General features: G+C 41.8%; 1 protein-coding gene across 3 annotated transcripts; it reads left to right on the forward strand.

The window, feature by feature from the left end:
* Positions 1–370: 370 nt before the first annotated feature.
* Positions 371–48026, forward strand: gramd4a (GRAM domain containing 4a). Of its 3 annotated transcripts, none has more exons than XM_037121998.1 (19): positions 371–778; positions 8529–8730; positions 15565–15685; positions 30837–30957; positions 32886–32947; positions 34929–35067; positions 35602–35627; positions 35948–36039; positions 37013–37104; positions 37697–37745; positions 37854–37925; positions 38018–38061; positions 38174–38283; positions 39779–39933; positions 41703–41847; positions 41989–42082; positions 42470–42560; positions 42680–42748; positions 43294–48026. In XM_037121998.1, exons 2-19 carry the CDS (start codon positions 8578–8580, stop codon positions 43402–43404), a joined length of 1746 nt encoding a protein of 581 aa, XP_036977893.1. In that variant the 5' UTR covers positions 371–778; positions 8529–8577; the 3' UTR covers positions 43405–48026. The 3 variants fall into 3 exon arrangements, with proteins under 3 accessions (XP_036977893.1, XP_036977892.1, XP_036977894.1); XM_037121997.1 differs by having other exon boundaries at positions 372–823; XM_037121999.1 differs by lacking the exons at positions 371–778; positions 8529–8730; positions 15565–15685 and adding an exon at positions 26977–27353.
* The last annotated feature ends 12054 nt before the right edge of the window (positions 48027–60080 follow it).

Raw genomic sequence — 60080 nt, forward strand, 5'->3', positions numbered from 1 at the left:
CGGGGCCTTTGACTCTGACCTCAGTATCTCTGTCTACGGCCCTGATCACTGTAACCCTGTCAGGAAATACACAAGAATCTGCATTTAAAACTAATGACAATCGCACAAGGTTTTAAGCAACTTAACATGTGCTTGAAAAGAGGAGATATATTGAACCACAATATGTAAATAATAACACTACAGTAATATTCCACATGGGTTTTATTTACAGTCGTGTTTACTGACGTTCGGATGGTTCCTTTTTGGCCCACCTGTCCTGGGGCTGATCACTAACACGGTGGTGGCTGCCACAGGGGCGGTGTTAGGGAGAGGGGGGTTTTCCGCTCGTGACGTGCTGTCTCCGGAGCACCGCTCACCGCCGGCGGCCCCTTTAAGACAGCAGCGCCGAACACTGACGAAAGCTTCTCGGCCGCCGCGCGCTCCCCCGCTCCCCTCTGCGAAATCAACAAGAGACGCGACGAGGAGGACGAGCTAGTATCTGCGAGCTCCGGGGGCCAACAACGGCGCTGGTTTAGGGCAGCTCTCCCTTAAAACAGGAGGGACGCAACTGGTATTTTTTTTTCTCCCCCCCCCCTTCTCATTCTCTCGGTATCTCGGTGTCTTGCCTGTCTTAACCCGCCCAGCACTCAGCGGGAGACGACGTTTTCGCCGCTCGGCGCACTGACACAAGCGGATACCGTCGGGATGGATGGACCGAGTGAGCGGTCTTCGCCGTGAGACTGGCGCTAATTTGGACGTCCTGAGCAGCAGGTGTACAGACGGATACAGCGGATCAAAGGCAAATCTCAGTGTTCATGAAACTTTGCTACGATTTACGTGCTGGGTGAGAACACTTGTTTTTCCCCCCCTCTCTCTCTATTATACGCTCCTTTTGTTAAAAAGAAATGAAGGGTATTGTTGCACGCCAACCGCCTGTGACACTGTCTGCGTTCGCTGTCACCCGAAATGCGAATGATTTGGTTTTTCCCACGTTGCGTCTTCTAATGTGACAGATTAACTCTCTCTCACACACACACACGCACACAAAAACATGTCCGACCATTTGGGGGTGTTTATTGAAAACCGTTAACTCGAGGCCTTACGTCAAACTCCAGCTTTTAATTCAGTCCTTGACACGTTTTTTTATGTAATGTAAAGGACACATTTGTATTCAACAGTGCAGTCGGGCTCAGCTAACGTCAAACGGCTGTCTGTCAATGGAGTCAATGGAAAGTCTTAACGGTCGCCTGCTGTCAGTGCAGCTTGTCTTAAAGATCACGTCCATTGCTGCTTATTAAAGGACAGTTTCGTTGTTTTTTTCTGTGTCAACCACCAGTCGCACCTAATTACATAACACCGTGTACGCCATAGCTACTTTGTGTTCATGTCTTTTTTAATTTATTTTGAGCAGCCATTGACTCAGGGGCTTCTTCCATTCATGTTTGTGCGTTCTGAGGTTGGACTGGCAGACTCGAAACTGAAATCCGTTAGGAGCAATGACAGCAAGACCTTGTTTTAAGGGTGCACTATGTAGTTTTAAGAAAGACATTTTAATCCCAATATGAAAACATCTCTGTCCATGCAAACAAACTCTTAGCGAGACAGACTGACCTTAAAGACAACACAGTTTCATACTGTTTGTTTATGTGTGGCGGACCCTGCCACCTTTCTAGCTTCGAACAGATAAATTATTCTGAGTTTGTATTTTTATCTAATCACTGCTATGATTATTAAATTTCTGACTTTTAACTTCTTCTCCAAAATTACAGAGTGCCCCTATTTAATTTTGCGAAAGCTACTGATCTACTGTACTTGATGGTGCAGCTGGTGTGGTGTCAGTTCTAAAGGGAGCTGTCAAACCGAGATTAATTTCCCATTCATATCAGTGGGTAAGCGGAGACGAGCATTTGTTTTCCGCCCTCGTGTGATCCCGCCTGGTTCCTCACCCACAAGGTTCAAATGTGGCTCCTCGTTGACCCGACTAAGCCTTCCATCCAATTTGAGTGGGAGGGGACCGATTGACCAGTTGTTCAGGACAATATTGATCATTTTGTATCATGGTTTATATAACTGCGTGGTGAAGTAATAGCAGCAGAGTAGGAGGGATGCTGCGCCGAAGGCAGCGAGGGCAAGGGCAAGGGCAGGGGTTGGAGGCTAACAACAGCAAACTATTTTCATACGGTCTCCTGTAGCTCATGGCTAATTTTCCTCCCAGCGTGTGAGTAAATGTCACCTCGCCAACTGTGGCCTCACTGTGCCCTAAAGGAGGAGGCCACTGATGTGATATTATCCTTCCCAGAAAACACTCACGTTTGTTATTATCAGTTCGCAAGTCGAAGATTTGTGATGTATTTGACATTTTTAAAAAGAGCCCTTGGAAATTGGTTACCTTTTGTTATCTGTGCCTCAGAACAAGGATGAAATACAGGTAACAAGAGAAGAGGGACCATTTTTATTTTATTATTATGTATTTTTTGCCTTTATTTGCATATCAGTGGTGTTTATAACAATATAAATGCCACCATGCACATGACTTATCATGTAATAAATACAAGCTGACTTGTACCATTCAAAATGACAAGGATGTGATGTTTGGCTTTAAAAAACATATGCCATAATAACTGACTTTTATTTTTGTTCAGCCAACTACACGTTGCCAGGAGGGTTGCATTAGTTGGCTGGACAAAAGCTTGAATAGTTTTCCTCTACCTAGCATTTCTTCCTTATTCTTCCCCCCAAATTTGTTGACCATGGCTCTGCTGAGACCCTGTTGTTTAGCCTCCAAGTACAACTTACTACAAAGAATGTGTCTAATGTCTAATGTCATCATATCTCCACTCTCCTCCCTTCCTCCCGCTCGGTCCCCAGGGATGACTACAAATGAAAGTGGGAGGCTTGATGAAAACATTTACAATAACAATGTCTATCCTGATTAAGACTGTGGTTTAACTTAATGAGGCTGTGGATATTTAGTAGCTGCTTCTCTTAAAGTATTATTGTTTATTCCTCTGATAATATTCTTACCAGTGTTGTCACAATACAAACATGCTACATAGACACATTTTATTAAAAGATAAATATAGGGCTGGGCAGTTTAAAGATATTAGCTTTATCAAGCTATGAGTACATAATCATATAGTGTCTTAATTTTCAGATATTGTAATATAAAGTGTTCTCCTGGTGTTAAAGGCTGCATTACAGTAAAGTGATGTTTTCTTCTGAACTTACCAGACTGTTGTACTTATTCTAATTCTTGTCTTTACCCACTTAATTACTATATCCACATCACTGATGATGATTTATAAAAATCTCTTCTTCTTGTGAAAGAACCCAATCATCATCACTACAATATTGTCACACCAGAGAAAGAATTTAGTTAAAAATATTGTCATTTCTGAGCATTAATGAAGTGTTTTTGAGGGGATTTAAGAATATTAACATATGTATTGTGTATCAATAGATTGACTTAAAATACTGTTATATAATTTTCAGGCCATATCAGCCAGCCCTAGATAAACATAACAAGGAATGTGTTCAGCACAACAGCATAAGTGCCTATGTATGAGTTTACAGCTACGGTGCGTGTGTCAACTTGTGGTAAGAAAACAAAGAGAGATTGTCAACAAAAGTGATAGTGTTCTACCTGAAGAGGGGCGAAAACTTGCATATCTACCTGGATGTCATGTTTCCTTCACTGTCTGTCAGAGCTGGAGCAGAGTATATAGGACTGCAGTGTCATTTCACCTTGGAACAAATATACTCTTCCATGATGACAAAGGACAGATGTTAGTGGATGTTGATGGTTTTTTTTTGTCTAGTTTGAAATCGGTATGAATTTGAATGGCACCTGCAAAAGTCTGTTTCATTACAGAAAGCTATTCAGCGCGACAGTAGCTTTCTCCTGAGCATCTGTTGCCAGTCTCTTCATGAATACAGGAAAGTGAGCTGAACAAAAGCTGCAGCTACTCATTGGAACATTTAAGTCAGTGCTGGCAGATGAGGTTTTTAAAGGTCATCTCTCTTCCAGTGTCTAACCCTGTACAAATTGAGATTAGCTCTACAGGTGGGTCTCTTGCTGCACTGAACCTTGGCTCTACAGAAACCAAGCACCGTGGATTTATGCACACATTTGAGTCAGAGCACCTGTAGACAGGAAACAAGGTTTGTATCAGTCACCAAAGCGGAAACACTACACTGTGGTAACTCCAGCTAATGAGCGCTTATTGTCAAACTTTCTGTTTTTTCAGAAACAAAACCCAACTGCCTAATGTCCCAGAAAACACACTTGCACACAAAGTGGCCTACTTGTGTGAGTGCTCTGGCTGTGTTGTACTCAACAGTATGTGGTTGTTTCCACGTTGTTGCCATGGGTGATAGTAAGGCCACCTGACTGGTCATTTCAGTTGAAAAGAAACCCCCATAAACAGGGTTTGATGATTCCTTCACATTAATTTCTGCTGCTGAAAAAGTGAGAGATGCTGATGTAGGGCAAAGGGCATTAGACTGGCTGTTAGCCATGAATGATTGTGATTGGCTCTTAGAGTGAGTGTGACCAAGAGTAACCTCCAGCTACTACGGGTCATTAGCAGAAGATTACCCAGACAGGCCTGAGCATACACGCACACACAAACACACCATGTATAGCCAATACACACAGGGCTTGTAAAGCTACTCACCCTTAACTAATGTATGCAGCAAAAAACAATCACTGTCCACCTGCGTGTGTCAATTTGTTTCATGTGCACGTGTGTGTGAATATCTTTGCCTCTCTATTATGTTAGTCATGACTTCAGATTAGGAAAAGGTGGATGTGGTGTTTGTACATAACCAAGCAAACGTATCACAAGGCCTGTTTGTGTGTGTTCCCAGAAACATTCACATAGTGATCAGACCTTGAGCTAAGGCCTCGAACTCCTCCTCCTCCTCCTCCTCCTCCTCCTCCTCCTGTCCTCTTTTCATCTTTTCATCCTCCTGTTTAAGATGGTGTTGTTGTAGAAACTGCCTCTGGACTGGAGCAAGCAATCCTCAAAAAAGGAAATAAAGAAAAGAGAGTCTGATGAACAGTGCAGTCAAAAGGAGGCAAGAAATATCATGGGAACTGCTAATGTGCTCTCTAATATGAGCTTAGTTTTTTACAAATGAAGGCTCTTTTTTCTTTCTGTTTTTTTTAAATTGTTTTGGCTGTATTTTATACTAGTTAACCACAGGTAGGTTGAAATGACCAGAGGCTCACTGAGCTGTAGCGTGATATACTGGCTGTATATACTGGAATCAGGTGGTTATAGTGAGAGCGGGTTTCATTGTGACAGCTGTCTCGACAAGAGGAGGGATGTGTTTATTAAGCTGCCAATCACCATGTTTCCACTCACCCCTCAGCGAGGAAAGATAAACCCACCAGTCACTTCTGTGTGCGCCGCTTATAGGTACATATGTGGGTGGGTTGCCTACATGAGGAAATTAGGTGTTTGTTTAAAGTTCATGCACAAAAACCTTAAGCTGCTTTTATGTTTATCTGTGGGTACGTCTCAGTTTTATTCCCTTCTACTAAAGACTTAACCAGAGATGCGAGAAAGGGCAATGGAGTTAACATTTTTAGATAGAGTGAGGCATCTTTTCCTTTTGATCGTCATCTCAAGTGACGTCAGTTCGCGATGACTGCGGCATAGTTGGATAATCTGTTGGTCAGATTTAGTATTTGCACAGATGAAGTGTGAATACTGTCCAGTTATTAACAAGGGCGAACTGCTACCACTACCAGTACTATTGTTTTTATTTCAGTATTAATGGGCTCCCACATGGCCAAACAGAATGTGAAATATTTGAGTGTGTGTGTTTGTTCCTCCCTTTTAAACAATGTTGTTTTGTGTCTGCATTCATTGATGTTCTCCTTGTTAATGTATCATATAACAACCAGGATCTAAGCCATATTGTTGTGCAAGTGAAGCGTAATTAACATCAAAATACAGTCACAGTCGAGGGTTTACATACAGTGATTAGACATGCATTGTATATAATGACAGTAATGAGTAAGACAATGTACATACAACGCTATTTGATTGCATATTACTTTACCTCAATCAGTTGATATACATCAGCATTATTTTTATTCTAACATTATTAAGTATCCTGAAGACTTCTGGTTGGATCTTTAACCATGCTTCTTGGCAGAAATGGTGGAGTTCGACCAAATTGGTTTTCTTACAAGGACTTTTCAGGGCTGTCAGCACGTTTTCAATAGGATTCAATACGAAAAGGTTAATTTTAGCATGCTCAAGTTATCCAAAAGCCTCTATGGATCTTTCTCTAGGGTCACTGTCCTAATTGTAACCCTATTGTAACACACAGCTGCAACCAAGATGCACCTGAGGTACAAACATTATCAGTTAGATCAGCGCTTTCTCAGATCTTACTGAGCATGTTTGACTTTCCCTGTTATGCTGTTTGTGGCTCAGTCTAATGTCCACAGTGGAAAAAATGATCTTATTCCCAGAGGTAATAATTTCCTATTTCAGGTATCCTTTATTGATTTGTTTGGGAAGAGGGTTTACTCAGGGCAACTTTGTTACAAACATTTTTAGATATTTGTTGTTGGTGAATATAATTTGAACACGCCTATTCTTAACCTACCAAATGTCAGGAAAAAGTCAAACTGTTAGCTAAATTCTTTCAAGAGAATTATTTGAGAATGTAAATGACAGATGTCAGAGCAAAAAATAAACTTGTGTTGAACTTTTTTGAAATTCAGATGGCATAGCATTCAGTGATGAGGAAAAAGTTCAAATAGAATTTGGAGAATCCTGATGCTGCTCTATTGAATAGAAATTAATCACTGCCCAGAGAAGTACAAAAAAACACAGCCATGTTTACTACACAGTCTGTGGCTCTGTGCTCAGCTGACGGACAGGGTGACGGATTATTGTGACTATTTTTTGACATACAGCATTCAGGTGATTCAGAGCTACCTCGGACAGTAGTACTCTGGACTAGAATCCCCTAGGAATCCCCTTGGACTAGGGATTCTTACTCTTTTAAAATTCACTTGGCATATCTCATTCTAAGAAAGGACTAATGGTGTTGGTGGCTAAAATGTCAGCACTATGGATGCAGTCAGATTTTAATAGGTCGGGGACATTTGTGGACAAATATCAGCGAGGAGACTGTCATCAGTGTCTGCCTACAGATGCAGTACCCGTTAAGCACCTGTTGTGTCTCCCAGTGCGATGCTAATCATGATCTATTGCACATTTGTCCTGTAGTTGTCTCACATTGGCTCACTTTTGGTGAGCATTAATCAGGTCATTTATCCAGTCTGTATTTGTTTCTATCAGTGGGATTAATTTTACTGCAGCATCAGACTGCTGCTGCTGCTGAATGCAGAGGAAACGCTGCAGTAGCCTGACTCCTGTGACTCTGTGTATGATGACACATCCAGCCCCCTTGTCTATCTGTCATCATTTTATCTCGGCCCCTGATACCAAACATGACCATTAAGCCTTTCACAACCCCTTACAACCACTGCCACTGTTCCCACTATGGAAATTACATTGGCAAATGGGGTCAGCAGATCTGCTGCTGTCAACTGTTTGTCAGGCTCGTAACAGGGTTACTGGTTTCATCTTCCTGTGTAGGCTGAGAGGAAGAGCAAAGCACTAACCTTTATTAAGTGCTAACCTTGTCAGAGTTTGAAGTTGGAATTGCTATGGGCAGAAGTGTGAATGAAAAGTGGTAAGGATTTTTGTCAGTTTAGGGTTGGGATGAAAAGGGAGTTTGCAGTGCTTACAGTACAAGCTTCAATATAAAATTTCAAGTAAGATGGCACAAACTTTTAGCGCCAATAGTGATAAGGGTGATATCATCATTATAGATTTCGTGCTAATGTCAGCAATACCTGCAAAACTAATGATTTTGCTATCGGCAACAGTTTTGTGTTTACTGCTGATTAGCAAATTTTAATGTACTGTTTAGCTGTAATATCATATTGTTTGTTAGCTGCCTCTCTTACTTTCTTGTTATTGTTTCAGCTTGGTGCTGTGCATTCCGGTTGTTGTAGGTTTGCAACCTTTTGAACAAACGGGAATACCACTGCCATTTTTTTTCTCTTTGTTCTCTGGTTGAAGCACCAATTTAAAACAAATAAATAATCACATTTTTGTGTCTATCTACTGCAGAGACAACCCAGTTTTATGCAAGGGCCATCTCGAAACACTAGCATAGTCCCGTTTCAATTTAATACCCACAGAAGTATCTTGGGGCTTAAGACAAGGGAGATTGTATGTATGTTTTGTTGGCAATCTTAATCCAAAGTTATAGGGCCTGAAGACCTGGGCCCAATTGCTCAAAAACCTTTATCAGCTTGCTACAACACACATTGCAGGCCAATGCTCTATATCTGGATTTTGTCACCTTCACAAAATATGAAAGTCCAACTTGGTGAAGGGAAGGAGCGTCAAATAATTTTCTGTTTATCAGGTTTCAATAAGTTCCGAAGAAAAGAAAGTTATTTTCCAAACAGCCTTACCAACAATAAACTCTGTTTTGTGTCCCCACAGGGTTGCCGTCCGCCATGTTAAGGTAAAGCCCAGGTGCGCGGTGTTGACCATGCTAAAGCGCCTGGACAAGATCCGCTTCCGAGGCCCCAGGACGAGAGACGACTTTCCGGATCTGGCCGAGTCGCCACCCGCCTCCGACAACGAATGTAGCGACGACATGCAGCTGAAGCCCAGAGGCACAGAGGACCTCCTGAGAGACCCTGTGAGTGCTCACCATGCATATTTACTAAATAGATATGTGTGTATCTGTGTGTTTGGGGTGGATTTCTCTCTAATTTATGGCCACATTTTCAGTTGATCCCATTTCACAGAGGAACCAGAAAGTGATTTTTTTTTCACTTTTTATTGTTTCTTTTGCTTTTTGTTCCTTTTTTTCTTTCACTTTGCCTGGATTATGTCATTCTTCTTTTTCTTTCTGTTCCCTCTTAATATCCCTCTGTCTCTATGTATCATCTTTATAATGGTTATCTTGTTTGTGCCTTACATACGCATTCAGCCTCGACTAGGACACATGGCAACGTTTTTTCAATGTACTCATGAATTATTCTGTCTGAAAAAGATGCTCTGACCTCAGTGTAACACATAAAACAGACGGCGGGAGATGTGCAGTTGCTAGCTGCTGTTGCGCCTTTCTGATGTGCACTAAAAATGACACTACGTTGTTTTATTTAATCCCACTTGTTTTCAGTCATACTCTGTAGAGAAAGGGAGAGCGGTGGAGGACGTGGTTGTCATGACAAGAAAAATGGCGGAAATGGCAGAGATGAATATTCTCAGATGGAGGGCATAGAAACGAGATGGCAATCGGCAGCAGACAAGAGCCGTAGTGGTATAAGCGGTGGTGAGATGAACAGATATTGGATAGCAGGAAGGAATGAAAAATGGAAGAAGAGAAAAGATTAAAGTGATAAAGGTGGCTGGAGGACAGGAATTTAGCCTCTGATTATTAGACTCTGAGATGTCTAGAGCAGAGGAGATGACGTGATGAAGATAACTCACCAGATCATGTTTTCTGATGTTTCTTCCTCCCACGCTAGATTGTGTTCATATTTCATGAAATCTGCAGCACTCTGCCATTCCTCGTCACTGACTAAAACACCAGTATTGCCGTCACCATCATGCTCATGCATTGATAGATAGATACCCAGCTTATAAAGACAGGATTAGTCACTTGATTGTATCATTTCCTGAATGAAGGCCCCAGGGATCTCTGTCCTTGTTTCATTTTTCTCTTTTTGTTTCTACTCAAATAGAGAGCTGATATGACATCCCATTGAAAGCTGCACAAGGCCTGGTGGTAAATGAGTGGTACTCAGAGACAATATACATCAATATATCATAACAGGCCTCAGGAGTATAACACTATTCAATTGTGGCTGTTTTTTTAGTCAATTCTGGAGCAAATGTCTTTTAAATGATCTGCGCAAAATGGTCCCTTGTTAGTGAGTCCAACATGTGTCTGCATTTCCAAGTATGCACCTGTGCCCTCCACAAGTCAGTCTGAGCTGGTGTTTGCATGTCTGTATGTGCAATGGTGTTTGCCTGTGTGAGCACAAGCCCACTGGGAAGGCATCGCCCACATCATGGCACTGATGAGTCACACTCCAAAGCCCCAAAATAGACCATGCTAGATCTTATTCCTGCTGGGACACACACACGCACGCACACAAACACACAGACAAACATATACACCCAGAAACATATATACACTGGTACATAAAGCATGCACTTTCTCCCACTGCTAGGTAGATATCTCATCATTCCTGCTTATTGCCCTTCATAGATCCCTGCTGGCACACTGCAGCCCACCCAGACTACAAAGATATGTCTCTACTGTCCAGGATCAGATCACATGACCTGGGTCTAAACCTCACCTTCATTACCTCATCTGTTCAAGAAGGACAGAGCGTGCCCTTTGACTGCAGCACACATGCACTGAGACTTTCTGACAAACTAGCCTGTGTCATCCATATTAAATAGGTAAAATGTCATCAAGCAGATGGTGTTCAGTCATTGCACAGACGACTGCATACGACCTCAGCGGCCTCTCCCCACTTTTCCTGCTGGGTCAGGTGGCTTTCTTCACTGTGTTTGTCATACTTAGTGTCATCATGTCATTAATCTAAAGCACATTTAGACAGGTAAGATGATGTGGTGCCAACCAAGACAATGCACCAAGTAATGCAAAACAATATTTTATTGCAATAATAATCATATATAAAAGTCTGCGCATGTGTAGAATCAGAAAAACCTATGTTAAAGCAATATTATGTAGAAATTGCCTTTCTGTGTGATTTTGTGGCCCCCACCGTTTAAGAGTGCAACACCACTGCTGAAATACAAATCCCAGGTCTGCAACAGTGTCAGGCGTAACGGTGGTGTTAACTCATTACATCATACAATATTATGAGTTGAAAACTTGTATCTTGAAGTAAACATGTACGTAACGCTGTGATCGTACCCTCTCACTGAATTACATAGTGCGGAAACAAGTGAAATGGGGGGCAGTGGGGCTGTGGAAAAATAAAAAATAAATCGTCACTTCAAAACGTAATGCTTATTTTACAGTCCACAACAAATGCCTGTAGTCTCATTGCTATTATGGCAATAATTGTATATATATATATATAATGAAACTTCCTACCAAAAATTGTGTGACTAAATTTTCATAGACATTTTTTTTTATCTGCATATGTCTACATTGTGATTAGATACTTCTGCTTTTCAAATAAAAGGCCCCTTAAAGTCACACCATCAGATGTTTGAAATAATATAAGCCACTTAACCAAATATCAGTGCTTAAAGCTCTCCAGCATGCCACTCCACGCTGAATTCTCACAAGGTCATGAGAACTTGAGCCTGTAATCATATCTTCAGGATTTAGAGTCAAGTCTCTTTATCTCTTTTAGTTTCATAGTTGGGGCTAAAGATCAATTCCATAATGGCAGACAAATACTACAGCAGTTCACCACTGTAATAGCTTTGGATTATGATTCTGAACAGTAATCTCTCCATTGAAATGCAGACACCAGTCAGGCTGGGAGTCATCTTTTTAATTAATTAATTTTTTTCTTATGATTTTGACGAAGTAGTTGTTCAGGAACACATAAAAAAAGTGGGTTTAAATCTACCAGCTAACTCTATGAAGAGGTGTGGATTGCACCTTTTCACAGGAAGCCTGCTGCTTCAGTCAGTGCAGTGGTACAGATTTACAGTACTTGTTGTGTGGTGGAAATTCACCATTTTACAAGTCAGGAAATCACAGGTTTACAGGAAATCAGGTTGGGTAGGGTGGAGAGTGTATGGTTTCAGTGGAGGAAGAAGCATACGAAAGTGGAACAGGCAGCTCAGGTAATATGAGGTCTGGCAAGCAGAGTAGAACCACATTATCTGTTCCATTGCCAGCATTTTCTCCCATCAAAAGATTAATCATAACCCCTGCTTGTTCATTTTACATTTGTTTTCTCAATGAAACTGTTGATGATTTGACTGCACAACGATATAGCATAATGTGCTTCTTTTTGAATCAATAGTCATGTTGTATTTGTCTGGATGGTTTTACGGCGACACATTTCTAAAAGAAAATATCAGTGTCAATTGTGTTAAAACCTTTTCTGGTAATTATTGGACATGGCTGATCAAAAAGTGCAAGCACCAGCCTGCTCGACCGACAATCTGCCAAACATGGAGAAGGTCTCTTGTGTTATGTGTGTTTATGAGCAGAACAAGGCCTTGAAATCACACCTTCTGTATTTCCCATCCCACTCTGAGACTCCCCATGAGAAAGCTGCCGGCTTAAAAAGCACAGGCATTATTGCTACATGGAGAGGGAAAAAAAAACGAGTAGGCAAAAACCATTTGAGATCCCTGGAGCTACTCTCCAGGATAAACCAGACAATTCTGTGTCAGTTCTGTACTGAGGCAGCCATACAGCCCCTGGACAATGTCCCTGAAGAGGCTGAGCATAGAGAGGAAGAGTGAGATGAGGAGAGAAAAGGATCAAGCAAGAGGTACAGCAGAAAACTGAGGGATGTGAGCAGCAGGTTAGGGAGATGAGACAGAAGGGATCTCGAAAGAGGCAAAGAAAGAGGTGGCATTGATATCTTCACACAGAAAGCCAGCAATGTCAATCCTTGATCATAGTCACTTCATGTCAGCCCCCGGCCAGGCTGTCTTGACATGTGCCAGAGCTTGTTCAGTCAAATGAGTGCTAGATTAAACTGAATTTCATGGAATTTTTCCTTGATAATTAACTAGTTAGTTACTGGTTGGTTGGTTTTTCAAAAGCAAAACTAATCAAAACTGACATCCCTCATCACTAATCATAATGTCAAGTGAAATCAATTTCCTTTAGGCACATTTTGAACAGTATAAAGTGGAGTAAGTGACTGTAGAGAGACAGCTTGTTGATTGTTGAATCGCATTCCGAGATCATCAAATACAAACACTTTCGGCTCAATAAACAGATAATATTTGATTTGATTTGATTTTTTTCCATTTGTCTGGGGCATTGAAAGCTTCCAGGACACCAAATCTCTTGAAACAAAAAACTTTGGATCAACCAGACAAAACAATCAGTGCAGGACTGCAAACACTGAGTGATTATAATATCTTTCAATGAATATCTGAATGTCCTCTGGATATGTTTTCAGTATTAACAATTTGCATCTCATTTTTTTGTTTTGTTTCTTTGGTTTGTTGTAGCTGGATGATTGCAGTTAACATTATACAAAAACAGGAAGAAAAAACAGAGTTGTGGATTGTGGCTCATTTGCAATTTAAAGTGTGATTTCTAAAATGGTGAGGCGCTGTGTTTTACAGCATGAATAAAAAACAGAATGCTACATTTGCAAACAAACCGTGTTACTGACAACAGCTTTATGAAGCATTCTCAAGCCCATGTAGTAAAATCCTTTATGGGATTCTGAAATTCAGAGTGGCAAACCTCACCCCGTTCTTGCTTGTGAGTAACTGAACCTTTCAAGGATGCTCCTTTCACACCAGATCATGATACAGTCAACAATGGGCCTGTTTACTTAACAGGTGTTTTCTGAACATTCACCAACTTTCCCAGTCTTGTGTTGCCTCTGGCCCAACTTGTTTGAAACAGTAAAATTCAGAGTAAGTATGGGTTTGCAAACGTCGATGTTAAATAGGGTGAAACATTAGATACACTGTCTTTGTACCGTGAGCATATGTCAATAAGGACTGGCAAATCATCACATTCTATTTAATTTATGTTTTACATGGTGTCTTCGGAACCTGGTTGCAGATTCATAATACAGCACACTGCAGATAATATGTATCTGTTCACCTCTGCTCTAACCTATACCGTGAAGATGAGCTACATTTAGAATCAGTTATGCTCACTGACCTTCTGTGCACTTTTAGCAGAACCAACACTTAAATGATTGAAAGGCTAAGAGTGGGTGTGAAGCAAGTACAGTAGCTCTGACTATCACAGTATTGAAACTGTATGAACTCCATGAGAAGCTGTTGTGCATTTTGTGGTCATATCTGCTCAGTTTTTTGCTTATTATTATTATTATTATTATTATTAGGAGTAGTAGGAGTAGTAGTAATAGTAGTAATGATAGTGGTGGTGGTGATGATGATGATGATGATGATGATGATGATGATGATATTAATTATAATAATAATGACAGGGACATGATGGATTTTTACTGCAGAGATTTCTTGCTTACTTCAGCCACAATGATGATTGAGGGAGAGGGAGAACACAGTAATTAATCAGCTGATAATCGTCCAAGGTGACGTCAGGGCTTGACCTACTTTCGATAACCAGGAGGACGATACTGACAGTTGACGATTGCATTACACAACATGAAGGTGTGCTTACATTACATACCGTCCTTAGACCAAACGCGTAGCTATTTGACTTTTGAAAAAGGACTAACAGTGGAAAAAAATCCAAACCCAAGAGCGTTGTTGCTGAGCGCTCGCAATGCAGCAGAACTTCTTTTCACTCCCACCACTCGCTCCTTTCATCTCCTCCGTGTATTCCTTGTCTTTCTGCCTCTCCCACTTCTTTCTCTTTCATCCTCTTGCCTCCATTTAATTCTCACACCCTCATCCTCCCGTTTGTTTTCTTTGAAGTGCTTCTTTTTCAGGGACACCCTCTCTATCTCTGTGTCTCTATATCTCCGCACCCGCCTCTCTTGTCAGGCTTTGGGCTCTCTCCCAAAGCATGTTTTTTTTTTTTCAGGTCAATGTCAGTTCTGTGCTATCTTTTTTTTCCCCCCTCTCCCTCCATCTCTCTCTTTCTTCCTCTCTCGGTGTCTCGCGTTCTTGCTTTTGCAGAGAGCACTTCAGCTGAAGACATTGCAGTGTGTCTACGCAGGCACACACAAACCATGCTGGGTGCTGTCGGGGGGAAGCTGCTGCAATGTGTGTGTGTCAGAGTCTTTTAAAGGACCCTCGCTGTAGTCGAGCAGCGATGCAGTTCTCATCACCCGCTAGCGCCGACATTTTTCCTCTCCTCTCTCTGCTTCCTTTTTTTATCCCTCCACCACCCACTCACCTCTTTCTACCTCACAGTTTGTCCCTCGTTTCTGTCCTCTTTCATGCAGTCAGCAACCCTCAATCGTTGTCATTCATGCCGTCAACCAACACACATGTTGTGTTGCTACTTGTGTGTGTCAGGGTTAAAGCCCTTAGTCAGAGGCGTGTGAGTCATCAGTGTTGCTGTAGTCAGAAGAAGGGGATTCTCCTCTTTTTTGCCTTCCTCCTCCTATCTCGCTCCAGCTGGACTTGAGAGGAAAACCTGAGAGGAAACGTTAGCGTGAGTCATGGTGCCATGCTAATCTGTGTGTATGTTTCTGGTCATGTGGGATTTCCATGCTTCTTCTCTCTCATGTGTATTCTGTTGTCACGTAATTCTAAAATCAAACATGTCTCTCTTTTTCTTCTGTGTGTTTGTGAATGAAAATGTTTATGTTGGTGTGTGTGTGTGTGTGTGTTTGTATGGACCCTTGTTTGCACACTGGTTTGCATGAATGCGTGTGTGCGTGCACAGGCTGGTTCGGGGTCTCCCACCATGGCTGCGGCCATCCAGGACTTCCAGAGGTCGGAGTCGGACCGACTCAATGAAGTCAAAGGTCACCTGGAAATTGCCTTATTGGAGAAACATTTCCTACGTGAGTATATACACTAACAACACCACTCCTGGACCGCATCACAGTTTGAAACACAACAGAAAGAGATCTGTAATTGGGTGTGGAGACCAAATGTTTGCTGGTGGGTCTTAATCTTGAGCCTAGTGAAGTTATTACCGGTCAATTTTTTTCTGGTTTTGGTCTCTAATTCAGTTAGAGATGTTCTACATGACCCAGAGTCCCTGAACCACTCAGCTCGTGGTTTTACAGCATGTGTGGGTAGTGAAACTGTTTGCAGCACCAACAGCAAGGAGGTAACAGTGCGGAAAAAGTGAGAGTTCAGTGACTTGCAGTGGTGACTTTGTGTTGTGGTGATGCCGCCTTTTTCTACAGTGTCGTGTCTGCAGTAGTTTCTGATTGCATACCAAATGGTGAATGTAGCAGGAAGCCTCCGCTATTTGATAAGACAGTGTGGTTAAACTCAGTGGTAGCTGAAATGAAAATCTGTCCTTGACACGTAGCACTGACACTTAGTCATATCTCATTTCCTCAGAAGAAAACATTTGTTGTGACACTTAATAAAAGTTGTTTTGAGGATGGATACAAATACAACTTTTGCTGGTATCTACCTCTTGTTCCTGCTGTAATTTAATGGATTCACTCTGAGTGTTTAATTCAATCTTAATGTGTGTTTTGGCTCTAGATTATAAGCATCCTGTGTTGTCAGTCTGCTCTGTGGCTTGAGTCTTGCACGAAGGGGTTTTTTTCGCGTTGTTCTCGGTTGCTGTGTGCATCTATAAACAGACTGGCAGCCCAACATAACCCCAATAAATTCTGGTTCCACTGCTTGCAAGAAAACTATACTACCTTACTCGCAAAAAAAACAATTTTCACCATGCGATCTGATATTTAGAATTGGTGATAACAATGGTAACATCCCACTTTGCTAACAGTATGTTAGCAACCCTGAAATTACACTGGAAGCATGATGGGAGGCAAGCAGCTGCTGAGCTAATTTTAATCAATTTACTGTGCAATACAGAGAGGCCCACTGAGGTGGAGCATCCATGAAGCAGCGATGCATCCTTAATTACCCTCGCTATATTTATTTATTACATTCATCTGTTGTTTGCATTATGCATATCATTGTCATCTACAGTAGAATATCTACAGAGGTCTAACAACAAGTGATATTGTCACATGCTTTATTGAAAAAGCTATATCCAGGAAGCCAGTGTCAGGATAGTTTCTTGCTCTAAATTACATTCAATTAATACTATAATGTTTTTTTAATACAGTGGGTCAATTTATTTATGTAAAAAAAAAACAAAAACGATTAACCTGCTAAAAATGATCACCTTACTGCAGTCCCCATGCAGTTTACAGGTTTTACAGACCATAACTTTACTGTTTTGGTTCACTCTCACAGCTCCCATTAGCTTCATTTCGAACATCAGCAATTTCTAGCAAAAGAGAGCTTAAATGTGACTGTAACAGTGAGGCAAAATTATTGTCTAGCTTATGAACAGAGTTGAGCATTTAGCAGCTAAAGAGACCGCTATTTCTATCAGGAGTTGTTGAAGACCAAAACAGAGCTAAAAGGAGCGTGGATATAATACTTCTCAGGTGGACACAAATACTGTAATATACTTAAATAATATGTATATTAAACCTGCAATCACCTTTTTAGGTTGTCATTTAAAAAGTACAAACAATTTCAAACTTAGATTTAATGTTTGCCTCAGTTTTTTTTTTTTTGCAACCCACACAGCCAGTCCCACCATTTTATGTTGATATGGTTACATCTGATTTTGCTCTCTATTCATGAAAACAGAGACCTGAATCATGACTCCCGCTCATAGTACAGCATCCACTATTTAAACCCTAGAGAGTGAGAAAGAAATAATTTTTCTTTGCAGTTTATATTGCAGTTTTGAGTTATGAATTTACTGTTTGTCTGTGTTTCCAAACAACTAAGGCCAGGGGAGGAATAAATGGATGGTGCGGAGGCAGGGGTAAAGAGGGGAGGGAGGCAGGCTGATCATTGACACACAACAAAAAAAACAAAATACAAAAAAACAAACTGCATGATGCTTATCCCGAGTCCACCCACACAGCTCACACAGCTCACTCAGCTCATTTACAAGCTTGTCTAACCTGGTATCCAAGACGGGTACTGGTTGTCCTGTACTGTGCAGCATGTTGACAGTCCCAGTGTGTAATGTAGTGTGAGGATTTTTTTTTTCCCCCTTTCCTTTCAACTGTGTGTCTAATAGAGAGACAGGGAGAGAGAGGGCGAAAGAGAATACCTCAGGCAATGTCCTCTCTCACAATGCTTGAGCTAAAAAGGGCTGGAATCATTGTTGCAACGTCAGGATGCTTATTAGATGAGCTCTCCCTTCATGGAGCTTTCTTCTTTCCCGTTTGCCCTGTCCTTGCTTCCTTCCTTTTTTTTCTTTTCCCTCCTTTTCGTAAAAAATAAGTAAATCCATCATTGCCTTTTTCTCTGCATCCCGCTGAGCTGCTCGTTCACAGTCTGCCTGCCATTCCCCGCTCTTCTTCTCTGGATTGGTCTCGACTCTCTCTTTGCTCATTTTTCCCCCGTCTGTTGCTTTTGATTACCCTTCATGCGCTCTTTAATTCAGACTCAGTAGTGTGATGTTCTGAGATCTGACAAACACGTGTGCTTGAAAAATAAACACTCAACCAGGTGAAACAGCTGTAAGAGTTAACATGAGCTCAAAGATAAAGAACAGAAATGTAATCAGTGCTTTACCTAAGATGGCAGCCGTTTGGCATTTTGTAAGGGGACCCTGCAGGCGAGGAACCTTTCTACATGTTGCCTTCTTTGGTGATTGGTAAAGGGTAGCAGTACCTCTGGGTAATGGTGTTGTTTCCTTGAAAACAACCTCAAGTGTGTGTATTCCCTCTGCTTTCTTGCTCTCCCTTCCCCTCACACTCTCTGGTTATCCATTTCTCTCATGCCTGCCAATCTCTTGTCCTATCCCTGGCCGATGTAATCGTACTTCGGGAAACACTGAAGCGTGACAATCCATTAGCACCTAATGGAGCCCTGAGCTCTCTGCCCTGCACTCTAGTTATTGTGTATTCTATTTCTACTATTTTCCTTTGCACTCTAAAACATAAAGCATAGAAAATCAGAGTAATCATACAATAAGTAATAGCCTGCTGATAAAGCTGTGTCACTCCTCGTATATAGACAGACCTATTTAAGTGGGCATTAATTATATTCTCAGTAATGTGTTGAGAACAGATAATATAGACTTGCATATATGCTCATGTACAGTTTGTTGGTGCTTATAGCTAATGGGATTAGTGGGTTGAAACAAAAGGTTACTTGTAGCGAGACATTACGGGTTTATGTCTTGTGTAATGGCTTTTTCTGGAGCATAGCATAATACAGGCAACAACATACTGTGAGAAGATGGACCTGATTTGCATTTATACTGTTGAAGATTTCTGTTCAGGTTCATTTGGCGACACCTATGGCCACTGGTGGTAACAGCAGCAGCAGGTGTTGCGAGAGCAGCAAACACTCCTTGTTATGTTGTCACTAATACAACAGAACATTACTTCCTGCAATATTTAAAGCTGATCAGCTGTCAGAATGTTTTTAATTTATGTTGTCTTGTAGACATTTTGGATGAAGGCTCACGGCACTAACTTCTGTATCAAATACCCTGTGTTTCCCGTGACTGCTTCACAATAAAAGCCACCCCATGTTTTGCCAGTTAAAAGCATTTAATGTGAAGCAGTGGCAGGAGGAAATACTGTTTTCTATTAAGAAATGTTTCTATTAACAATAACTTGACAGAGCTTCCAACACAGCTGTAGGCGAGTTAACAGTTAAAAGTGGAGAGGAAAGCAATGAGACAGAGTTACAAATAGTAACACTGAGTTACCTGCATGCACTCTTTCTTGTGAATCTCTATCTAGGTAAATAGTGGAAATGATGGACCCCTTCAGCAACAAACCTACTACAGAGACAAGTATTTACTGATTGTAGGGGAGGGACAATTATTTTATTGCAGATCGCAATAAAAAAACACTCAATAAGTAGACCGTGGTTAATTTTCATTATTGGGATTATCATGAATCGACATAATTGTAAATATCGTCACATTGAATAGTCTAGCTCACTGGCATGCTATATTAATTTCCTGATATATCTTGATTTATTTAAGTTTGTTGCAGTGGCTGAAGGCACAACTTCCAGATTGTATCCCCAAAAAAACAAGTTAAATCAGATGCGTGTAAATTCTATGGTTTCCAAACGATCGAATAACTAAATGAGATTACCGCCATTTATTAATCAGTTATTTGTGGAAAAAGACTTGATATGATTTATGATGATGATGATTTATGATTTTATATCAATCAGAAACTTAATGATTTGCTGCCTAAATCTGTAACAGTTTGTAAATTGGACAATTTGATCATAAAAAGGTCAGTGGCCAGCAAAAATAGCTCTAGATGAGACTGTAATCTCAGTACCTAAAATATGAATGAGTTCCACTCTCTGCGCTGCTTTGTTTTTAAATCTTCTCATCTCCCTCGGGCTAATTTCAGTTTACAGTTCACAGTTTCACACTTTACACTGTAGTTTTTTTTCATTGAGAATATGAAAAAATGTTAACTGAGACACATCATTCCAAACCTTGAGGTTTGTGCTGGTTTTGTGCTTATCCCCCTAATGGTGCATCAGCATTAACCCAATAAATTATTTGGGCTTCTTGAATTTCTTTCACAGTCAGAGTGAACAGAGTGTAGGCGTATTCTGTCCCTCTTTCTCTCTCTCACGCTGACGTCTTTCTCACTGCTGCCTAAAATAAAGCCGGGGGCCCACGCTGTACGCCAAAACAAACACACTGCTTAAGTATATTGTCTCCTGCATTCACAGGAGGCATGAGTTTCCATTCCAGATGGTGTGTTTGTGTGTGTATCACCCAAGCCTTTTTCCTTGGCATTTGTTGTGATTGGCCAGAGCTATTCTGAGGGCACTTAATTGGTTAATTTGTAACCAAGTTTCCGGACGTGAGATCACATAGACGGAGGCTAACACGCACACGCAGCAGAGGTCTGATGACCTTCTGCTGTATTACGCTTATGTTTCCATCAGTTTTCACCTCTTCAGAACCTTATTTAGTCCCTTCCTCTCATTTATTTCCTTCTATCATTTCTCCCTCTCCATTTATGTTTGTGTGTAGGCACACACACACATACAGAGAGACTCGCCACAACAGTCTAATCTGATTAGTTCAGAGGGCTGGCAGTGTCATTTAGTCTCACTTCGTCTTTTTAAGTTTTCATCGTTGAATAAATGCATAATTCACCTCATTATATGGAGACCAAGGGAAATGCTGCAGTACTCTCTTAAACTCTGTTGGGTGAACTCTACATGTTCGTGTGTCAGCTTCAGTAATTCAAGTAAGAGAGCTGATTTACTCAAATTAACAAGACTATTTACTCACATACATCATTGATTACTAAAAATGGCAATAATTTGGGTTTAATTTGCCCAGCTTCTGAGACATCTGCGGCCACCTGAATACACTGAATTAATTCTTTTTTTGTGGTGCAAAGCTCTAAAAAAAAGATTAATTTGAAAAAAATTAAGAGATCAAGATTAGTGTGTCTTTTTCACTGACATTGTTGTGGATAGACCTGCAGGATTATCCACAGACCTAGATAGAACTGCAGCTCCCGATAAACTGTCTGCAGTGAGTTATGTGGATTAGTCACAGCAACAGAAAATGATTTTGCTTTGGAAGGTTTAACTGCACTGCAGGTGTGTATTATCATTGCTTAGAATCTTGTCAATATTTTACAAGCTCAGGTGCATGTTAATATCACAATGTTTTTATGTAAAGGGGCACTATGTCAGGATCTTAATATTTACACTATAAATGAGGTAATAATACAAACTCCATAACTGAATAGACAAGCTCTTGTCAGAGGAAAATGAGGTTCCCAGAACACTGTTTCAGTTTAGAAAGGTAAAATAAAGTAAAACAATATGAAGTATTTTTTTAAGGTCAGTTTGTCTATTTGATGTATTCACTCACATAGACAAAAAGAGTTTTTGATTTAGTTTGTTTTAGGTGCTACTCATCAGTCTCTTCCGACTAAAATTTCTTTCCCAAAACTCGACAGTGCACCTTTTAAAATTCTAATTAATTTTCCTCGAGGGGATTTTTATAAAGACAAAAGAAAAGTGAGACTGAGTCCAACCAGGTACCAGTGCGGCTGTCATGTTTTGATGATGGTCTTACTTGAATATGGTAATTACACGCCAGATTTGAAGTATCATTAACATTTTAGTACAGCACATTTTATCCATATCACCCACCCCATGTGTGTCTCAAATGACCCACATGAGAACATATAGGTGTATGTTTCTGTGTGAGTTTTTGTGCCCTTCTCAGTATTCGCACACTGCACAGCAAAATTTATGATATGCACTCCAAGGGCCTGGTTTCCCTGAGTGATAACCCTGTGATAGCCCTGTGATTACTATAGTATAAGATGCAGAAGCAGAGAGATATATCAACTGGAATATGCCCCCCTGGGTTACAGAGCGGCGCAGACTGACCCTCCTACTGGTGGTAAAATGGCAGCAGGTAGTGCCAGTGGAAATCACCTCATGTAATGATATGAGCAGACCTAATGTCCTCAGCTTTATTGCTTCCTCTCTGTCTCTCGTTAGTTTTCTCTCGCTTTTATTCCCTTTCCCTCCTGCCTCTGAATGCCTTTCTTTCTTTGCCATTGTCTTCTCTTGTTCCTTTCTCTTTTGCCTACTTTTTATTCCTGGCTTGTTTATATCTAGCTTTTTAAAAAAAAAAAAATCTGTTTCACTATTTCAAAAGACGTAATTTGCAGTCCTAGCTGCACTAAAAGAAAAAGAAAACAAAAAACGCATATAGCTATGCAGTAAACACGCCAAACAGATAATCACACTGGGCCTTTTGCTTATTGATGGCCTTACTGGTCATCGCAGGCTGAAATGTGCACGTCTGTACTGCTTCTGTTTCCTCACATTACCCTGTGGAGTAGATATGTCCTGCTATAATTGGGTTTATCGGTTTTACCAGGACTATTTCCATAACATTTGAGAGAACTAGATGTGTGTGAGAGTGAGAGAGAGAGAGAGAGAGAGAGAGAGAGAGAGAGAGAGAGAGAGAGAGAGAGAGAGAGAGAGAGAGAGAGAGAGAGAGAGAGAGAGAGAGAGAGAGAGAGAGAGAGAGAGAGAGAGAGAGAGAGAGAGAGAGAGAGAGAGAGAGAGAGAGAGAGAGAGAGAGAGAGAGAGAGAGAGAATCCTGTTCTGAGGTCACGTATTGAAGGTCACTGCAGGGGAACAGGCCATGCTTTGTGCGCTACAGTGACTGGCTGATCAATACAGTGTCCTAGCTGCTGTCCTACTTCACGCTGGGCAGAGGATAACACACATAAAGCCTACACACAAGCATGCACAATGCTGCAGCAGCAAAACTGAAAGCTAGCGGAATCACAGATGAATCACAGGTCTGTAATGTGCTGTGTTCTTCATGATACCATCCGGCACCATCAGCAGGGAATCACTTGGAAAAAGGGAGAAAGATAATAAAACATGAATGAATGTTAAATTCCAGTGACATAGACTGACAGGTGACGACTCCATCACTTCTTTCTTAATTTGATTGTTTGTTAGGGCAGGAGAGGACAGCTAAATGGAATCCAGCAATCATTCATTTTAGTGTTTACACCTGTGCTTTTGCTACTGTGAGATGCCAACATGTAGAGCCAATTAGCCAGAGTGACTGAAAACACCTGTGTGGGTGTGCAGGGCCAATCAGATTCTGACATTAACAACCTCGTTAAAACTCAAACTGTCGCTGTAGTTGGTACACTAGAAATATTACTGGTGTTAAATTAAAGCTTGAAAGTTCATCCTTGACCTTGTTAACGGTAGTTAAGCTAGAATGACTCACAGTAGAGCACATTTGCGAAGGTCATAAACAGAAAGGGAACCAGTACTTATATGTTAGGTTCATATGACGTGATATAAGCCTGATTTTAGCCTGATCCAGCAGATTGGTTAGGAATGACAATGTGCATAAAATCACATTTTTATTCCATGAAGTGTGTCAAGCACACGATGCCATCCTGTAAAAAGGACTTGCATGTTAGAAATTGGTTTTCTCCTTGCACAGTGAATTTCACAATATGTTCTTAATGTTGACCACAAGTAACGCAGGATGATCTTCCATGCACAACTGTACACTTTACAGAAAGACTGAGGACTGACGGGAGGGGCAACTGTGAAACAGGGGAAAGGTCATGTTGCTTTTTTTAGTTTTTTTTTTTTTTTTTTAACATAAGGCAGCCAGTATCGCACATACTGCCATTGTTTGTTGTCATTGTCATCGTAACAGCCAAAAATATCTTGGAGTTTGAACCAGGTAATACAAACAAACAAAAACGATATTCTGCAGTCTTGAGGTTAGGAATAGCCTAAAAGCTTAGAAGACAAAGTTTTCTGAGATCCTTTGTAAAACAACTCAGTTTTTTAAATGAAATATAAAGTAAGCATGATACACTGTAAGTTATACAGCCGCCATGGCAATAAGATCTGCATTATGTAATTGAAAATGTTACATTTTAAAAGGGCTCCTTAGTGAAGACAATATTGTTGTTTTTTTGGAGAAAGACAGCAACCAACAGTTGACATTAAGTGCCAAATTGTTTCTGCTGTCAGACTGGATTGTAGCGTCCCTGGAAATGTTTTGCTATGATGCAATATGGTCTGCAGTTTATTCAGGAATAATATATAACAAACCCAAGAAACTACAAGTTTTATTGCTAACAGCTACGGTTTTTGAATATTTATACATGATGGTTTTGCGGGACAGTTCAGTTTAGTGCTGTATTTTGTCTACTGTCTAAACAGAACAAGACAACTTGTCAAAAGCTTGTTAAGTTATTGCTTTAGAAGTTAAATATGTAAGAAATGGATCTCTTCAGCATTAGGAGAGTTTGTATACAGCAGAAAAATGGAAGTAATTGAAAAGTCTTAGAGATAATTACGCAAGTGATTGAGTGTTCTGCAGGACTACTCTGCCTCATTACTGATTACTTGTACGGTGCTGATGATGATTCATTCTCCTTCGCAAGACAGCTGCAAGACATGCTGCATGATAATGAACAAAAAACCTTGCTCCGTGCCTGCTAAGGAGACACTCTTTTCTTACATAGCTGAGCTCTGTACAAAAGGGAAATTAAGTATTTTAGGCAGGATGGTTCTTGTCAGCTGGAGGTTTTTTCTATTCGGGATGTTTGAGTTTGTGAAGAAGAATGGCATTTTTAACGGGCCTGTAATTAATGTAACCTCTGTATCTACACACAGATAGTGCAGATACCTCTTCTTGCAGTTATTTCTCTCAGTGTAAATCCAGACTGTCCCAGTTTTTACCTTTTTTAATTTTGTTGTACCCTCAAGAGTTTAGCTGCCATAGTGTTTAGTCATCATTTAAGCGCGTGAGAATGCAACAGGTGGTCATGTGGGTAGACAGACTAATTTTACAGTCTCAGTCTTTTGACCAGGTGGCATATCTAAGACGTACTGAGTGTAGTTTGTCTTGATTAAGTTTGAGCGAGACCTGAGATCTGAAACAGAGAATGTAAGGCCCCTCTGATATCCAGTCCACTGGGTGTATTCTTACACACTTGCACAGAGGTGAACTGTGGGAGTGTCATTTGTTTTCATTACTGTTTCCCTGAAAGCACTTCCCAGTTCTTAGAGAAGGCTTCACTCCTGGCCACATCTTCATGATGTCGTGAAATGTGATTACTGTTCTCCAAACAAGCAGATGCTATCCTCCCTGCTGACACAACATTGGATTATGGGCCATTGTTTATCTGTATCATTTATTGCATGTTTCTTCTGTGGACACAGACACTGACATAGAATTCTGCAGTTGACAGTTGAACTACTCCCTATACATTTCCTGTCAAGAAGTCTGGCTCCGTGCCATGCGATGAACAGTCTGCCGGCAAAGACAGTATGGCACAAGAAAGAAGGAGTGATGTTGTTGCGATGTTGTTCGGATTACTGGGAAGTTTGAGATTTAGCCATGAAGTCAACTTAACGTTGTTGAAGGAGGAAAAAGTGAGACAAGCAAGTGAAATCTAGGTCACCAAGAGATATCAGGGCAAGAGTGAAAGAAGGCCACAGAGAGGAAGGAAAGTTTATAAAAATACATAAAGACAAAGGAAGAAAAGATACAGCACTTGCTCTTTGTTCACTCAGAGTGAACTACGATAAAGTAGTTAGAGAATACAAATGAAAATTGGAGAATAAACGTAATTGGAAAATAATTGAATCCAGCCCTAATATTTGCACAATTAACAATGAAATTCTCTTGAAAAACCACTTGCACAGTGAGGACAGTATCAATAGATTATTGTGAGTAGCTTTCTGTTTAAATGTGCACCAAGTTTTATTTCTAAAGCAAAGATACATCTCAGAGGAAAAGATGATTTTGTGGTTTGTATTCTATCGAAATAACTTTTGCCCAACACATTTTAGCTTTTTACAAACTCTCCACTTGTCAGCTCTGGGCTCTTATTGTTATATTTAGCCAATCTTCCCATTCCATTTTTCTGCCTTCAGCGTCTTGAATGGTGTATTAACACCTGCAGATCAGCTGGAGGCCACAAAGTTCAAGCCTCCTTTCTGCTCAAGTCAACCCGTGTTGTGGCAAACACTGTAGAGAAAGAGAACAATGAGAAGCCAATGTGAAGCAGCTGATTCTCTCTCTTTCTCTGTCTCTCTCTCTCGCTCTCTCTCTCACCCCCTTGCTCTCCCTCTCTTTCTCTGAACCCCCCATGCCCCCACCTTCCTTTAATGAAAGGAGCCATTGTCTCTGACCTGGATTGAAAAACTCACACAGTACTTTTCCTTTGAGGTCTTAAAAACTTTGCCTGCTTAGATGAAACGCAATTAGCTTTGCTTGCGCATGTACAGTAGTCATTCACGTGTCCACACGCACACGCTCCTGCGTACTAATGTAAAACCAAAAAATAACACACATAAAACATGGTCCTACATATGTACATAGCCGCTCAAATAAACCCATACCGACACTAGAACATGTATAGTGTGTGTGTGTGTGTGTGTGTGTGTGTGTGTTCCAGCTACAGTGTACTCAGAAATCTCAGATTCCAGGCCCTCTTAGTCTGCTGGCCACCCAGCGTAGCCCCACCTCTCTCTACCTCCATGCCCTCCTTCTCTTTTTACAAAGTGACTAACGTATTCAGACCAGCTCTGACCACTGACCATCACTCTCAGTGTGTGGAGGCACAACAGAACAGTCTATTTGTGTTGCTGGTGACAGAGTAGCACAGTGGAACAGGTCTTTGACAACTAATTGAATGGGACATGTAAACATGGATCATATACCTAAAGTTTGATGGGCTCAGGAGTTTTGAGTGAGCAGAGGGTGCTGAGAACCTGTCGCCGTGGCTCGATTTCAAGAAAGACCCAAGGCGGCAACTCTGCCGTCCCGTTCCTGCACGAGCGTCCCGGGAAGTGGCCGACTGCAGAGACGGATGGGTTTTCGCAAACTTGAGGACTGCACCTTTGACAGCTTTGAGCTGCTTTACAATGGAGCTGTCGATAAGATCAAAAGCCACAAAAGTAACCTCAACCTCAGTAAGTTTATCAGCTTCAAAATCAGGATTTTTAAGGAAAAGCTGATCCAAATTATAGTGTACAGTGAACTTGAATGGATAACTAAAGCTTCTACACATTAGGCAGTATTGAATACAGAGGTGGTGCTGTAGACTTCTTCTGTTTTTTATGTGATCAACCCCAATGAGATATACAAATCCAACCAAATACCAAAGTGTTTGATAGCATATATATATACAATTCTATGTGTCTTCATTTGAAGTGTCGGTGTCTGTTTAAAAATGACTGTTCCATCTGGGGGGTGTAAAGGAAGTCTCTCATATGACACTTAGCTGTGGTGGTTTTGGCTTGCAGATGCCACCCTTGCTCCACAGCACCACCCCTACCCTATTTTTTTCACTCCAGTAAACAAGAAGAATAATGTCATCAATATTGCACAAATTTTACGCTTTGCTGACATCTCTGTAAATCTATCTCAGAAGTTTTATTGTTCCATTTTGTACAAATGTATTCAGGCAAATCTGATTTAGACCAATTTAGTGTTTATATTATATCTTCTGATTTTAACCATACCATGTTCAGAAGCTACTGTACAAACCTAAACTAAACGCAAGCTTCTTCTGGCTTCAGTCACATCATTATATCGCAATTACCTTCTTTCAACCTTGCAAGGATTTCCTGCTGATTTCTAGCCTTTATTAGCAGTTGATATAATGTGTGTTTTTAGCTTTTTTTTCTCTGAGATTAGAGGTTCATACAAAGCCTGCATGGCAGAGAAGGTCAGCGCTATTAAAAGTGACATCTCCTGGCATGGCATTTAGCTAATCCCCTGTCTGTGTTGCTGATAAATGGTGTAGTTACTATCCCTCATAATGGCCAAAGAGACCCTGTGATATGGTAACCCAGGATGAAGATTTATATATAGAAGACAGCAATCCAATTTTAGAAGCAGAACAGGCGTGTTGACAGTATTATTAATATGCTATCTGATGTAGAGGGCCTCTGTGGAACAGGAAAACGATTGTACTCTATCTGTCTGTGTCTGACACACATACCATATTGTGTCATGCTGGGCTGTATCACACACTTGCGGCACATCTAACACAATATAATGGACTTTTGGAATGAGGCACCTCTATTTTTGGTGTTGGGAAGGAAACTATGGAGAGGAAAAGGGTGGAGAAAGGGAAAAGGAGTCGTAGAAGTTCCTATACACAGAAATAATTGCACAAGGTGTGGGGAAGAAGTAACAAACATTATGGGAGCAGGAAATGTGGTGGAAAAGGAAGGGAGACAGTGTGAGAGATCTGCAGGGTCAGTGACTTGAAGGTATCAACAACTTGCTGTTGAGTGATGGCGAGTGTATTACAAGTAGTACTTAAACTGTTGACCAGTATATCAGGTTTTTTTTTTTTTTATCAGATTAAGTCAGTTACATTAAAATAACTGTATATTGTGTGTGGTTTACTGACATTGTGGCATGATTTTAGGTTGCTATTCTTAATTTTTGAATAGTTATGCAATGCATCAGCTTGGGATTGAAAATTGATGACTGCAACTTTGATTTGGGTGATTAGTCTTTGGAAGTGCTGTGTTTCTAACAGAAGGCACCAAGGTAAAGTTGGCAGCTAGCTGGTAAACAGTGGAACATTTAGCAGCCTGATATTTTCCTCAGAAGTTGGTGGAGACCAAAAAAGAGCTGAAAGACCAGTTAATATTCGTGTTTGATACATCAGTTGGCCAGAAATGCAACTTTTTATTAATATTTATCCTACGCTTTCTCTGCTGGATGTGTAAATGGACACCTTTTTGCAAACATATATCCCATCATCTTTGTACAGTGAGAATATGTCAGACTTGGTGTATCCCTGTCACACCAATTTGCAAAAGGGCAAGGTATTTAATCATTTTTTCATTAATTCTGTCCATCAAGTTCCATTGTAGTTAAGCATTACTTTCGCTACAGTGTAAACCACTGAACTAGTTCTGCCTACAGCACCCAGGGTGCATTGCAGCTGTTGTTGGTCATTTGTCTAATAGGTTTACAGCTGGCTGTGTATCTCCTGGCACAGTGCAACCTAGCCAGCTCTAAGCTGCTTAGCCCATAGCAACCTTTGGCTGGCCTCTCGCTTACACACACACACTCACTCTCTCTGTCTTGTTTACATACATGAATACCATAAACACATTCTTATGCAGATAGGGAAAGGAGGACAGGCAAACTGAGCCAGTGGATGTATGAAAGTGTCTGTGAGGAGTAATGTTACATAGATGAATAAAGAGAGAACAACATCATACTTTGTTAATAGGTTTCCTCTACAGTGACTCACATTAGGGAAGACCAAAATGTTCTGCTTTCACTAAACCAGAAGTGCAAAACATCATACAAAGCAAATGAGATCTGGAGATACAGCGTATGCCCTCTTGGTAATTCGTTAGCTGCGGGAGGTGCTGGCAATGAATGTTTTATTAGCTTTAATGGGTAGAGATAAAGGACGAGTGAGATATTAGATTAGGTGATGAGAAAGAGAAACTGGCAGCTCGATTCTTGTAATATGAATCCCCTCCTGCCTGTGTGATGATGGGAGTGTGTCAGGGAGGAGAAGAGGGGTACCAGGTGATGTGCACTTTCCTTTGCAGGGGGTGTGTAACTCTGCTTTCAACACTTTCACTCCTAGTTCAGTCGCTTTGAAGAATGAAGCGACTCATTTTTTCAAGCAGTGTTGTAAACTTTGCATTTTTCATGCTTTACTGTATATCCTCTGTATGATGGTCTTTCCCATTAATGTGGTACCTCAGCAGTGTGATGGAGGTTCACAAAGTTTAGTTATTAAAGGAAAAGCCCTGCTGACAATGGACATCTTTCCTTCATGTGCATCATTCTATGGGTGCATAAATATTTGTAAGCATTCATTAATTTGTGCTTCGGCACGTGCACCAGCTTTCGTGGCCTCCTCTCCTCCAATATTCATGTGTCGCTTTAGTCCGGGACAATAGACTGAGAAGAAACACCACTGTGCTGATGTTGCACCCCAGGCATAGAAAGCCTTGATACCTGAAACCACTTGAAGCCAGGAGGTGAATGACAAGAAGGAAGAGTGCGGTGGAGGTGAAGGAGCTGGATAGGGGGAGACATGAAGTGAGAGCAGCATTTATAATCAGAGTGTTATTAATGAAAATCACTCCAGTTGTATAAGTTCGACCTTGATTCCACTTAAGAATAAGATGTTTTTCAATTATTTAATTATATGGTATTATATTATTATATATTATTATGATTATGGATTAAATTGTCTGTTTTAGAGAAACTGAAGTTGTTTTCCCCAGTTTAGACGCTATCTGCTGGATGAAATGTTCCTCATAAAGTTTGAATAACTGTCACGAATACTTATCAGACGCCTTTTTCATGACCTCGAAAGTACATGTGGAGCTCTTGGGGCTGGGTTGTTTTCATATCAAAAATTTGAGATGCTGATCTCTGAAGACTGTGTTCTATTTTTCCAGAGGAGGAGTTGAGGAAGCTGCGGGAAGAGACCAATGTGGACTCCCTGCGGCAGGAGCTGGAGAGAGAGCGAAGCAAGAGGATAGACCTGGAGCAGAAGATGAATGAGGTGCTCAAAACCAGGTAAGAGAGAGACAAAAAGCAGAGCCGAGTACACGCCAGGAGATTAGGCTAAATGTGCAAAAGAAGGGAAGTAAAAGTGAGGGAATGACAGGAAATGGTGACTCTGCACTTTGTGACAATTCAGCTGATCAGAGTTTATCATAGGTCAAATCTGCGGTGTGTTTGTGTGTGTCAGTCCCAGTGCTACCAAAGTTTTCTGTTATAAATATAGGCCTCAGCAGCTTAGTGGGTGAGGAAATTCCATAAGGAGCTGTGTGTGTGTGTGTGTGTGTGTGTGTGTGTGTGTGTGTGTGTGTGTGTGTGTGTGTGTGTGTGTGTGTGTGTGTGTGTGTGTGTGTGTGTGTGCATGCATGGAGGGAGGTGGAAATTGAGAGAAAAAAACAGAAGCAAGTCACGCGCCGGCCTGTGTCGCCAAGTGCGCACTGTGACACAGTTGCTATGCTGGTGTCAGTAAAAGCCCGCGTCTCTTGGCACCCAGCGAGCCGCCCTTAAACCCAGGGTGTGTATGTACAACTCTGCGTGTGTGATCAGATGATGTTTCCACGCCTGCCAATGGGAAATTCCACCAGTGCTCTCCAAGTGATTATCAGCACAGAAACACAGCCTCAAGAATGTCTGAGACGGTGTGTGAGAGGTGAACTAATGTACCATGAGCAGAGTTTTCTTCAGTAAATCCTCTGTCAGCTGTATCCAGCTGGAGAGATGGAGGGGCTCTTGTTCTGTGGCTACCGTCCAAGTGTTTTTGGGCAAGGCAGCATAGCTTGGTGGCCGACACTGAAACACTCTAGTTCCTCTAGGAAGTTGAATATAATTGGGCGGACTTAAATGTCTTCTGTAAAATATCTGCACACTGCAATGTTCCAGATACAGATGGCTGACAAATTAAAGGAACATAATTGAATCTCGTCCCAGTAAGATGTTATTTCATCATTAATGGAGTAACACTTCAATGCAATTGGTGAAGGCTGAGGCCATATGATACTTAGTGTCTCACACCACTGCTGTTGAAGCTTGTTCACTATGTTTCTCTGCTCATTTTTCAAGTGTTTATTTCAATTTGTCTGATATATTGAGAGCTGCAGCCAAAATGGATTTGTTAAAGTTAATTTGCAACAATTTGGATAAATGAATGTTAGATTTACAGCTGTGAAGTGAAGATAACTGGCTTCCCCTGTCTTCTTGGATTGTTTAACTGAATACTTTTGGGTTTTAGACTGTTGGTCAGACAAAGCAAGACAATTTAAAGAGGTTTCCTTGGGCTTTGCGAATTTGTGAAAGGCATTTGCAACCTTTTCTGACATTTTGTTACTATGTTTCTTGTGCTAGTATTTGGTACCAACTGCTAAATTGTCTTCAGTAGTTACACTTCTGTGTCATTCATCAGACCCAGACGGCCTTTACATCCTTGTATACAAGTAGCAAGTAAGAAGATGCAAAAATGTAAAAAGAATAACGTTGTTGTGTTGTGCCAGATTGCATAGGTCTGAGAATATTTTGCCCAGTTACACGTGTGTCCATATACTGTAGGTTGTTTTGCAGGCACCCAGTCTGCTAACAGCTTCACTAGAGCACACTGAGGTAATAAATGATGGCCGGGTGAGAAGGTGTGAAGCGCTGCCACTCAGTGTGGTGGAGGTGGAGGGTGATGGACTCATAGAGCCAGTTTGTCACCTTTTGATTTTGATTGTCCAAAAACATGTTCTGTTTTTGCTGCCACCTGCTATGAGATCATAACGGTGAGAATATTGACTTCACACAAGCAGATTGAGACCAAAATGTCTTTGCCTCATTCTGTCTCTGTCTCCATATGTGTCTATTTAACTCTGCCAAAGTTTTGCCTGCTGTGGGACTGCAGCTCTGACAATAGAGAAGTTAGATGAACGCTTGACAAATGTTTCCTCTTCTCTCTCTCTGTCTGTCCCCCTCAGGCTGGAGGACTCTCCGCCACAGCCTCCCCGGAAACAGCAGTCGCCCTCAAACAATGGAACAGGTATGAGTGCCCCCGCAGGAGGAGGGGAGAGAGAGTGTGCGGAAGAGAAGGGTGGCTGGGTGTGAGTCCAGGGGGACGAACAGGAAATGAGAAGGGAAGGAAGACTTTGACGTCCTGAGCGGGGGAGTAAATCTAGAAGAGTGTGTGTTTGTGCATGCATGTGCGTGTGTATGTGTGCAAGGGAGGTGGGGATGTAGGATGTGTGCGGTTGAGCGCTCGACAGCAACAGTGTGAGTGCTGATGGGTTATTCTAGGACGTACAGCAACAGTGTGTGTAGTGTGTGTGCGGCACAGAAAGACACTCATCCATGGTGATTTCCAGTGTGCAATTAGTTGTCTCCAGAGCAAGTGAGCAACAACAAACTGCAGTAATTAATCAAAAACTGTTCTACTGTGGAGGTTAATTGCTGTCATTAAAATACATCAGTTAGGGATGAGGAGAGAACGTTAATGCAGCAGCCTGATGGTATTTCTAAAATGTGTGTGTTTTGGCTATTATTTGAAACTTTTTGTCATAGTGTGACTTCTAATGACCTAGCAGTTGTGTGTGCATGCGCGCGTGTGGTTTTGGAGAGACGTAGTGGCTAATTTTGGAAAATGGGTTATGATTGTGGATCACTTCATCTAGGGCAGACATGCCTGAGCTCTATCCAGTGTCGGAGGTGCGTGTGTATGTCAGTGTTTTTTTTTTCAGGATGGATTAAGAGTGTGTGTATTGTGGCTTTTTTGTGTGGATAAATGGACAGAGAGAGTGAGTGTAATCTGTCAAGTAAAGAAGAGAGGATGAATAGAGCAATTTAGGCCGATGGCTCTGTGATAACTGTGTTCACTTCAATTTGAAATGGCTTCTAACAGAATGTCATTATCTGTTTTTTAAAAAAAGAGTTGTTGTGTTTCATATTAAATCTGCAGCAAAAAAGAAAAAACAGCTCGAGCTCCCACTTTGCAATAATTACATTCAAATGTCACTGAGAGGATAAACACACTGTTTAAAAAAGGACAGAGAGCACAGGGTGCTTTTTTTTCAGCTTCACCTTCACACAGTCACTCACAGTCTCTGAGGGTGGCTGATCACTACAACCACTGTCAATTAGAGTCAATTAGAGTGTACTTAGCAGCTACACCGGAGCAGCTGAGGATAGTGTTCTTTGCTCAGGGTCACTTCAGCATTAGTAATCGACCATTTGCTGTGCTCCAGCCCCCTTAGTTACTGTTGCTATGCCTGTCGAGCTCTCCATTCTCACATAATGCAGTTCACAAAAATAACATATTCAATAGTTAAGTTAATATTAAAAGAGCTGAACAGAAACAGACTGGTTACTTGCAGCTGACAGCTGTGGATTTTGTCGTCTGAATTGACAGTTGTTGCTGTTGGGTAGTGACCTCGACTTTTACTTTACCTACATGCTGTGAAGTACAGGAGAACAGTTTGTGAGGTTTTTGGTGTGTCTGAAACATTGTTATGAAACCAGTAGTATGTGAATTGCATACTGTTTAAAGGGGAAAATCAGAATATGCAAACACTGCCATAATGACAGCCTAACAACAAAAATAATCCTTTACTTTTTCATTTGATCTTCTGAGGTACAGCTCATTTCTTGTACTTGCACTCTGGATTACTTGGACAACCCATGCACAGCTCTTTATCATATGGAAAAATCCATGTTTTTACATTGCACAGTCACTGTACATGGGCAGGATTTAGTGAAAGATTGGTTGGAAGTTGGTGGAAGATTTTTCCATCAAGCTAAATGTTGGTCATAAAAAACAGGTCATACTTTCACTCACAAGATCAGTGTGCATAGATGACATAATGTCGCTACAGAGCCATCTTTTTATGCAAACAGCAAAATATTGTTGGTAAAGGGAATCCAAAGATGTGTAGCTATGGTGAAACTACACAATTTGACAGACTTTTGGTGACGTTTGATGAATAGACCTAATCTCAGGGGGTGTATACACACCCATTTGTTCTCTGTAGCAGATAAACAGCAGAAGGAGGTCTGGAGTTCACGGCTGCAGAAGTGGTTGTACGAACGCTTTGGGGTTTACATCGAGGACTTTCGCTTCCAGCCAGAGGAGAGCACCGTGGAAGCCGAGGAACCACTAAGTGCTAAGAGGTGAGTAAGAGTGGCTCTGGAATAGAACATGACGTGTCTGTCCTCTGGTATTGATTCTGCGTTTGCTCAAGAAGATGTGGAGTCAGACAGATAGACGGCAGCTGGGTAACACTAAAGGTGTGCAAACAGTGTGTTCTGTTTAATTTATAGAACAAATTCATATTTTAGACTGTGAATGTGCATCCTGGATAAAGATCTAAACCAGTAAACAGTATACTGCATGTGCCTTTTGAAATGTGCAATGTTACCACAGATTCTTCATAGTAGTTTGGCCTCATCTAGATGAGATGTGTTCAGAATGGCTTTATTTTTAAGAGAGAGAGGACGGAGAACGTAGGAAGCTCTTTTCGTACTTATGTTCTCTGCAGTTGCTTGCTCTCTTCCTTTGTAAAAGAGAATGAGTCATGCTGTACTGATGAAGGCCAGAGTGCTGCCACCTCCTCTTGAACATAAAGCAGCTTTTTCTGGTTGTGATGTGTTTATATGTGAGCATATGCGTTTATTCTGACCTTCACTTTTCTTTTTTCTTGCCAGGTTAACAGAAAATATGAGGCGACTCAGTGAGTATCCAAAACACACACAAACAAGTAGAAAGCCGCAATGGAAGCACATTGAAAATGCAAACTTTGATATATTTAGCATTCATTTTTGGAGCAGGTGTTTGTTGACCACCCATGACTATAGATATTGTACCTCTGGCTCCATTGAACATGACTTTTCAAGAAATACTTGGACATACATTGAACACACTAAAATTAAAATTTTGATGCAATTATTATGATTATTTTCCAGGGCATTGTGGGTATTTATAGGCAGAAAAAAGACGGAATCTACACCACATATTTGTTCTAAACCACTCTGAATATATCCCTTGTTCTAGAGCGAGGAGCCAGACCTGTCACCAACTTCTTAAGGAACCTCTCCGCCTTATCTAATTGGCACTCTGTCTACACCTCAGCTATTGCCTTCATTGTAAGTGTGCACTTGTCCGATTTCTAACACATACATCCATTATGTTGAACAATGTGCTCTCTAATCTTTCTCAGTTCAGTTCAGTTCAGTTCACTTCAATCATTGTATTATCCCAGATGGGGAAACTTGATTTGCAGTCAGGGGTACAAGATTAAAAAAAAAAAAAGTGCTTGTCATGACTTTAACAGAATATGACTTCTGTAAATTGTACTTTGTCTGAGTGACACAAAGCTGTGTTGATTAATTTCTAAGCTTTATTTGAGAAAAAAAAGTTTGCTTCATAAAGTGACTGATGAACCCTTTTGGTTGTACATGACGGTGGAATTAAATGAATAGCAAAGTAATTTCTGCTCCACAGTGACAGATTAGAGTGATTCCGCCAAGGACCAAAGAGGTCTAATCAGATCTTCATTAATGTCCACAGTCGGTTATTAAGATAAATCATATTCAACCTATTGATTGCACTCATACATGCCAAGGCCATTTCAGTATGTAGAGATACTCTTACTCTAGTTTGACTTGTGACTGTAATAGCCTTTTCCACCAGCATTATATCACCAGAATTACATGCTTTAAGTCAGTCTGAAACCATCATTAAAGGGAAACCTCACAGTCATATGTCATTGGTTTGTCTCCCTCTCCTACATAAAACTGCACAGTATTCTTGAGTAGAGATCTGTCAAATAACACTAGTAGTTATGAAACATGTAACAATGTTGTAAAGGGAATCCTGTATGCTTTATATAACTATCGAAACCTGGCTGTATAAGCTGCTGTTGTCAATAGGTCATTGTGTCAACTTATTAAAGTCAACTTCACAATGCATTGGGAAAATTTAAATATTTGAATCAATCTGACATTAGTCCTATAAAGCTTTGAATTGCTTGTTTATTCATGTGAAATGAAGCTCTGTAAACTGTGATCACTTTAATCAGTAAACGGAATGTTGTCTTGTGCTTTTTTTTGCCTGCAGATCTACATGAATGCTGCTTGGCATGGCTGGGCCATTCCCATGTTACTCTTCCTGGCTATCCTGCGCTTGTCCTTAAATTACCTCATTGCCAGGTAAAATATGTTACCTCAGTGGGTACTCTGATATTAGAGAAATGGCCATTTTGCCATTTTTTTATGATATGGTCTCTAAACTGCTGCCATGGCTTGTTTGACATTTTGTTCCAGCTGTTAAAATGTGTACTGTGTGCTTTGTGTAATAAAACTTTTTCAAACTTAACTACTCAGCCACAGCTGAACAGATGCACACAGTGGCCCCACATAAAAACATGAATCTGCTACAGCAAATGCATGTTGATCATAATGAGCTGATTTTTAAAACATGCTCACGTACACAAATTTATTATCAACGTTATTGTTTCTGTTTGAATTATTTTGTTGATGTTTATGCAGTGTTAGCTCAAAGTGGGGCATTTTGGGGATCATTATGAAATGAGGGCACATTAGTATTTGTCAGACATCTGCCTGGACTTGGACTGCTTAACTGGGACACCTGTTCACCTTTAAAAGTGATGAAGGTTGTAAAGATGTTGCAGTGACGGGCTTTAGAGGTTGAGGAGTCACTTAATGGCCTAATTTCATCCAAACAAAACACCTAAAAAAAAAAAAAAAAGCACATTAATTGCATTGTCATCCTCTTTTCCAGAGGTTGGAGGATCCAGTGGAGCATTGTGCCTGAGGTCTCTGAACCCATGGTAAGATGTTTCCCAGTTCCTGTTTTACTGTTTCCTATCGCTGTGCATCAGGAGGAAAACATATGCATCAGTGGAGTCCTGTAAACGTTTTCACTTTGTTTTATGCAGGAGCCTCCAAAGGAAGACCTGACTGTGTCCGAGAAGTTCCAGCTTGTACTTGACGTTGCACAAAAAGCACAGGTACAACACAGCTCATGTAACTTTTCAAATCAGTGAAAAAAGATAATGATGAAACAGTACTTACTCATAAGGTGCTTAAACTCTTCTCACAGAACCTGTTTGGAAAGATGGCAGATGTTTTGGAGAAGATAAAAAAGTAAGTGAATGAAAATTGTTACATTTTACTAAATGTTTTTCTAAAAGTTTTACTTTAGTTTTAAAAAAAGTAACTTTTGAATGATATTTTCATGTTTGTGATTCTCCATCAGCTTGTTCATGTGGGTGCAGCCCGAGAGCACCCGGAAACTCTACATCTGCCTGTGGGTGGCTTTCATCACCTCCTGCGTCCTGCCATACAAACTAATGGGCTTCATGATCGGTGAGAGACGCATACGCGCACAGACAAAGCTTCTTTATCCCTCTGACGTACTGTACGTTCTGTGTTGGACCTTGAAAGAATGCAAATACTTATACACGATCCAGCGCACACAAACAAATGCATTCATTAAAGCACTTGCGTAACCGTTCTCCCTCTCACTGAGGAGCATCTGCAGGCTATTAGCATGCCTTTCTGAATATTAGTTACTGTAGCTATTACACAAAATGTGCTGTGGGCTCATCAGAAAATGGCAAGGGCAAAAATATTTATTGCATTATATTTATGACAATGTCTATGTTCATCCAGATAGATACCAGTTGTCAGTTCTCATGTGAGCACTTCATACATTTTCTTAGAGGATGAATCAATTTTAGTGACGTTGGAAACTAGTAACGTCAGTAAATTGCAAAACTAATGACATTCCTACCAGCTTCACCTGTGCTTTCTGTTTAGTGCTACTTGGCAATTGTTAGCTTACAGGCTAATAGGTGGCAAACATGTTTAACATTGTACTTTTTGAACATGAGAACAATAGCATTGTCATTCTGAGCATGAAAGTTGTTGAGTTGTTGTAATTATGTGTTGTCAACATCCAATTTATTATTATGCCCGTGAGATACATGTTTTTCTACAATATGTCCAAATTTGCATTTTCATAATATGGAAGAACATGAAAACCAAACACAAATGGACACGCATGTCAGTCAAAGACCGTTGTTCAATGAAATTAAACCCAGATTTAATGGATATTCTGTTATATTATCAATGCATAGTGTAAAACTCAAACATCCAACAACTTACAATAAGGGAAGGGATGAGACATGGGAGTAATTCTAGTAAATCTCTATTTTTCTTGTCACTGTGTTATCTGCAATACAGCCATTTGTCAGAATTGCTCACGCCAGTTTTGCAGTCCTGGGACAGAGATTGCAAACAGCATGTGTGTTACATCTGTTACATTGTTTTCCCTGTGTAAACAATGTTTTAACTGTAATGTCCTCGCCATTAAACCAACAAATAAAGTATATCAGTAGCAATTTATTCAACTGACCAATCGTTTTATCAGTTACGATCATTATTATGCTGGGAAAACATGATTCAGAGTTTTAGTGTTCAGTAACTCTCACAGTTATTCATCTGTTGTTCTTGGCTTTTGCAAGTTAGTTTAGAGAACTGACTCCGTTTGTAACCGCGCTCCTCATTTGACCCTCCTCTGCAGTAATATGTGAGCCGTTATTTAAGGACAACTCTCACTGACTGTGTGAATAGCCTCAGAAAAAAAACTATTTAAATGTGAAGGATATTGAAAGAGAAGTTATGTAAAAGAATCTGAATGATATGGAGTTCAGTAACTCTGCACTGTGACTACTGAGATTAAAACAATAAAAAAAAAACTGAAAATAGGAAGGCCTTGAAAAGTCAAAGTTTATGCTAGCACCATTACTCTTGTTCATTGTTTTCCTTACTCTGCTTTTGTCTTCTCTCTCCTCTTCAGGCCTGTATGCCGGTATCAAGTTTTTCATTATAGACTTCCTGTTTAAGAGCTGTCCGAAGCTGCGGGACAAGTACGACACACCCTACATCGTATGGAACAGCCTGCCCACAGACCCTCAACTCAAAGAGCGGACCAATGCCACTGTGTCCCGAAGGGTAGGGAGGAATAAACACATAGAGATCTGCATCAGCTCTCTGCTGTTTGTCTTCCTTTATTCCCTCCTCTTCACAGATTCTTGCTTTCTTTATCTAACTCTTAAACCGTGGCACATAAGAAAAAAACCCCACACAGACCATTCAACACAGCTTAGTCTGAAGCTTGAGAAAATATGCTCAAAATGCATGAGGATTATTTGTTACCCTACTTTTTTGTTTAAGCAATCCTTGTTGCTAATTAGAAAAGCTAAAGTTGACCAAGTGTATACCTATAGAGGCTTAACAGTTGTGTCACAAATTTTTAAGCAGCTACTGCATTGATACCATTGACGTCCAGTGGAAATTTACACTTGTTTTGTAAAAAAGTTTTGTGAATTGAGGTTAGTGCTATGTAACTACCAAATTAACTAGTTTAGTAAGCAGGCTTATCTTGATAACATGTTAAAAAAAAAAAAAGCCAAACATAGAAAGAAAAGTAAAAAAGAAAACCCAGCCGTTACATCTACAAAAAAGACTGGAGAAGATTTAAGAATTTCTATTGAGATATAGTTGGAGAATACCTTTTAACTGTAGGTTGTGTCAGGACAGGCTGTGTCTACCCTCCCACCACTGACCCCCTGTGGCAGGCCAAAGGGAGAAAATAGATCAATAAAGTATCAAAATATCATCCCTCTTTCAATAATGCATCACAGCTCAGCCGCTCTCTGTCAGGATGTGCCCGGGACACCACAAAGTGTACGTGTTTCTCTCTCTCTCTTACGTAGGATTGAGTGTGTGAGCATGTGTGTGTTGCTGTGTCACAGGTGTACTCTGTCGTTTCTGTCTCTCAGCTCTCTGGCACTGAGAAGGTAGGGACTCTGGTGTGTCTGCCTTTGGTTACCGGGCTGCGCCTGGGTGTGCCGCAAGCTCACCACAAAGCGCGTGTGTGTGTGCAAAATGTGTGATACACCTCGGGACTGGCCGTCAGTGTTTGTGGACAGAATGGATCAAAATGTCATGATAACTTCATGATTACACTTCAAAATGGACTTCTCAAATCATTAGTATATATCTTTCTTTAAAAAGATTACACTCATTTATTTTATTCTTTTAAAAAACAATGTCCAGATTGACATTTTTGATCCACTGATATAGATGCTCTATGAAAAGTAGTAGTGTGTTTACACAATAGTTAAAGTGCCCTTAGTTTCCCTGTCACTGTAATGTAGAATGATAGTGCATTTAATCCTTCCTGTTATCCATAATTTGTTGTAGTTGACCCTAAAATGTAATTACTTTATGAAATGTCAGTTAATTGCTTTTGTAACTGAAACACTTGTATTAAAAAGATTGACCTAAACATCTACACCAGGCTACATTTTAAGATAAAACTGATCTTTTTTCCACAAACTAACAAGTATTTCTGCCTATAAACTGTGGCTCTGGATGATGACTGAATGATGGCCTCACTCTCTGCTTTGCACGTCACAGCTGAGCCTGCTGCAAACAAGTGCACATGCAGAGAAAGCACATAATGCAATACTGAAAGTTGAGCTGTTTCGATTGTGGCCACTCTTCTCAGTAGCTCTGGGAACATGCAATCCTGTTAGATGGTACCACAAAATGTGTGGAGATTTTTTGATGTTAAATATGTCTCCCTGTCCCTCCTCCTCGGCCTCATCACTCCGTCCTACATGCCCTTTTTGTCCCCTTCATGGTGATTGTGCTTTGACTTCCGTCTTCCCGTCATCCCGTCTGTTTCTCCCGCCTCCTCCTCCGTCTCTCTCCAGGTTCAGCCGGTGGTTTCTCGGAGCAGCCTCGCCACCGTCCCCTGTGGGGTGAGCAGGGAGGAGGAGGCGGGTCGCTCCCACAGCACCAAGAAGGGAGCCTTTCACGAGATCTTCAACCTGCAGGAGTCAGAGCGCCCTCTGGCGGGTGAGGGGATTTACTGCAGCATTAAAAATGTGTACCAAATACCAACATTTCTGCATTCAGAAATGTTCACTCAGCTTCTTAGATCACATAAAAGCCTACAAGCTGAGAATAAGCAAAAATCTCTATCTTGTGTGTTTTCAGTGTGTGAGAATGGCTGGAGGTGCTGCCTCATAAACAGGGACAGGAAGATGCCGACAGACTACATCAGGAACGGAGTGCTCTACGTCACAGAGAAGTAAGTGGGACATCTTTCCTCAGGAGGACGTCTGTTATCATTAAAGCTCTGACTGCACGAGAGAAAAAGAAGTTACTCTTCAAAGGTGGAGCCAAGAGGAGGAGCTGCTGGGAACAATTTAGGCCAATGACTTTGTAGTGAATGGAGAAGAGCTACACCTTCTCCTCCCTCTCTCCCTCCCTCCGTCTGTGTCAGTCAGTCAAGAGTGGATCAAGTAGGACAGGCCTCCTCCTGAGAATATCTGTGATCTATAAATCCCTTCACCTGTTCAGATCTGGAACTGACAAGAAGTCCATTCAGTTTGTCTTCCGTTTTGCCTCCTTGCTAGTTTTCCCACAAGACCCCTTTCAGCAAGCTGTCCTCTCTCTCTCTGTCTCTCCCCTTCAGTTACCTGTGCTTTGAGAGCTCCAGCTCCAGATCCAGCTCCTCCAAGAAGAATAAGGTTATCAAGCTGGTGGACATCACTGACATACAGAAGGTAACCACTCGAAAACACGGAGAGAGTTACAGATTTGTATTTGATTCAGCATGAGTATCATTGTAAGTGTTATTGAATAATATCTATAACAATCATCTTGTTATTTTGACCCCCTCCAGTACAAAGTACTGTCAGTCCTACCAGGAAGTGGGATGGGCATCTCTATAGCCACTCCTTCCACTCAGAAGGTACAGTATAGAGACACTGAAGTGTTTTTTTCCTTTTTAGATTTATATCAGTTGAATAGATTCAGTGTATTCAGCTGCTTTGTTTCAACTAAAAAAAGCTCAGCCCTTTTCAGATGGGCTGTACAAAACACGTAATATCTTTAATATGAGTTTGTGGCCTTCCAAGATTCTTTTCATAAATATAATTTCCTTTGAATGATAATGTGTCGTCTCTGATAAAGTTTATCCAGTTGCCTAGATAGAGATTATTAATAATGCATCTTTGAATATGTAAATATTGTTGTTTTTTTTTTTTCAAAAGTTTTAACTACAGACACCAAGACTTTGAGAAGACTTCTTCTCTAGATGTGTCTTTAGTTTATATGACCTAGTTTTCACAGTTGCATATTCCACCATGATTGACTTCCATGATTGACAGTGCCAAACGTCAAGGGAATAGTGTAGCGTGTTTGCCAGGAATTGCCTGTACAATACAGCGAATGTGATGCTGCCGCTAGAACGTAAGCTGTAGATGTTAACAACCAAGCATTTCTGTTTTCCTCCAGCCATTGGTCTTCGGTGCCATGATCCACAGAGACGAGGCTTTCGAAGCCATCTTCACCCAGTACATGAAGATCATGACCACCACCAAACCACCGGCCAGCGCAGAACTCTAGACAGCCTGCGTCCCAGCAACACATCTCCATACTGGGGCAAACGTCTGGGGAGAGAGGGCCACCTGAGATTCAACTGGACTGGAAGATACTTTAAAAACCCACCACACTCCTCCGCTCTGCTCCTCCTCTTCTTGCGATGGGCATCTGCTCCCTCGTCGATGGACATCGGCCAGCTTTGATTGGTGGATTTCCTGTTGGAGGGGGTGTGTGGGCATGTCAGGATTTAGTTACATCACACTTTTTGTGGGTGTTGGATATTGAACAAAATCCGTCGGCTGGTTCAGGGGAGGAGTGAGGATCGGCATGGTTTTTATCAATCAGCAGAAGGCTGGCGAGGGGGCTGGTTCTCCTCTCCCACCTGACTGACCAACTGACTGGCTGACTGGTTTCCTGACTTACTTGTTTCCATGTTTGCATGTGTGAGTGTGTGTGTGTGAGCTGAAATTAAGCTCTTAAATTGCGTCAAGTGGCTATATTTTTGTCTTTACCCCTCAGTCAGTGGAGTGACCTCTCCTGTGGTGGGAGGATTTCAGGAAGTGCTCATCCTGGCTGTAAAATAAATATCATAGAAACAAAACAACTAGAAGAAAATAAGAGGTTCTCTCAACTGCCAGCAAACATCTTTAGGAACAAAATGTGTAAGTTTTAGCTTTACAAATCAGTGCAAAACCAACCATTAATGTTGAAATATTTAGAAATCGAACCGGCTGATCGGTGCCTCATGGCTTAGCCCAACAAAATTATAGTCTGAGTGTGATCAGTGATTGTTTTTTAACTTGTATTAGCTGTGAAAATGTCAGATCACCATTTGACTGACACAGAGCCTTTCTGTTAGTTTACATTGCTGCTGTCTGTACTTTCATTTAGTTTTTTCCTCATCTTTCTAGACACATGGTTCAGCAGCGACGGTGTGTTTAGATCGATCTGACAAACAGTAAAATGTGCACCGCCGCATTCAGCATCCGCTTTGGTGTTTGTAAATGTGCGTATGTGAAGTGTAGTGTTGTTTTTTTTTTTTTGTTTCTTTCTTTTTTCTTTTTGTGTCTAAAAAAATGCCTTTCTTTTGAGAAATGTCTTTGTAACAAACAGCCTTTAGGATGAGTAACTGGTGGTCCCGAGACGAGAGCACAACCACTGTTAGATGGTTCAAACACTGACTGCCATTCGGAGCGGTGTCACAGTAGCCTCCTGTGTCTAAGCTTCTTCTTTTCAAGGCACAATCTGTACATATAGAGAGATTTTCCTTTTTTTTTCCTCCCATCAATGGTATTCTTCCTGCACTTTATTAGGATATTAACTGGAATTTGTGACATTTATGTTGCAGTGAATAGTCTTCAGATCATTACAACTTCAGCTGGAATACATGGTCAGTGTTAGCAAATAGTTCCAAAGTCCTACAGTATGGTATTTCTCTTTCCGTCTGAATACTTGAGCCAGCGCAGGTCGCGTCTCGCTGGTCTGTGTATTAATACCAGATTGACAACCTTTAAACTGACCACAAAAGAAGAAGGTACTTTTACTTGAAAATATAACCATGTAGTAAATCTAAACCTGATGATAAAAGAGAGTGCAGTCTCCTTCTGACTGGATACTCTCACTTGCGTATGTTCTCAGCTGCTCTGGCTGTTCAAGGTGACCTGAGCAGCAGTATAAATTCTTTCTAATTTGTTAGCATAAATCCATTTTTGTGTCTGAAAACTAGGATTATGAGATATAAAACATGCCTAATTAGGTCCTTTTTTGTTTGCTTGTGTATTTCATCACTTATCTGTAAAGCCGCAGCGAGTAGAGACAGTCATCCGGGTGCTCTTCCACTTTTCCTCTTGCTTTTTTTTTTTTTTTTTAAACAGTAGTCTGTGAAGTATACAGAAAAAGGTCTAGATTGATCAGAATATTTCAGCGTCACTTTATTTTACACTGTTCGCGAGAATAAAGCTGGACTTTACTCTTGCAGAATGGTTTGATATGTAGAAATATATAATGCCAAACTACACCGTGTTTTGTGAGATGAGTGGAGCTAGCATACGGGACTGGAGGTGATGATTTCCCCTCAGATGTCAGTGTGAGAGACAGTAGAGTAGCTATTCCACGCTCCTGACTCCTATTTACTGTCTGCCCTGCAGCACAAAGCTTTTGATTCCCTGTAAATCTTACAAAACACTGTAAAAAGTGAAACCTTGACATTTGACAATTTACGTTTATCCTGGTCAGTTTCACCCACTGGATGCTTCTTTTTAGTTCAGAAATCTGTAATCACTCTGAAGCCACAGTACCCCGCAAAAACCAGAGGATCATCCCTTCAGATTGAAAATGTCAAGGTTTCTCTTATACAAGTCCTCTTGTCATCATTACCAATTAGAATCACCTGAGCTGGATATGAAGTTGCCAAAGAGGCAATGGACCAGTTCAGTGAACCACATTATTAATTGTAGTTCAGACTATGGATGGATATTTTTCATTGACATCCATTTGAATGATTTGGCCTGTTATTAAAAGGCTGCCTTCCTTCCCAGACATGGATTTTCTATTTTTGTTTAGGTATGAATTTGATCCATGAATGGGGGAAACCTGTTGGATATTAGGACAGGTGAAATCAGTAATTAACGCTGTCTCACTGTGTGATTGGATGGCTCGTCATAGTCTTAAAGCTTTTACCTGAAGCCTTTTTTGTAATCTGTTAACGCTGAAAAGCAGCTCTCAGGGGTCTGGGAGACCCCCAATATGGCTGCGCTCAGATAAAGCACAGAATGTATCACGTTCTAGGTGTTTAAGATTATTTTTCTTTTGCCAAATCTTTAATTTTTCTGTCTGCCATATTCTGCCTACGCTCATGTTTACAGAAGGTTGTAAAAATTTTAATTATTTGTCGTTGTTTTGTTTCCTTTCCTTAACCCAGTTTGAATTCCTTTGACTCCGGAGTGATGAAGACTGGACTGCTGTTGTTGAATTAACGTCTCAGCTCTCAATGGCTCTACACCACTCACATGACTATTTCTGCTCAACTTTAACCAATAGGAAACTCAAAATCGTAGTGACAACAAGAGCAGTATTTTAAATCACATACAGCATGTAAATTGTCATATCCAACATCTCAGTACTTGGTTACAGTATAATGCAATTTAAACACAGGCTTCACACAGAGCAGAGATGGTCATGGTGGACTGAAATGGAAACATCAGTGTTTTTGACATTTAGTTTGTCCATTGTGACTTGATGCACCTTTTTTGAAGTGGCAGAAATAAAACAAAAGTTGATTTGTCTTGTTATTGAAAATGAAATCTAATTTTGCTCACCAATTACTGTAAGGCACTTCCAGATGTGAAATTTGATACCACACATGCCTGTACAGCTGGTATGACACTAATGCTAGCAGCCTATTAGCTTAGCATACATGTTGTTACCTTTGCTGGGCCAGGCTATCTATTTCTTGTCATTTTACTGCTGGCTGTACGAAGATATTTAGAGCTGGACAACATAAATAACATTTAATAATTGGAAACGTATTTTCAGTTAAAATTCAGTTCCAAGTTACTCTACTTTGTTCACTTTTTTCTGTAAGTTAATAAGGCAGATGCATCGCATTCAATTAGAAATTGAAGCCATCATGATCATAGTTAAATCATGTTTAAAAACTCTGTAATCTGTCAAAAATCTTCTTCATTCATGAGGCCCTGCAGCTCATGGGCTCACGTCTTTTGTTGAGTTGTGACATGTAACCTACAGTGGCCAAGGGCTTATGGGAAATGTTTAATAAAGGCCACTAAAACACACATGTTCAAAAAATGTTAAATTGGATGAGGATGGTAATCATTTAAGTGTTACATGTCGAAAGTGCTGAAAAAAAGTGGCATCAATGTTTTCATCTTAGTAACAAAGCAAATAAACGTATTTCCCAAAATGTCGAAATATTCCTTTAACGGTAATCTGCACTAACCGACTGCCATACTGTGTATCTTGCTACCGACAAATGATAGAGAGCAGTTTGAGGCTTTAACTGCTGGTGTGGGTGGACAGGGACATGGTCAAAAACAGTGGTGTTGTCCTCTGAAGGTCCCCTTCGTTCTAAGCTGGTGTCCTCGCTGTTGTATTAAATATGTAGTTCCTCTAACTGTGTGTAAATGTTAATTAAGGGTTTTCCAAAAGCATTTCAAGTGATCCACACTGAGTGTACAGCGCTAACTGTACCAGGGCTCCTGTCTCATTCTGTACAGTCCTGTACAGACAATAAATTGTCTCGAGGCTGCAAACGGCCTCAATCTGACTTTATAACTGGAGTGAATTTAAACAAACCGAAAACATCTCAAGGATTCAGTCCTGTTTTATGGACTGAGACAGTTCTCAGTTGGTACAGTCACTGAATTGCAGATTAAAGCCCAAGTGTAACTGGGAAACACTGCGGTCATTACACTGAGTGATTAATTTGTCATCTGTGACAGTCGCTGTAATGACTTCCTCTTTTTTTTTTCTCCTTTTTTTTCCTTTCCGTCAAAGAGGAATTTGTATACAATTGATTGAAATGTACAGTGAAGAAAAACAAAAACCACTGAGTTTTTAAAAGACATGTCTATTGTAAAGAATAATGTGATGTACATTTTTTAATTTAAGTAAATGAATTTAAGGTACTTTGTCTCTGTCTTCCTCTGTCCCACTGCTGCCTCACTTACTTTAGAGTGGCTCCAAACTGCAGTTCCTCTTTACGTCCACATGAGGTCAGTATGAGACTGTCTGCGGGACCTGGGAGAGAATTCCCTTTTTTTCTCTCTCTCTTCTCCCCCTCTCCACAGGGAGGTCAGGGTTAGCTGGCCAAGGATATTTTAGTGATTTATTCCCTGAGTTGGAATAAGAACGTCTTACTGATCCAAGTCCATTTCTATGGTGATCGGACGGCCGAACAATCAATCAGGGGTGGATGAAGACGTGTTTTCTCTCCATCTTGATCTTGTGACCTCAGCCGAAGGATTTTAGAGGCCATTTGATGAAATATGTGTCCCAATTTTTTGATAAATCTCATCACAATAGATACAGATAGACACAAGCCACCTCAGTATGTCATCAGGGTCCCTGAGAGATAAGCAAAAATGTCAAATGTTAAAGAAAATGAAAAAATGTTTCTTTATCCAGATCTGCATCAAAAGTTAATGAGGTCTATTCTGGGTCGAGAACCTGCCTCTGTCCAAGTTTAGTGGCAATCTGCTCAGTAGTTTTCATGTAATCCTGCTGACAAACCAACCAACCAACCAACCAACATGTAAATTATAACCATCTTGGAGGAGGTAATGAAGTCTTTGTACCGGATTCAGGCTGTGAAAATGTCAGTGAGCCCTGATTGCGCGCTAACATGCGACACTCGAGTATTTCAAGGACACGGCCGCGCTCACAAACGGGGAGGGGGATCTGGGAAATGTACATCTGTAGTGCGATTATTCTCACTGCACTTTCTGATACAAACACATGATTCTGCTGCACCTGTATTTGTATAAAAGTGCTCCTTCAGGCAGAGACAGAGATGAACACAGCCTTCGGAAGACTCAAATGACTGATGTTGAAGTGTTTTTTTTTTTGGTGCGTTTATATTGAACTGCGTTTCATTCATGGACTGACGAGGATGATCGTGAAGAACGGAAATCACAAGAGATGTGGTTTAGTTGAAAACAAAGTATTGGCTCTCGTCGCAGCCTGGTTGTACACGGTTTATAGTTGGAACAGTAGGGAACTAGAAGAGTTGAAACAGTCACTCTTAAAACTTTTGTCTTTTTTTAACAAAGTTTTAAGTCCTCGTCTTCACCCAGAGAAGAGTTCCCTCCACGCTGCCTCTTGCTGCTTCAATAGTTAATGTTCCTCTGAGCAGTGCAGCTGCAGTAGATCTCATTTACAGGGTCCTGGAACTGTTTCACCACGATTGCACCAGGACTCTCTGCGCGCTGGTCCTCCACCACGCGAAGCTGGTGCAACATTTCATCTCGAGCAGATTTCCTGTCAGGAGCTCGAGACGCAAACTGTTCCTGAACCCAAACTGATGGTTCTTTCTTTCTTTTTTTTCTCTCTTTCTATTCTCTGATCAGTGTTGACTTGTGAGCAGAATCGCTCTGTGACTCGCTTCTCCTTTGCTTGTAAGCGCTCTGTCTTAAAGAAAAGCGTCACAACCTTTTCATCCGGTGAGCAGACGCTCTGTAGATGTCGGCTCAGAGTCGTTCACCGGTTGGTTCAACCGTCAGTGATAGATTCACTGCAGGCCTGGCTCATCTTGAACGAGCCCAATGTCATCAGGCTCTTCTATTTCCCACCTGTCAAGTCGTCATTAAACACCTCACGGTTCACCTGCGCAGGTGTTCCCACTCATCAGCCCTCATTAAGACACCTTCTCATGGTTTTAAGGAGCTCCGCACACTGTTGTTGTATTTCTTAGCACAGGACGTACTTAAAGAACCTTACACCTGTACTTTCTCTTTCGTGAGTTTCATTTGTGGTGTTTGGAGACCTCACTGCAGTTCAACTTCAACCTGAGCAGAGGTCTGAAGTTGAGAAGTGGACTGCACACACCTGCGGGCAGCTCGGTGCCTTTGAGTCCGAGCCATGGAGAGATCACAGGCAGATGCAAACCTTTCTTTACCTCAAGAAATATAAAAAAAACAACAAAACCCCCCAAAAAATGTGTCGCTTGAAATCCCAGGAAATTCAACCTTCAACCATATCCTCAACTAGCACACAACACTCAGGAACTGTGTGTGTTTCAAGTGGTTGGTTACTATCCGTGGTGGGTGGAGGTGACCTCTCCACGTGTGTGTGTGTGTGCGCGCGCTGGAGTGTAGAGGACAGACATTTGGCTGGCCCGGCCATCAGTCATTAGTTAAATGTTGAAATGACTCTTCCCCTGAAGGAGAGCAGACCGCTCTGGCCATAGCTCTCCCCTCCAGCAGCTGTCAGCACCCAGCAGACTGACACACACACACACACACACACACACAGTCTCTCTCTTAGCATGACACAGCGGCCTGTCTTACCCAAACCACTCACTGGGGACGTAAAAGTCAATTATTTTAAAATGTGCGCAGATAAAAGCGTCTTCACGCGGCGCGGCAAAAACAACAAAAGTGCCTCTTTCGGTCAACTGAATGCAAAAAACATAAATACGCTCCTCCATCGGCTGTCCGGCTCCCTAATGCAATTTTCATCTCTCCCTCTGGCCGCTGGTTATTGGCCGTTAAATCTGATCTGGATCAGAACACCAATCAGCAGTATTAGTGAGCACGCTGTTTGTCCAACGCTCATCTAATTGGATCCTCACCCCGAAACAGCTCGGAGGGAGCGGCGGCGAACAAGTCTGTGTCTTTACCGACGATGTGTCTTTAATGCAGATCCCGTGTCAGCTCTACCCTCCCCGTGAACCCGTTTCCACGCTCCGTTTTGCCGATGAACACTGCAAAGCGGCGTAGAGAGGCACGCCCACGCTGAGACTGACAAAGTGGCTGTTTCTGTCTGTCTGGGCCACATCATCTGTTAATACACAAAACACACCGCACGCTGTTCTCACAGCGGCCAAATGTGGCTTTTCAACCTGAGGAGGGCTTTTTACAGGAAGCACACCGGCCACAGAGAAGCTTTAACAGCGTCTGGCTGCTGATAATGGCTGCTGACAGCAGGGTCCATAAGTACGGTGTGGGTAATTAGTGTGAATGCTGTAGGCACACTGGAGTTTAGTAACAGTCTTCTTTTTCCACAGGTTTTTCATCCGGCTTCTCCTCTTTCAAATTTGAGCTAAAGAAACCAATCAGCCATCGAAATGTTTAAGCACTTTCAACTCCGCTGCTGAGCGGCTTCGCTGTGGTTTCTCTCCGTCCTTCCTCATCTCGTCAACCACCGGCTGCGTTTTGAGTGCAGCGCTGACGGACAGCTGGAGTTGTAGTCTTCCCAACCAAGAGTTACAAAAAGTCCTTGGATCTGTCTCTTTTTTTTTTTTTTTTTTTTAGATTTTTGTGTTTTATTCTGAAAATCAACTGGATGTTGTGTTGTTGTTTCTGTGTCTGACTTCCTGTCTGCTCTGTGCTGAAGTCAGCTGATTGATGCACCGTGCTCCAGCATCCGGCAGAGGTAGAAGCCCTGCTCATCAGCTAGTGAACGGTCCAGTACGGGTTAGACTGATCCAATCACGTCGCTTACGTCGGTTACCTGTTGATAAAGTCAAACCGTGATCTGTTTCAGATTACATTTACATTTCACTCATTTCTTTGTTCCTCTCTTTCTTCTTCTCTTCCTCCTTTAATCACTATCTCTCTCTCTCTAACACACACACACACACACACACACACACACACACACACACTTTACCTTCCATAGCCTTCATCTTGTCTCTCTCTTCCTCCTCTCCTGGTCGAAGTCGTTCTCTTCCTTCGTCCTCCCCCACTCCCCCGTTCACCTCCCGAGATGTTCATCTTTTTAAGCTCATTCAGCCTGCGACTTCTCATCCGTTCTGCCTTTTCAGCTTTTTAAATATTCAGCTATTTCTTGAAAAAAAAAATCCCCATTCATTCTCATGTGAGATGTTTTACTATAGATCTATGGTACTGCTTCAGCATACGTGTCACAACGTAACACAACTTATCTCCCAGAATCCTTTCGCAGTATTCTAAAACTCTGCTCTGCACTGCAGCTGTTTTTTCAAACTTGCACGCGTCACCAACACGGCTGTTGAAATACCAGCTCTCCCCTTCACACCCAACCTCTCAGAGCTCCATTGTGAGGCCATCACGGGACATCGTGAACCCGCTCAATCGGCCACCTCGCTGTACCCGCAGCCATAGCAGCCCGAAACATGGCGGCTGGCTGAGGGAACCACGAGTTCTTGGTTTCATGTTTGCTTTTGACGTTGACTCTCCTGCTGTGGAATGATGTATGCAGAGCTGATGAGCAAAAGAATCATTTAGCACACTGAGGCGGTGATAATGGAGAGCCAAGGACGGTTATTCTTTAACGTGCCCATAAAGTGGGAGAGTCATTATTGTCTTTCTTTAGATTTGACTGCCACTCTGACCAGTTGCCAGGAGAGGGCATGGTTGTACCTTTTTAATTTATTTTCATTTCTAGAGCTTCACTGTGAGTCTCCGTAAGACGGCTGCATCTTACGTCACGTCATTTTTAAAATGATTATTTTTTGTTGAATGAATTCTTTTATCCTGCTGTGCACTAGGTTTGAAGATTGTTTTTCCACTTTGATATTAAACTTTTTTTTATGTTAATATTTATTTCAACATTTTTTTTTTTTCATGGCTGATCTTGTATCTAACAATTAAACTGCAGGAAAAAAGTCAGACTACCTTCCCGCCAAAAAGTAAAAGACACAAGACCTCCCCCACTCTGCCCCTCCCTCCTTCCCTCCCTCCCGGATAATTATCACACAGTGCCTAATAATAGAAACACTAACATTAGCCCATGATGATTAACCACGAGTGTACCGTGTGTGATGAAACATCCTTAAAAATTAAATAAATATTTCTTACGTGACGGCGGCTCGCGTCATGAAATATTCAGACGCGGGTGTGCATAGATGAGGTGGAGCCGTAACAAACGAGAGGCACTTGAGCTGCTGAACGTCCATAACCCATATCTCCGTGATGTATTGAACATAAGTAGTTATGCTAATGAGGTCATTAATAAAGCTAATTCGCCTTCGTTAGGAAATAATTCCACGTCAGCACACTTGTCTCCGCGTAACGGCCGGTATTAATGGGCGCGCTTGCATCTTCACTTATTAAGGAGTTATGGTAGCTTCGAGAAAATCGTTTTTCCTCCTCATTAATATCTAAATTTATCCGGCGAAGCGTTTTTTTTTTTTTCTTTTTTCCGGAGCCTAATCAGATCATCGACCGCGTGAGGGGGAGGCTTTTTATCATGCGCTGTTGTTCCGGCAGAGTTTGTGTAAACAGGCACATCTGTAGGAGGCAGAGCTTCACCTTCGCCAGGAAATCATCGCTTTAACGAGGTTTCCGATGCCCGCGACCTCCCAGCAGTCACTTTCGACTTGTCCATTTGAATAAACAGATTATTTTATTTATTTGTTGTATCCCTCCCAGCCCTCCTGTCTCCGTCCTCATCGCCCGCAGCGCTGGGATGCTAAAAGTCACTCAGGGGTCGGCAGACTTATTCGCATTCATGCGCCGGCCTCCGTTTTCGTCGGGCAGCGGGGAGTTTTGACGTATGGGGGGGTGCCAGCTTGGTTCACGGGAACATTTGACATGCCGGTGCCAATTAGGTCCAAAAGCTTCCCTCAGGACTCACACACACACACACACACACACACACACACACACACGTGCACGCACACACACACACACACACACACACACACACTGACACAAACACTCACGACCTTCCCCGAGGCCTCCAGCTGTTTGCTGTATAATGAAGACTGTGAAAGTGGAGGAGGAAGAGAGAGTGTGTGTGTGTGTGTGTGTGTGTGTGTGTGTGTGTGTTGTGCTGCTACCTGGAGCCCCTGCTGTGGCTCGCAGTATTTCATCTGCAAACCGCTCTCTAAATGTGTCCAGCATCAAATAGGTGAGGCTCAGCCTGATGTCTGCCACAATAAAAGCCCTAATATTTGGAAAAAGTTATGCAATTGTTGGCGTTTCTGAATCCTCGCGGTGACTCGTCTGAGGATTTCGCTCTAACGAGGCACTTTGAGTTTTGGCCCCCGCTCGGCTCTCGTGTTAAACGGTGTTTTGGCTTTTTGGTCTGGTAAATCTTGTTTCACACCCATCTGGCTCCTGAAGCAGGCGGTGATTACAGTGCGGCCATCTCTCCCCCTCGTATTGTTTAACGTGAGGAGGAGGATTTTATTTTCCTACATCATTACAGCTCATCCAAAAGTTTTCTCTCCTTGTCAGGCAACATTTTATCATTCACGTCCTTGCGCAAAACAAAAGTTTGATTCATAAGCGATTTGAATGCTTGTTTGGAACCATCAGCCCTAACTTGGTCTGGTAGCAAATTTGAGCTTATGTAACCAAACTTTATGTTTTATGTTACTTTACTGACCTGTTAAGTTTGCAGGCTAATGAGCTTATGACTCTACTGTTGGAGTGTGTCAGCATGTTACAGATCCACATTTCAATGGTGAAGCAAGAAGCGAACACGCTGTAGGTCTCCCTAACGGATGGTTAATGAATGTGGAAGTGGACACCACTACCTTGTTTCATTCACTGTATACAATACGGACGCTGTCTCCGGGTCTGAAAAATGAAGCAAGTGCAGAAAGGCCGTAAACCTGCATGTTTTCTAATGCCCAGCAGGGGGCGACTCCTCTGCTCTCAAAAAAGAACGTAAGCTTGTATGTAAGCTTATGAGAAAACGGCCCTACTTCTCACTTGATTTGTTAGCTCAGTAGACAGTTTCCCAACAAGTTTACAGTCTTAATCTCTAGATTCAGTCCCCTCCAATACATTCTGATGGTCATTACATAAGTCATGTTCACATTTAGAGAACATGGTGGGTTTACACTTGGGTTTTAAGGCCTCCGCATAGGGGGTCTGTCACTGCCCGGGTGTCAGAGGCTGCCTGGTGTAAGTAGCGTATGCACGTACGTTAGGTACCAGCACTGTCTTGTACACTGTACATGTAATGTGATGCATTTGATGTAAAAGAAATTGCAGTTGTGTTCATAGTGTTAAAGGGGCACTGTAATTAAACTGTGTGTGTGTCACAATGTTTGCATGGATCATATAGTTTGGTATATACGCAGATATTTTGAGTGTAAATTATACAGTTTTTGTTTCCTTTTTTAGATCTTTTTTGGAGTTTTGCTTTGTCAAGATCTATGACAGTAACCCCGTGTATGATGCTCAGTTCGCAAGTTATTTTCTTTCTTTTTAATCCAAGATGGCCACCGAGTGGAACCTCTGTACAGTGTTTGTGCTACCTGGGAACGTTTAGAGGGTGAAAAGGGTGAAAAAAAAATATGTCGGCACCTTCCTGCTTCTAACAAGAATGGCCTGTGCAACCTTGCAACCTCTGTGCCGTTGACTTCTGTTGTTTTCCGGAGAAAACATTATTAACTTCTCTTCCCAGCTGTTTTAGGAAATCATCTGGCCCGTTCTAAAAAGAAATATTATTTCTACGAGTTTTGTTTTTTGGAATACATCTTTCGTGCGGGATGCGTGCTACAGGCCGGGTAGGGAAGTTGTCGCGTGTCTGAGGAGGAGTGAACTCAACTCTAGGTTTGGTCTTTTTAATGGGAGTTGTTGCCAAGAAGAGAAACGATCAAATAACATCATCCTTATTTTTAAGCCTCTTTACCGGCAAATTAAACACGCTCCGGCGGACATATCCGAGGCTTTTAAGACTTTCTGAAACTTTTTCAATCAAGAGGCAGAACCCCCCCCCACCACCTCAAATGTTATTTCTACATTTGCGTTAGCGCTGCGAAAGGTTTCAAACCACTGACCTCATCTAACCGCCGCTCTCCAGAGCCTCTGCTCCCCCTTTTAGCTCGCTCTGCTGTTTAAATGAGCTCGACCTGACTCAACCTGCTGCACCCCACCGAGGAGGCCACTCATGAATATTTTAACAGAAGTTTGCTTATCGCACAATGAACTGTTTTCTCCCCCATCGCCGGAAGCCACATATGCGCCGGCGCTCATGCGTGAAGTGGAGCGGGGTGCGCGCGCACACGCACCAACATGTCAGCCATATATCTCGTGCCAGCGCGCTGTAAGCACAGGTGCACAGGCCTGCACACACACACACGCAGAAGTCGTCACACTCTCGCTTACACACTGTAATTTGATGACTTTGGTTGCTAATGAGCTGTTGTGGTGTTTACCCGACACGCATGGTGGATGTCGCATGGGGGCAACCGCCGCCTGCTTTTAATGATGTTTATTTGGCACACGTCTGAGGAGTGAACTGGGGAGGTGGGATGGTGTGTGTGTGTGTGTGTGTGTGTGTGTGACTGGCAGATGTTTAAGATGAGGGATTGAAGGCATCAAGCAGACAGCTCCCGCTGATAACCGAACAGTGTCACGACCCGGCGCTCGACGACTGAAGGAACGCGACCGGCGCGCTGCGTCGGCGCCGTTTTAAGTTTTTAAACGTTGCGTTCTAATTGTCATTCTCTCGCCTCGCTGACTGACGACGCATGTACTCTTTGAGCGGAGGCACATTCGTAAGGCCATCAAAGGGCGGGCTTCAGCTCGTATTAATGTTGCCGTGAGCTGAGCGCCAAAAAAAAAGAAAACCCTGGAGATAATTAGCAGCGTAGCCTGGACTTCTCTTTTAAAGACGTTATGAATCAGTTGAGAATAATAAGAAAGGCGCTGTGTGTTTTGGAGAACGGTCTGTCCACTGTGGCCCCGACAAAGACGAAGGTCACTATTTTGAATGTACCCGCTCAAAAATATGCAGAGTGAACGGATTTCTCCTTTTTAATCTTCACGCATGATAATCTGATAACCTCGCGGTCCAATTTAATTGCTTTTTTTTTCCCTCATGTTTCCAGATTCTCTGAAAGAGCAGCAATTACTTCGGAGAGAACGAGTGAGGAGAAACAGCATCTGTCTGCACGTTACACATAAGGTCACGGTTATCTGACGGGGAATCTGTGTGAGTGCACGTGTGTGAAAAACATGAGAAAGGCTGCTGGAAGCTGGTGGTTGTTGGTACCTTCATCTCTGCTGTCCTCCATAAGGACGTCACTTGGGGTGTGTGTGTGTGTGTGTGTGTGTGTGTGTGAGACATGATATAGATTGCTGGTGTCAACACGTGTCACCGTAATGAATTCTTCTTTCCCTCGATGACCGATTTCACCTGCAGACGTCGAGAGCACGCCGTCACACGTGTTCTCAGCTGGCTATTTAAAGCTGCGCTAATTAATATCCGCGCATCAGCAGCGAGTCAGACGACTGTGTGTGGCGTAAATGTATGTAATGTATGTAAATGTGTGTGTAAATCTCTCTAAGCTCACATCTCTGTTGCATTTATAAATATACTTGCGATGCACCTTTAGCACCTTTTTTAAAAAAAATAAAAAAATCATAGCTAGTTCAAACTAAAGCAAGACACTAAATATTCTGTGATGTTTTTTTCCCAAAATGTGAGCGCAGCGCAGAGACACGGACGCTCCTCGAGTCGATGACCGGGTGTGTCTCGATCTGTTTGCGCCCGTTTTCTTTTGGGAGACTAAAACATTGTAGCCTCGGGTTATGAATTTTGCATTCACTTTGAGGATAAGGGTCCACCGTCTGAACCAAACTTTCATTTTATTCCACTCACACCTCAACTGCAAGACTCCCTCTGTTTTTTTGTACCTTTTACCTTTCAAAATAAAAGCCAAAGATATTCTGGTGTACGCATGCTTATAAAAGGGAGGTAAAATTCCCTTTGGCATCTCAGTAAGGGGGAAATAAAATGGCTTACAATGTATTATTTCTAGCGGTAAAATGATCAGAAAAACAAGTTGGCCTCATCCCTGTCACAAGAGTTCTAAATATCTTGACAGGAAAACGAACACGGCAGCACACCTGTCTCCCCTCATGAGCTAATTCAGCATCTCTGTTTCCATTGGCTGGTCTGAACGAGCAGAGCCAGGTGATGGACATAAAAGAACACCTGTGCTAGCTGCTCTGTTTCAATCGTCTCTCTGACACAAGACAGTGCTAAGGGGTTGAGCTTTACTGATTTAACAGCTATCTGTCACCTCTGAGGCTGTGAGATCTGTCTTGAGTTGCGTTTGTTTTAAGCTGATTGCAGCAAATTGCCTCAGACATTTTAATGTCTGTTTACATATATATTTTTTGTTATTTGGCACTTGAGAACGATTTGCTTTTCAACCGAATCATAGATTCTTCCATTGTTTGTCTTCTTTATCGTCCCATTCACATTACATAAGACTTTTTGTGTGTTTTTGTTTTTTTCTGTGAAAATGCAGCAGTTTACACACAGCGATCACAATGCCGCAACAGAGAGCATCTCACTCCCTCTAATTGAGTCCTTTGACTATTTGCCTTAATTCAGTTCAAACACTGGATATGGCCACAGGCAAGAATCTGTACTCGGCGCGCAGCGGGTGTTGAATCAAATTGAGTGAAAAGTGGAAAACATGTCGGGGGTGGGGATCCGCGGAGGGGAGGGGAAAAAAAACTAGCACAGCTGACATGAATCTCCACATATTAGAACCCTTTTTAAGTCAGGTGGAAGAAGAAGAGGCGTACTGGGAGGGATGGAGAGTTGATGGGGGGGAAAAACAACTCTGGAATAACTTTTCAGTTAAATGTGTCTCCATCAGCAGAGTGTCTGCCGCCTCCGCATTACATGATCCTCGAGTATCCCAGTGCCAAATTAAAGGTATTTGTCAGTGCTACTTGCCGTCTCCGGGCCATAAGGCACGGGGGCAGCCTCTAAGTTTCCCCCACCCAGCACCGTCCATCTTAGTTTCCTCTGTCTGCTCGCATCGCAATCAAAGCAGATTACGGAGGCCCCTCACACCCTGCCTCGCTTTATCCTCTCATTTTCCCTTCTTCCGTCCTGACACTCCAACGTTATTTCCCAAGCTTTTTGCTGTCTTCATTTTAATTAACACAAAGTCTTGCGAGTGGGCGGGCTGTGCCGCCTCACGGAGCTGAAGGTAATCATAATGCGGTTATTCATGTCACATCCAGGGGAAGGAAGGTGGAAGTAAGTCCGCGGCAGACACGCGCTCCTCCGTCGAGGCCAGAGGGTAATGAGGAGAAGCGCGTTTGTCTGGATGTTTATCAGGCCGTCCGTCCATCCATCTATCCATCTATCCATCCATTCGTCCATCCATCCATCCATCCATCCGTTTGTCTTCTGTGGTGGGGATGTGTGCAGTGTGTCGGAAGTTATGTGAATCGCTGTCAGATTAATTTAAATAGCGTAAAGCTGTTTCACGCAAATGCAGATGTGGCATAAGTTTGGGCGGCTGCGGCTCAGGGGCAGAGCCAGGCAGCGTCTTGTTATCGGAGGGTCGCTGGTTCGATTTCCCTGGTTTGCATGTCGAAGTGTCCCTTGGGCAAGATGCTGAACCCCAGAACTGCTCCTGACGTGCTGGTCGGTTTCTTCTTCACCCTGTCGCACCTCATGTGACGTCTCAGGATCCGGCTCACACTCGCACATCTTCACTCGGATTTAGTGTATTTAGTGTAAGCGCAGAGAAACTGTTTAAAAACAGACTCGCACATACAGCCGAGTGAAGTTACAACAGGAAACTGACCGAAACGTAATTTGTTTGTTTGTTTTTTTTTAACCATATTTCTCATGCTGACGGAAAAACACCTTACCGCTCCTCTCAGGCAGTAAACAGTCGGGTCAGGAAGGTCTCGCTTTACTTTCCGCAGTCCCCGAGAGGCAGCAGGCTTCCTCCTGTCCACATTCTCCAAAAAGACATTACTGTATTTTTGTTGCACTGGGACTGTGACAATAAGATGTAATTTATCAGTAGCTCGGAAACTGTTTCAGACCTGCCTCCCTCAAGAATTCTATAGATTCTTGACTTGTTTACAAGGGCAACCTCTATCTTCTTCTTATGTCCCTGGATCCTCTGTGTTCACGCCTCTCAACAAAAGAGATTTACTCGAGGATGTTTGTGTTAAAGCCGCCTCCGGACACTCGGTAAAAGAAAAGTTGTCGGGCCCGAAAGCTTAGTGCCGTACGGGCCGAGCGAGCGCCTCCTC

This window comes from Acanthopagrus latus, chromosome 14 (assembly GCF_904848185.1).
Source record: "Acanthopagrus latus isolate v.2019 chromosome 14, fAcaLat1.1, whole genome shotgun sequence".
NCBI classification, from domain to species: Eukaryota; Metazoa; Chordata; class Actinopteri; order Spariformes; family Sparidae; genus Acanthopagrus; species Acanthopagrus latus.

What these genes read in the sequence shown, in the direction of transcription:
- gramd4a (XM_037121997.1), top strand. Translation starts at nt 795, where the DNA reads ATGAAACTTTGCTACGATTTACGTGCTGG. An exon ending in AGGACCTCCTGAGAGACCCT is followed by an intron (nt 8,731 to 15,564) that starts GTGAGTGCTCAC and finishes GTGCGTGCACAG; the next exon opens with GCTGGTTCGGGGTCTCCCAC. An exon ending in CCTCAGCTATTGCCTTCATT is followed by an intron (nt 36,040 to 37,012) that starts GTAAGTGTGCAC and finishes TTTTGCCTGCAG; the next exon opens with ATCTACATGAATGCTGCTTG.